The sequence below is a fragment of the Barbus barbus genome (assembly GCF_936440315.1).
Source record: "Barbus barbus genome assembly, chromosome: 2".
Taxonomy (NCBI): domain Eukaryota; kingdom Metazoa; phylum Chordata; class Actinopteri; order Cypriniformes; family Cyprinidae; genus Barbus; species Barbus barbus.
The window spans coordinates 11,556,276-11,628,364 of record NC_136730.1 but is presented as its reverse complement, the minus strand read 5'-3'; the positions used below and the strand labels follow the sequence as shown (position 1 = coordinate 11,628,364).

Genomic DNA, 72,089 nt, shown 5'->3' with positions numbered 1-72,089 from the left:
TACGAGACACAAACCACTCAACGAACAGTAAAAAAGTAAAAAGTAACAAAAATATCAAACCATTGTTTATATAATTATACATTTAAAACATAACTTGATAACATGCCCCTAAAACTAATGAGAAGTAGCCTTGTTAAAATCTACTTTCATTATGTAGACTTAAATTGATATGAAATAGCCCATACAAAGCCATTATTGGGTTAATATTAATAAATAATGTATATTATAATACAATTATCGGTTTTCTGCCTATCTATCTATCTATCTATCTATCTATCTATCTATCTATCTATCTATCTATCTATCTATCTATCTATCTATCTATCTATCTATCTATCTATCTATCTATCTATCTATCTATCATCTCTCTCTCTCTCTCTCTATCTATCTATCTATCTATCTATCTATCTATCTATCTATCTATCTATCTATCTATCTATCTATCTATCTATCTATCATCTCTCTCACTCTCTCTCTGTCTGTCTATCTGTCTGTCTGTCTGTCTATCTATCTATCTATCATCTCTCTCTCTCTCTCTCTCTCTGTCTGTCTGTCTATCTATCTATCTATCTATCTATCTATCTATCTATCTATCTATCTATCTATCTATCTATCTATCTATCTATCTATCTATCTATCTATCTATCATCTCTCTCTCTCTCTCTCTCTCTCTCTCTCTCTCTCTCTCTCTCTCTCTATATATATATATATATATATATAATTCCTTTTTTCTATTTTTAAGTGTTCAAATACTTCCTCAACATCATCAAACCCTTTGGACCGATTCCAGAAAGCAGCCCAGCGCTTCACGAGGGCTTTTATCATTCTATATGCTCCTGCGAGTGATCAAAGAGCTTGTTGGGGCACAGCATATCTGTTTATTATGAAGTGTAGAGTAGCGTTTGGCAGCGAGAGGCTTTGATATGCTTTCACCTGCCCTGGTTCAAGTCAAAGTGAGCAGCAGAAGGGCAAAGCTTTTCATTCTTTTAAAGAGACTATTAGTGAGCTCTTGGATCTACAGGGTTGAAATCCAGCAGCAGATATTATAATGAAAGAAATTTAAAGCACTTAAGTGTTACATTTAACACTTAAAAGAAAAAAAGGTGGCCTACCTATAATCTGAATGGGGCAGAAACAACTGTGCATTTAGATTTTAGAGTTTGAACAGCAAAATACAACAAATAATAGTTTAACCATGAGATGCATGAGAAATATTCAAGGTCTTTTCTGGCTGTGTGCTTCCTTTCAGAAGGAAGGAGTACAGAGGGAATGAGTTCTCATGCTGTTGAGCTGTACACTTTGAGTGGATTCATGGACTTTTATCTCCACCTGCTGTTGAAGAAATTTATGCAACGGTTTTCATTCAACAGTTTTCTCAAACATTAAGATTTTTTTTAGCATTTATATTTCATTAACAAATATATTCAAATATATATATATATATATATATATATATATATATTTAATTTATTAATTTTTTTCAACTATAGATGCTAAATCATGTATTTGACAATACATCTGTCACATGTAATGACAATGTTTAGTGGGATGCAAAAGAGAACATTAATCAGAATGCTTCTATTTTCTAATTGAATGCAGTTTTTTATCCATCACAGATCATATAATCAGCATAACAATATGAATTAAAAGTTTACTTTTTAAAGTGACCTAATTTCAAAATGGATTAGATTTGATCATCTGCTTTAACAGCAACACTCAAGCTGCATATTCTCCAGCATGATTTGAGACAGAGCATATTGTGCTTCAATAGATGTAAGAACAAAAGGTCACATGATCAATGATCAACATCAACATGGGTGAATAATGTACTTAATTTTATTAGTGACCTAGGAATAGTCAACATAACTGCCCTTAATTTAGATTCATTGAAAATCCTAAAACTTTCACTGCAGAATTAGATTATGAATGCCAAATGCCCAGTGAGGTGTTTTGGATCCCATTGCATTGTTCTGTATTGTATTGTATTGTTGTTGTTTTGTATTGTTCATTAGATATTGCTATTATTTTACCATCCAGACGGTGGCGTTGTGTGACAGTCGACCAGCAGCACGTTTCCTACCAGATCTACAATAACATATAAATATTATATAGTCAAACGATTAATCGCGATTAATCGCATCCAAAATAAGCGTTTTTATTTACATAATATATATGTGTGTACTGTATATATTTATTATGTATATATAAAAACAAACACATGCATGTATATATTTAAGAAAAATATGTTATGTTTATATATTAAATGTACCTATACATAATGTAAAATATAAGAATATAAATATATAAATGTATATAGGCTTACATGTAAATATTTTCAAAATGCATACATGCATGTTTTATTTACATATATGTATGTGTACTGTGTATATTGATAGCCTATACACACACACACACACACACACACACACATAGCCTAGGCTACATGTAGGCCTATGTAATTAAGAAATACGTGATCGACAAAATGATGTTAAATGTGCAATTTTTACACACACACACACACACACACACACACTCGTTGCCATGTTTTATGGGGACATTCTATAGACGTAATAATTTGTATAATGTAGGCTACAAACTGAATTGTATATCCTCTTACCTTAGCCTCAGATACAGCATCAACTCTGTGTGAAATCAGCACTTGTGTGGTTTTTTTTTTTTCAACGGCCTTGGACCTCTTAGTAATTTTTTTATTTATTTTCTCCATAGGGATTTTCAGAATTCTTCACTAAGCCATGAACAAAAGTGAGATGAATAACAACTTTACAAACCTTGATTTAGCCTAAAGAATGAAAACACTTTTCACATATAACTAGAAAAAGGTAGCCTACAAAGTGCTTTGTCCTTAAACGTTTTTATGAGGGAGTAAAATACTCATGACGCAAATGACAATCCAATTAAATGTTTATAGGCCTATACAAATGGGAAGAAAAAATATAATAAAAATAATATATTTTAAATTGAAGAAGTTGAAGGACTGCTTTGAAAGATTTATACATAGAATTATTGTATAGAGAGAAAAAAAACTGTTATCTGGATGTTGTGCTCTGTTGCATGTTATTTAGCTTCCTCTGTTAACACTTCTTGACAATTTTTAAAGTTTTTCTCAGTCGCTTTGGTAATTATCGAATCGTCCTTACAGTTTTTCTCAGTCACTTTAGTGCATTTCTCAGATCAGAAATGAAATTTTTAAAACTACTTGTTCGACCTCCACATCATCTAGTCACTTGTGCAGATCATAAAAGCAGTTTCTCATTCTTTTCAACAAGTTGCGATTGCTTTGATACATTCATGCAACTGATTATGTTCATTTGTCTGCGGTTTCCTACATTTTCAGTTGCTGAATTGTTTTGAGAAATGCACATACTTCCTTGCAAATGTTAAGGATGATTTGAGAAATGTGCCAAAGCGACTGAGAAAAACTGTAATATTTGCAAAGAAGTATGTGCAATGAAGTATTGTATTTCTCAAAGCAATTTGTACAAACAGCACCACACAATGGATTACCTGAAAAAGCCTGGAACTTACTCAAAATCTTTAGTTCATCTCTCAAAAGTAAGTATTTATGTCAATGAACATATCAGTGCCATCAGAATGAAAAGTCCTTGTGTCATTGTTCACAAACAAGATAGTCAAAATGCTTAGTCATGTTGTCAATATAACAGTGCACTCTGTTAGTATTACCTGAGGTAAACTATGGCAATAGTTTAGATGACAGTTACTTTAGGCCTACTGAAATGCAGAAGGCTGCACTTCTTGTGGATGCCATATATCCTTTCAAAAGTACAAATTTACACTGTATGTGGGATATTGATTGAAAGAGATAGTTTCAAAATGTTTGAATTATTGAGGATATGATCGATCTCCCAATATTTAGCTGCACTCTTCAGCCATTGTAAGGCCATGATTGACAACATGGTCCACAACAGTGGCCCTTATTTCATCTGATATGCGCCTCTATTCTTGGCCTCTTCCTCTGTTTTGCCTCTGTACACTTCCATGCATCCTTATTCCTCTTCTTCCTCTCGGCTGTTGACCCTGATGGTTTTCTGGATGTTCATCCACTGTCAGAATTTGTAACTCTTGTGTTGTCCTCTTGCTTTTCCAGTTGAAGGTTCATGAGATGCACCTTTGAGCTATTTCAGAGAACTGGTTTATAATTGGTTGATCTATATTCTCTTCATTAGTGAAAGTCAAGATGCACTTGCCCAGTTCATGGCAAATTTATAAAAATTCTAATAGAAATGTGTAGAAAATATGCTTGACAGTTTATGACAACTAGATCAACCATTTTGCATTTAATGACTTATACGATGACTAGATATTTTCAGGGGTAAGACAATTGCACAGAGAACTATATAATACATTTTGAGCAACATGATATTGATAATGTAGGAAACCGCAGACAAATGAACATAATCAGTTGCATGAATGTACCAAAGCAATCACAACTTGTTGAAAAGAATGAGAAACTGCTATTATGATGTGCTCAAGTGACTAGATGATGTGGAGGTTGAACAAGTAGTTTTGAAAATTTCATTTCTGATCTGAGAAATGCACCAAAGTGATTGTGAAAAACTGTAAAGTTGGTAGTTCCCTGGAACACGATAAATGACTCCATCACGACACCATCTATTTCAAGGAGGCATTGGAGAGGTCAAGTAAAGATTTTCGGTGGCTGCAGGCCTGATTTATCTATTTACTGCAGATGCTCTTGTCAATAATAACACTTAAGACAGCAATATTTAGTTTAGTAACATTGTTTCTATTCTTAGTTTTTCTTAAAATACCTAAAAAAGAAAAGTGTTGCAAAGGAAGCAATTACAGGACAATAAGTGCAATAGCAGTGATGCACGATTCCCTTCATCTCTCTTATAAGCACTGTTCTTGTTAACTAGCATAGTTAGCAGTATGATTTACTGCTACTCATTTTGCCAGTGGGTTAAACCTGTGCTGTTCTCCTCTCGAATCTAGCCTAGCATAAGTCTACTTGTATGTCTTTTCCTGTTTTGTGCACATTAGCCTAGCATTGGACCTGCTTGTGAATCATCTCAAAGCATGAATATTAACACATAGTGCTCTTTCACTGACTGCAGACACATTCGCCTCTCTGGATGGAGCTATTTGTATTCAGACGGTGTTGAAGTGAGGAAAACTATCCAGCCTGCAGTTCACTAGATCTGCACGATCATGCATCATCTCTCTGAATAATTCAGATCACAGTGGAAGAAACAGCCTCAGGTTATTTGTTCCAACAGAGACACAAAATGTAAGGTAAAAAAAAAAGTAAAACTTGTTTTTATTTGCTTGTTTCTCACTTTCCCAATAGGAATCAAACCATAACTAGGGTCTAGACACACTGTAAAAAAAAATTTCCACCCATTTCAACTTAAAAACGTACGTTTAGTTGTCGCCTAAAATTTTTAAGTATAATAAACTTGATTGTATGAATCATTTGAACTTAAAATACATTAAACTGACTTTAAAAAATCAAGTTGAATTTCATATAACTGATTAAAAAAGTAACTTATTATTAAAGTGAAACTCGTTTTGATGAGCTTGTTTTGTTGAACTTGTTTGTTAAAGTAATGTAAAAACATAAGTTGCCATCATTTAATATTTTTACAATGAGAAATGCAGACAAGAGATATTCAACCCACTCACCTGAAATTTGCTGTTGAACTGAACTGAAAATGCATAACTATTTTAGATTGTGGCAACTGGTGGCAAATTTGTATGAATTTGTTAAAATTCACACCAGTGAAAAAGTTTGGGATTTGGAAAAAAAAAAACTCCTATGCACACCTGTTTATTTAATCAAAAATACAGTAAAATAGTATTTTTTTAAATAATATTTTATCATTTAAAATAGATGTTTTCTATTTGAATATATTTTAAAATGTAATTTATTCCTGTGATTAAAGCTGAATTGTCAGCATCATTGCTCAATGTCAAATGATCCTTCAGAAATCATTCTAATATGCTGATCTGCTGCTCAAGAAACATTTATTATTATTATCAATCATTTTTGTGGAAATTGTGATAAAAAAAAATACTTTTTTTGATGAATAGAAATAAAAGGCTTTCCTGTCACTTTTGATCATTGTAATGCATTCTTGCTGAATACGAATATTAATTTCTTTCAAAAACAGTAGTGTATATTTTCCCATGTTGGATTTTCTGATGTGACATTTACAATGCACACAATGCACACAGGATTCGTTTTAGACTTTTCAATTCAGCTACAACATCAAATGATTAAAAGATAATTAAGTGTTTACATTTTTCATGTTTTCATGGAAGAAATGTTAAGTGTTTCCATGATAAAGCAAACAGTAATGAAATGATTTGCTAATTTTATGATTGAAGTTTTGTAAGGTAAAACCTGCAGGTATAAATAGCTCAGTCGTTATCATATCAAAAACATTGTTCTCTCGGTTTATTTAAGAAGACGTGTTCTTTTCTTGTGGCTTGACATGCTTTTCTGATGAAGTTTCTTATTTTAGTTTTCCATTATTTGAAACAAAAGTTCAGATTAAACCATCCACTCCAAATCTCTCAAAAAATTGGGGTTCCACTCCAAATTAGGACAACACTTCAGTTCAGTCCCAAATCAGAATATCATTCCAGATCTGAGTGTGACTCGAAATCAGTGCTTCCCACAAAATCAGGGTTTGTCTGAAACAGCCGGCTGTTTTCTTCCTGATGATGTTTCAGGCACTACACCATGGTCTCCTTACTCTTGTATTTGCACAAGAAGTGCATCATTAGTTGTTTTGGTCTCTGATGTTTCTTTACAGGACAGGGAATCTGTAGCCGGACGCTGGGATTCGTCTCATTCCACGTCCTGAAAAGGTGAATGTGGTAACGTAGGGATACCTGCGGTTAAAAAAGAAGGTCGTGTGGAAAAGTTAGTACCATTTTATCATCATTTGACTTTTTAAATCACTCTTTTACAGATTTGTTGTTCATTTTTCTATTTTGAACTTTTTATTTATTTAATTCTCAGTGTGCCATCCTGGGTGTCATAAAACTAATTGTGGGTTTTTTGTTTTCTAAATCAGAATAGTTTCTAATCCCACATCAGCCAGAAACACCGCAGATGTAAAATGCCATTAAACTTTCCTTTTGCTGCGCTGAAAACAAGAGTGAACTTACAACAGTCCAGAAGAGGTAAATAGTGAAGAGTGTGAGCGTGAGAACAATGAGTCCCACGGCCTCCATGCCGTTGCTGTACAGATCCATGGCTCCCTGCACACACAGCCAGCCTGACAGACTCACTAAGGGTGTGATGAACAGGAAACAGATGGCATCCCCGCACAGCGTCCGTCTCTGCTGCTGCATGGAAGGTGTGGTGAACCACTGCAGCCATGAAACACAGCTCATTAGGAGGGGGTTATACTTGAATTAAGGCAGTTTGAAAGCTTATTTCATATATTGTTTGGCTAGTAACAACTTTTAATTCACTTTTTTAATATGGAGTTTAAAATTCAGACAGCCTAAGATAAAGAAAAAAATAATAATTTGCAACCATCTAGATCACAAAACCACTTTACACAATGCATAGATAAGTGCATATATTTAAATCAGTAGAAAGAATAAGTAGTACGTGCAGAAAGAAAGAAAGAGAAAAAATGCAGAAAGAAAAGAACAAAAGAAAGACAAAAAGACAAAAAAATGCAAGAAAAAAGAAAGAAAAATGCAGAAAGGAAAAGAAAAAACAAATGAAAGAAAAGAAATGAAAGAAAAAGAAATGCAGAAAGAAAGAAAAAAGAAAGAAAACTGCAGAAAGAAAGAAAAAGAGAAAAAGAAATCAAGGAAGCAAGAGACAAAAAAAGAAAGAAAGAATGAAAGTAAGAAAATTCAAATTAAAGAAAAAGAAATGCAGAAAGAAAGAAAATTAACAATGCAGAAATGGATGGATGGATGGGTAGACGGACGGATGGACGGACAGACGGATGGATAGATGGATAGACGGATGGATGGATAGATGGATAGATGGATAGATGGATGGATGGATGGACGGATGGATGGGCGGATGGATAGATGGATAGATGGATGGATGGATGGACGGATGGATGGACGGACGGACGGATGGATGGATGGATGGATGGATGATAGATAGATAGATATCATCATGAGATCACTGGTTCTGTATTTGTTGACAGAGCAGGCAGGTTTGCAGCAGTCAGCAGGTTGTGATGCTCGTGGACTGTAGTGTCATCTTCCTGTCTTCCACCCAAATATGAGATAAGCAGCAGCGTCAGGGATACGGTCCTCATCTAATCTCATTTTCCTGCTAAGTGGATCCGTGTTTAAAAGAAGCCGAGGGAAAGCAGACCCGCCAATATGTGATGCGAGGATCTGACTCGAGAGTGACTGACTGCAGGAGAACGGATGCTGATAATGACGCTTAAAACACTTTCTATATGACTATTATGGAAAGTGTGTTATTATATGTCCATTTACAGCTTTAGCTCTCTTTATTCATGTGTCTCACATGAACTCTGACAGGCTGACAGGCTGAGATTGACAGGCTGATGTGTCAGTATGTGTCAGCTGAGGTCAGACAATCTTCCAGAGCATCATGCAGCCACCGACAGAATTACAGAAAGTGCAAATAGACCATTCTCAGATTCATCACCTGCTAAACGTGCAAAATAATAATTTTACAAAATAATCTTGCATTGCCTAGACTTGAGCATCAAGTGAGTGAACTCTTTCCTCAGTCCTTCAGAGAATATACTGCAAGTCATTCCCAAGCGCTGCCCGCGGATGATTTTACCTCAGTGAGTGGTTTGGGAAGTTTCTCCAGAGCGAACTCAAAGTGGCAGAGCTCACAGTGGCTGGTGCCGGAGGCCGTGAGCCAGCGCTCCAGACAAACACGGTGCACCATCGCCAGAGAGCCAGCACACTGGCAGGGAGATAACAGATCACCTGCGCTGCTGCCTTCATGACAGATTCGACAGAACGGCTCCTCAGCGTTCAGACTGAAAACAGAGACCCTGGTATTAACCATCAATTCGACAAATTCAGAGAACAATATCTAAAAATCACACAATATTCCAGGATATTAAAATTAAACATTTATAGTCTTTATAACGCAATAGTCCACCCAAAAATGAAAACTGGATGAAGTGGATGAGTTTTTTTCTTCATCTGAACAGATTTGGAAAAATTTAGCAAAACATCACTTGCTCACCAATGGATCCTCTGCAGTGAATGGGTGCCGTCAGAATGAGAGTCTAAACAGCTGATAAAAACATCACAATAATCCACAAGTAATCCACACCACTCCAGTTTTAACTGGCCAAAATATAAATAAATCATCATAACGCATCAGTGGAAAAAGTCTAGTAGAACCAATGACGGCACCCATTCACTGCACAGGATCCATTGGTGATTAAGTGATGAAATGCTAAATTTATCAAAATCTGTTCCAATCTATAGATTGAGGGTGAGCACATTTTCAGGAAATTTTCATTTAAAATTTGTTTTAAATATTTTCATACAGAAAAAAGTTATTTAACCTGCAATAATATGTACTCTTTATATAGTGTTTGTGATCAGATAAATGCAGCCTTGATGAGCACAAAAGACATTTTTCAAAAACATAAATAAAATTGCAAATTATTATTTATTTATTTTTACAGCTTCCATATTTCATTTTACTATGAAAACGTACTGTAACTTTCACAACTCACAACTTTATCTAATATGCAAAATCAAGCCACAAATATGTCAAAGTTTTGACATCAGATGTACACTATGAATACTAACACATGACCGCACACATTTACATGTCACCAGTGTCTAATGGGATTTCAGATGCTTTGGGCCATTTGGCTGAAAGACTTTCTCAAATCTCACCCTGGAGGGCCAATGCCATGTAGACTTTATCTCCAAACCCAATCAAACGTTCCAGAGCAAGCTCATCAAGGTCTGAGGAACCCTGACTTTGACCCACCTGATGCCGCCGTGTGCAGGGATCACAGAGGAAACATAAGTGCTGCTGTGAAAGACCTCATGTACAGGATCTGAGGAGGTCTCAGCAATCGGTTTCACCAGAACCACAGAATCCGGTCCAGCACCAGGTCCAGGTGATGAGTCCTCACAGAGCATGACTGCTGCACATGAAGGCGTTCATATCTGAACAACTGCAAACTGAGAGACACAGAGACATGAGAGTCATGTGATGATAGCATTGTTGAGACACTGACAGAACAGGGGCCTGTACCATGATGGTAGATCAACAAATTCAGAGTTACAGGATTAGTTACGAGTTGACAAAACCAAACCACTTCGATTCGGCTTTATTGGTACCAATAGATAGTGATCATCAACTTTCTTTGTCAACAATGTGTGACATCAGTGGTGAACAGCCAATCACAACACAGATCAAGTGTGGTTCATTGTCATCACATGACTCCATGTATATATCACCATATCAATAGCTATTCATAATTTTTCTCTACCTCATATTGCTGCTATTTAAATACCCTGGACAACTTTTTTTCCTCTTATTACTATTTAAGTCAACAACATACTGACCTGTACTGACCTGCACATTTATATTTATATTTTTTTATCTTTTATTTTATTTTATTCTCTTATTTTTTCTACTTTTCTTTTTCTTAATATTTGTATACATTATAATTGCACTGTCCTTGGAGCGGACCTGACCTACATTTCACTGCTGGTTATACTCTGTATAATTGTGACAAATAAAAATCTTGAATCTTGAATATTACATATGATCTGTATATATTAATATTCATTTAAAATAAATGCCTTATAATAATTGTTACGTGTCACTTTGCTCACATCTGATTGGTCCGATTTCAGTTTGAGATCTCTTACCCAGAACATAACCTGCCCTGGAACAGGTTAGCTGTGCAGTGTAAGTTGCTATTGCAATGAAAGCCAGGCCACTTTCATGGTACCTAAAACCCAGGATTGGTGCAAACTTAAACTGAAACGTTCCTGGCTAGCCAGCTAATCCAGCTTCATGGTACAGGCCCCAGGACAGAACAGGAGACTGAGTTTGCGTACATTGGCTTTGTGTGAGGAACAGACTGAAACAGCTGCTTATTTGCACTTGAGATAGCATTTACAGGGTTAGAAATTTACTCAAATTTATGTGAAGAACTACATTTCATGAGTTCGCACTAACATATAATATGATTGAGCAATTAGTAAGCATATTTGGCATGCTGTCAGGATGGAGGGCTCGGAGCTCAGGATGGAGCCCGAACCCAGAGAACTCCCCCCTCATCCCAAGAATGGGATGAAATTTAGATTGGAGTGTGGAGTTGGGGTGGAGGCGGGATGCTGGAAAACTGTCATAGAACAGAGGTGAGTTGGCTGTGTATATAAACACCTGATGTGCTTGTTAAGGTGATTAGCTGAGGAGCTGCACCTGGGCCAGACTGATTATCTGATCGTGCTCCTCCCGAACCTTGTTAATAAAACATCATTTATTGTGAACATGAATGTGCAGGATATTGGTTAGCTCCCATTTTTGTGAATAACCGATTTCAGTGAATAATGAGATGTTTATATGCACATATTGGGGTTAGAAAGATATTTTAATGTTTTAAATGTTTTTATTTAGTTCAAATACAGTAAAATTAGTAATATTGTAAAATATTATTAGAAATTAGTTTTCTATTTTAATATACAGTTAAATGAAATTAATTCCTGTGTTCAAAGCTGAATTTTCAGCATCATTACTCCAGTCTTCAGTGTCACATGATCCTTCAGAAATCATTCTAATATGCTGATTTGCTGCTTAATTATTATCAATGCTGAAAAATAGTTGTTGCTTAATATTTTTTTGGAAACTGTGATACATTTTTTTTTTTTTTGCTTCTTTGAAAAAAGATGAAAAAAAACAGCAATTACTTGAAATAGAATTCTTACAGCGTAAATCTGATTAGTGCCGTGTACCCTTGCTGAATAAAAGTATTAATTAGTTAATAATGTATTAGAAAAATTTTTGTACAGTATATATTTACATACATGCATAAGTTTCCCCCTTTTTTAACCTGTTGCAATGGTCATAAATGGTCACCATTTATATCAGTGCATAATTGCAACAATTGCATGCATGCATTATGTTATTTACATTCAAAACATGTTTTTAGCAGAGGTACTTATTAAAGTTGGTACACTGTTGTAAATCTGCTCCATACTGAAATGAATGATCAGATACACTCTATTCCACTGCCTAATGTACAGATGACATCAGAAACTAAACTGTATGGGGTGCAAAACTTTCATTTTGAGAGTGTGGAAAATGCCATGTGGGAATGCCACAAATTAGTTTTCTGAAGATTGTCCAAAAGTTGTTTCTGAAAGACATATCGCCTCTCTGAAATTCTCATTGGTCAACAGATGCTTACGTCAGAGAGCAAAAGTTTTAAAAGTTTTGGTTGCGTGATAGAGCATCATTTTTTCAAACCATTGCAGTTCCCCTCAACATTCTTATATCAGCACCATCAATAGATTCACAACGTTCTCTGACGCAACATCTACGCTATAGGCATACATTTTACCAAGTACTAAAACAACTGCAAAATTACCATTCTATCACTTTGCAATATCAAATCAACAACATTGAAGCAATTAGGAACTTACCATCAGACAGACCATGTTCTCCATCCAAATTCTCCATAACCTCTGAGGGCTTAAAGACTTGTAGGCTTTCTCTCTCTCTCTCGCTCTCTCTCTCTGCTCAGATTAGCATTAAACCCAAGGTCGTTGGTGAGAATAGCTGAGGATTAGCCGGAAGGCAAGGAAAGCACAGGCACAGAGCCGACAAAGGGAAATCCCTCTCACATCACCGTTGGTTACACTCCGGGCACCTCCTCATTCAAACTTCCTTAATCCAGTTAGTCATCACCAGTGGCTTTTCATTTTCCTGACATTATGCTAACTGCACAGGGTCTAAGCTTTGACTGTAAACTGCTGCAGACACAACAACAAATGCTGAAAGTGTTGGCGGCGTCTAAACCTCATGGACTAGGCCTAATTTTAGACCGCTGGTCTAAGAGCGGCCTGATCTCCTGCTAAATACCTCATTATCTTGTTCGCAGACTGATGTCTAAAACAGTGCAACTATAATTCACTCTAATCCATTGCTACATTTAAGTAGCAGGTGATTTTTGCTAAAGTATTTTTGTGTTGATAATAATTTAGAGCTCAAATGTGACCCTGGACCACAAAACCAGTCATAAGGGTCAATTTTTCTAAATTGAGATGTATACATCCTCTGAAAGTTGAATAAATAAGCTTTCCATTGATGTATGGTTTGTAAGGATAAGACAAAATTTGCCCGAGATACAACTATTTGAAAATCTGGAATCTGAGGGTGCAAAAAAATCTAAATATTGAGAAAATCGCCTTTAAAGTTGTCCGAATTAAGTTCTTAGCATTGCATATTACTAATCAAAAATTAAGTTTTGATATATTTACGGTAGGAAATTTACAAAATATCTTAATGGAACATGATCTTTACTTAATGTCTTAACTTAGCATAAAAGAAAAATCAATAATTTTGACCCATACAATGTATTTTTGGCTATTGCTACAAATATACCCCAGTGACTTAAGACTGGTTTTGTGGTCCAGGGTCGCAAATGGTCTGATGGAGCATCAGTATTGGTATCTTCATTGTACTGGGACAACTTTCACTCTTAGGCATAATAAAATAGGGTTACATTTTATAGATGCTTTTATCCCTTTTATTCCATTCAAGATATCTTATCCTTTATTGTATTCACTGGGAATTAAACTCATGGTGTTAGTGTTGCTAGTACCATGCTCTACTGTTTGAGCTACAAGAAGCTGTTAAAATGGCTAAAAATAAATAAATGGTTAATTAATAATTAACTGCACATAATTACTTAATCCACTTTTTTAATTAATGATATTATGAGTTATTTAAAAATATAATATATATTCTGTATTAACATTAACAGTATAGACATTTAGTGATACAGCTGTCAGGACAACTTTAAAATTAAGTAATTTTGCAACTTGGTCATTATTTTGTCACAATATTTCAAAATATATTCATCATACAATATTTTACAACATCTTAAAGACATATGATATATATATATATATATATATATATATATATATATATATATATATACACAGTGCCCTCCAAAAGTATTGGAAAAGAAAAGACAAAATTGCTCTGTTGGCTGTGGAGTCGAGACATTTACAAATATGATTAAAAGATGAATATGAGACAAAACTGCAGAATGTCACATTTTATTATTGAGTGAGTCAACGCATAGATGTTTTACCAGCTAAGAAGTTCAGCACTTTTAGAGTTTCATCCCTCTATCTGATGTGAGCATAAGTATTGGAACAGTTGCCTCACAGGTCTTTCTAAGTGATCAGCTGTGTCCTGATGCATTAATTCTTCAGATATTAAAAGCAGGGAATGTGTCGTATCAGTTATATCCATTACTTCTGTATTCTGAATCTTGCATTCGATGATGACACACACAAACCAGGGTGAAGATGAGGGAACTGACTTTGAGAGAAAAGCAAGCAATTTGGATGCTAAAAGAAAAGAGGAAGTCAGTTAGAGCTCTAGCAAAAACAAAGGGCATGGAGAAATCAAGAGTTTGGAAACCACCAGCGACACCAGCAACCAACGACCTGATCGGCTGAGAAAACAACAGTAGTTGATGACAGACAAATCATAAAAGCTGTGAAAATGAACCCTAACATACGTGTCTGTAAAATCAACAACTTCCAGAAAGCTGGGGTGATGCTCTGACAATCTACTGTCCTCAGGAGACTTTGACACAGAATTACAGATGCTACACAGCAAGATGCAAACCTCTGACCAGCACCAAAAATAGAAAGGATATTAGAAGATTAGAGTTTGCAAAAAAGCACAAAGGTGAGCCAGAAGAGTTTTGGAACTGTGTTTATGGACCGATGAGACAAAGATGAACCTTTATCTAAGTGATGGGAAAGCAAAAATGTGGAGAAAAAAAGGGAACTGCAAATGATCCCAAGCATACAGCCTCATCTGTAAAGCATGGTGGAGGTGGTGTCATGGCATGGGCATGCATGGCTGCCTCTGGAACAGGCCCTCTCAACTTTACTGATGACTTAATGTATGATGACAGTAGCAGAATGAATTTGGAAGGGTACAAAACCATCTTGCCTACCAATATTCAAGAAAATGCCACCAGATTCATTGGGAAGTGTTTCATATTGCATCAGGACAATGACCCAAAACACCCTGCCAGTTCAGTCAAAGAATTTATAAGGGCAAAGAAATGGAAAGTCTTAGATTGCTCAAGTCAATCTCCAGATTTAAATCTGATTGAACATGAATTTCACCAGCTGAAGTGGAGAGTAAGAATATAATCATTAGAATATATATATACATATTATTGATACGCCTGGGAAGATTTTTGAAATTCATTAGTCAATTTAAAATTTTTAAATTATTTTAAAATTCTAAAGTTCTTGAATCTGATTGGATGAGAGGTCTTTCCAAGCATGAGATTATCACACAATATCACCACAGGAACCGTTTCACCATAAAAAAAAAAAATAAAAAAAAATACATACCGTATATATAACACATAATATATATTTATATTCAGCATTAATCTGTTAAAGAGATTTTAGTAAATATTATAACATATTATAACAGTGAATGACATCTGTTCATTTAAAAGAGGCATTTTGCAAACCTAATATACAAATATAGGCCACAGGCAGTGATCTTGACATAAATTAATATATTTCACATACATTGTATGATCGTATATAATTTTTTAAACCCTTATTTGTTTAGGGTTGCAAAGAATTTACCACTGCAGTGTTTGACATGAAACAGAGAACACCTGTTGAAAAATGAACACACTAAAAAATGCTGGGTTAAATACAACCCCAGCGCTGGGTAAAATATGGACGAACCCAGCAATTGGGTCATTTTGACCCAGCGGTTGGGTTACTGCCCAGAAGGTTGGGTTAAACATTTAACCCAACTGTTGGCTGAAAACAACCCAGCATGTGTTCTGTCCAATATTTACCCAGCACTGGGTTGTATTTAACCCAGCATTTTTAGAGTGAATGTTGAGTAATTTTGAGTGTTTGCACAGGTCTGTTTATTTGCCATATTTTAACACAACTCGTTATTAAATCATGTGACAATTTCCCCTGTCTGGTGGTCAGATTATTTGATTACAAATGTTGTCTAAAGCCAGGAGACGCAGACACAACACAAGCATAATGGACCAAATAGCAGATCTTTGAACACGTGAGAAACTCAGTTGCAACAATCACAGGAGATTAGGCAGCACAGGGTTAATGCATTCATTTTCATTACTCGCTCTCTCTTCGTGGCTTAGATGAAAGTGCATAAGGGGAAACACTGTAGACAAGTAGTCATATGAGGGACTTTCACTCTCATTGAGTCTCGCCCCATAAATCTGCCTCTTTCTTTCCTCCCTCTGTCTGCTCGCTTCTCATTCTGTTCTGTTGGCACTAATCCTGTCTGCTATTCATGGCCAAGCTGCTTGCGAGAATGGCCGGCGGGGACGGACATCAATGTGGATTCCTTCATGAACCGCATGAAGGGGTGAATAATTCCTTTGACACCTCTTAGACGCTTGCAGGAGAGAGCCAGACACCAGGGAGTTTCTGAGGAATAAAACAAGCTCTGGTGAAAGAGAACTTCCTCTTTAATGCCGAGGGATGCAGTGAGCTGCATGTGACCGGCTGCGGCGCTATTGTACATTCACTCTCCGTCTGGTAGTGTGGAAGGACATGCAACCCCTTTTTGGCAACTTTTAATTTGATAACGAGATATAAAGCAGGAAACAATAAGGAAAGGATCGGAAAAGACTGCTTGCCAGATTTGAACTCGTACCATCTGCATAAGCACCATTATTCCACTAAGCCACTGCTCCAACGTGACAAATGCAATTTCAACATTTTCTCTGTGCAAAATGGAACATTTCTTTAATAAAATGAAATGTCAACATGAAACACTGAACATAATTTGAGTGTAACAGTATATCAAATGAGAAAAAAATAGTGCAGCATTCTTCATTCATTCAAATATTTTTCATATTTTGATGATAGAGTTTTCATATTATTCATATTTTGGTTTCTATTACAATTATAAAAGTCGCACCAGACCAGTAAAATTCCCTAATACTATTCCCCAATGGTCTATCTTGAAACCAAAATAGTCATAATCTGGCAAAAACTATTTAAATATTCCTTAAATGTCTAGAAGAAGTGATGAACCAGGCATAAGTAAGATTTGTAGTGCAGGACTGTATTCTTATCCGTATAAATAAAATGCAGATTACTAAAATTTGTTGAAATTACTGATTATTAAACGATTATTAATAGCTGGAAGCTAAAATTCAGAGAATGTATCTTGACCATTGTCATGTTTTCTAAGCATAAACCTGGTTAAATGTATCATGTTATTTCTTTTCAGCCATATTTTATGTAACAAAAAAATCTATCACACACTACATGCAAATAATCTGGTATTAACTGCATATTAAATGTGTTGGTTAATGATTACACGTGCCTGTGTGATAAAGGTTCAGACATTGTTGACAGCTCATTAAAGATCAACAGAAATGCTCTGAGAGCAGCCTTCCTGGAAACACAACATGCACAAGTAACACACACACACACACACACACACACACACAGCTGAGACCTGGATCCATGTCTGATAGCCTGGGGCAACATCACAGCAAGAGCTGCTGATAAAGCCATTAGTCATGGTGAGTGCATCAACATCACCGGCCCTAGGAGTCAGAGCATGATAAATGCACTGTGCTCAGAGGAGAACAATGGCATTTATCAGCCTCAACTGCAACCTCAAAATATGCCTTAAAAATACTGGCTTAAGGCAGGATACCAGAAAATGGTCAAAAAAATGTTACTATAGATGTCACCATACATTCCAAGTTGATTGATTACATTATGAATTATACATTTTGTATTACAAGTTTTCTAAAAATGTTGTTTAAATACACAAATTGTGCATTATTTGTTTAAAAACTAAATATTAGCATGTTAAAGGTTTTGAATTATTTTATCACTCGTCTCATTTTGAAAAAATGGCCTTTTAAAAGATATTTTGGCCTTTTATTTTATTTTGGATGTTTTCTTTCCACTAGATTGAAACGAAACATTATGAAAAGTCAAATAACTGAAAATCTCAAAACTGATTTCTCAACTTGTTGTTTTAAGTTTATACAACAAAAAGTTGAGAATCTCCTACAAAAATAAGTTGAGAGAACTCAAAAATCTGCTGAAGCTGGTTGCCTTAAAATTTTAAGTTGGCTCATCTTTTTTTTTTTTTGCCTTTCTGTCTACATAGCTGGCCTCTAAGTTTTGAACCAGAGCCACAGTCTCCAATTCCCAATGGTTACTGCCTCTTCTTTTTCTTAAGTCCACTCATGTCAGACCTTTTAAATGCTCTTATAATCACAAGGAGCTTGTTAGCTGACAGCATGAAGATAACTGCTATCACATCTATTTTAGTTTAACATTCAAAATAGCTGCTATCATTTCTGTAAACAACCAGTATCATCAGTATCAGGACATCCTATACCATTCTATCCTTATCCTATACTGGTTAAAAAAAAACATTTGATACACTACCATTCCGAAGTTTGGGGTCATTAACATTTTATTTAACAAATTAATACTTTCATTCAGCAAGGATATATTAAATTGATCATAAGTGACAGTAAAGAGTTTTATGTTACAAAAGATTTTTTATTTGAAATAAATGCTGAAAATATTTTCATTAAATAAATGCAACCTTGGTGAGCATTAGAAACGTCTTTCAAAACCTTTTAAAGAAAGCTTACTTGCTCCAACTTTTGAATGGCAGTGTACATGATCATTTTTAACTCAATTTAAATAAATTACAAAGTTACAAACATGACTGACAAAGTGGACAACCGCCAACCAGTACCGTCACTTGAATTCCGACAAAATTAAGTAGGCCTACTTTAAGTTGATCCATTTAGCAGACACTTTTATCCAAAGCATCTTACAAATGGGCCACATCACAAGAAATTTCTCATAAGCGCCAACAATATTCATAGTACACAATGCCAAGTTTAAAGTTTAAGATAGATTAGTATACAAAACTAGATTAGCACATGGACGTATCCACTATCTGTGGCGTATTTTTAAAAGCGTGGAACCCATCCTATCATGTATGGCGGCAATCTGAAAAGAGCCTAATCTGCCGACGCTATCAAGAGCAGGACGAGTGCCGGTTTGTAAATGGACTCTAAAGACAAGCAATGGCACCATGTGACCAAAGTGAAGTGGACGGCACGTTCCTTATCTCTGAAGGAGAAAGGGATGGCTGGAAGCAGTGATGGCACCTTCGCTCTCCGGCCAGAGCTGTAACATGAAAACAGCGGTCCTTGCTGGCAACAGAGCTAAAGTGGATCTATTTCAGGTGCTGTACTTCAAGAGGCCTGTGCGTAGAGACATGACAGAATGGACACTGCTCAAGCGGCTGCTGGATGCCGTGCACCAGCACTCAACCATGATCGGACGCCTCTGGCTCACGGTCATGGTGATTTTCCGCCTGCTAATTGTAGCCGTGGCCACTGAGGACGTCTATACGGATGAGCAGGAGATGTTTGTATGCAACACCCTTCAACCGGGATGTCCCAACGTCTGCTACGATGCCTTCGCCCCAATCTCGCAGCCTCGGTTCTGGGTTTTCCAGATCATCACGGTGTCTACTCCTTCGCTTTGCTTCATCATCTACACCTGGCACAACTTATCCAAGCAGCCGGAAAGCGAGCAGTCGAGGGAAGCGTACGATCGCAGTTGCGACTCGGATAGTTGCTCCATCAAGTCGCACAAACATCTCGGACACAGTCTTGCTGACGTCCTCGAGGGCATCGCAAACCAAAGCACCCCGGCGTTGCAGGAAACCACCAGGGCTCCATCCAAAAGCTCCTCAGGCGTCCTTTCCAAGTACTACGTCTTCCATGTGTGCTTTCGCGCCGTTTTGGAGGTCGGTTTTGTGGTGGCTCAATGGCTCCTCTTTGGTTTCCACGTTCCCGCTCATTTTGTGTGCACAGCGACACCTTGCATGCAGAGGGTCGACTGCTACATCTCGCGTCCCACCGAGAAAACCATCTTCCTGATCTTCATGTTTTGCGTTGGGGTCTTCTGCATCTTACTCAACTTCTTAGAGCTCAATCATTTGGGCTGGAAGATGATCAAGAGGTCGGCGCTCATCAAGGACGGCTCCTGGAGGGGATACGGTGCTATAAACCAAGACTCGCAGTCGATAGCCTCGCTAACTTTCAGAGACGTGACCAGCACTACTTCTTTACCTACCCTAGATCTAGTCGTGGACCATCAACCTGACTGGACCTGCGCTGGGAACTGCTCTGCGAAGAAAGACAAGGACACCTGCAGAGGGACACAGTTGCTCAAGGGTAAATCGCAACCGAACAAAGGAAGAAAATCAAAGCAAAGGAGCACTGAGGTTTGGATATAAACTCAATTATGGACAATTCGAAGAGTCTTACATTTGATTACGATGCTATTTTTGTTGGTAGGTTTTTGAAGGCAGCTGCTACTCTTTTGTTTGGATGAGCTAAAGAAATTAAATGCACAATCAGACGTGACATGTAATCAATATTTCCACGTTGTTTATTTATGCAATATACAGTGTGTAATAATATATTCATTTACAACATCTATAAACCACTTTGTGTATAAATTATGCCAGAGAGCAAAAAGAAAACAATTCACAGCCTTTCCTTTCACTCAGTGATGTAGTGATGAACATTTGAATAGAAGTTTTGTAAGAACACTAAAATTGGAACAGGAGTTAGTAGGCTAATAGAGTTTGGAAGCGAAGAGCTATTTTACATCTAAAGTCTGAGATCGAGATTATTGGGGTGCCACATTTTCTTTCAAGTCGAGCAATTTCATGTTTTCATAATGACCTCTAGAATAGTATAATACATACTGTTTCTGAGAATCAGATTATTCATTTTATTAGAGCATTATCTATAACTTTTGAATTTAAAGCTGCCGTGTATTTTTTTTTACCATGTTAAAACGTTTCATCATATCCCAGTATTTTGTGCAGAGATAATTCGACACTATTCCATTCAAAAGTTTGGGGTTTAAAATATTTTTGAAAGAAGTTTCTTATATTCATCAAGATCGCATTTATTTGATTAGAGATACATTAAAAACAGTATGTTTTATAGTATATAATTTTTTTTTAAATATTATTACAATTAAAAAACAGTTTTCTATTTTTAATATATTGTAAAATGTAATTTATTCCTATGATCAAAGCTGAATTTTCAGCATCATTACTCCAGTCTTCAGTGCCGTATGATCCTTCAGAAATCATTCTAATATCCTGATTTGCTGCTCAAGAAAAAATTCTTATTATTAGTAATGTTGAAAACAGTTGTGCTGCTTCATATTTATGTGGAAACCATGATACTTTTCAAAAGAACAACAATTATTTAAAAAATATTTTGTAACAATTGTCTGTCAATTCTTTCAAAAATAAAAAACAAAACATTTACTGACCCCAAACGTTTGAACGGTAGTGTATGTAAATATGCTACTTTCCTGAGGATTGTAAACACTTGGTCTGAAAAATTAACGTTTAGCTGAACGTCAAAGTGGTGTGGGTTTGGGGCAAAACTACGTTTTTTTCCAAACAATGAAAAATGGAGTGTTAGGTAAATGTTTCTAAAAAATAGGGCTGAATAAAAATATCTAAAAAATCTCTAGTGATTTTTTAAAATTCTAATATCCAAAAGATTTGAGATCCATTCCAAAATTCCTTGATCTTTTTACTCTGTGCCACTGTTTCCTGCACTGATTTTCAGCAGCCGCTGCTAAATCTACAGTAAAACAAGATATATTTTTAGTGATAGTTTGAATAGTTGATTGATTGAACTGCATGGTTTGGACCTGTTGTTAATTAATTTAAAAAATAATTTTTCCCTATATAATCTTTTGCAACAGCTGAGAGGGAATTTCTTTCCCTATTGACATTTTCTTTAGAGAATGCAAAACTTTTGGCAACTTTGGTGCTGTTAGTGGCACAGAAGTTACACGTTGCAGTTTTAGGCATCATTTGTGTCAAAACAGCTGTTTCCTTTTTTCCCTTTTTGCTCTCTGACTGCTTAATTTGGCCAGAAAAAAAATACAACAGGGAATGACCAGACAAAAAGGAATGATCTGAAAACATCTGTGATGGTTAATGGCAGCATCTGTCCAATACAGGAACAAAAACAGTCATTCAAAGTTCAATTTCATGCACAAAAAAACATACGGCTCAGAGTAACAAAAATAATGTTCAACATGGAATACAGTCTATTTTTGGGGGACAAACTAAACAAAACTGCTCCGATTAGAAAGACGTCCACTGCCACTGATAAACACAGGACGGATCGACTAGAGAATGTTTCATTAACATCTGCAAATTTTAAAATGTCATTCAGAATATGACATCGGTCAAACAAACCACATAGGCAAGCAAAAAGTTCTTGTTACATACAGTACGAAGTTGTGAACCATATCAATATATATATTTATATATATACTTTTTAGCACTCCATAAGATAAACTGATAAAATTTTGTATTTCTCGGCATGGCAGAAAAAGATACAGTAGAAAGTGCAATGTCCTAAAACCAAAAAACACAACACAAAAATAAAATGTGCACATCAATGGGTGTGTTATTCTAAAGCTTTAGTGCAATACAGCCACCGTTCAAAAAAAGCACTTGAAGGCGCGAGAGAGCGAACCCCATTAAAAAACACCCACGATACTTACTATGATACCTAAGATCACAGCAAGTCTGTAAACGGAGACAGACAGAGAGAGAAAGAGGACATTCATAAGAGTAGCAGTCAAGAGAGTCACAGTTTATAGAAAAAATGTGTTTCAAAAACACATAAGACCACCGCAGGCAGGTAAACCCCATATCAGAGCAAAAGAAAGATATACCTAGACAGCGAAAGTTCAAATCCACCCCATTGGATGCATCACATTTTCAAATGAATCAGGTAAATGCCACGTTGAAGCTGAAATAAAATTACACTGCAAAAAAAAAAAAAAATTCTTAATCAGCATTTTGACGTTTTGCCAATAAAAACAATCTAAACTATTTTATTATTTGTTTTATTTGATTATTATTTATAACATTGATTTAAATTGGCAAATTGGTTTATACATAAAACTTAAAAAAAAAAAATATGTCAGATCAGATCTCTATGTGGAGCAAACAAAAATCTCACTGGATTATTACAATTAATGGCAAAATTAATGTTTGGAAATGTAAACTGATATTTCCTACTGACACACTACAGCAAAAGACAGAAATAACTGGCTTAAAACCATTTTTAGCTGCTGAAAATACTGGTGTTCAAATAATTTCTGCCACCACTGTATATCTTTTAAAGTAAATTTCAAGTAAATTATCAGTATTTTGTCATTTTTAGATTAAAAGCACCTTTAAATCAAAATAATTTGAATAATAATTAAGAAACAAATTTTTATATTTGTTTTATTTTTCATAAGATATGTATATATGTGACCCTGGAGCACAAAACCAGTCTTAAGTCGCTGGGGTATATTTGTAGCAATAGCCAAAAATACATTGTATGGGTCAAAATTATCAATTTTTCTTTTATGGCAAAAAATCATTAGGATATTAAGTAAAGATCATGTTCAAAGGAAGATATTTAGTAAATTACCTACCATAAATATATTAAAACTTAATTTTTGATTAGTAATATGCATGGCTAAGAATTTAATTTGAACAAATTTAAAGGAGATTTTCTCAGTATTTAGATTTTTTCGCACCCTCAGATTCCAGATTTTCAAATAGTTATATCTCGGCTAAATATTGTCCGATCCTAACAAACCATACATCAATGGAAAGATTATTTATTCAGATTTCAGTTGATGTAAAATCTCAATTTTGAAAAATTTACACTTATGACTGGTTTTGTGGTCCAGGGTCACATATTATGCTGTTTCATCATTTAAAAATAAATGCATCTTGTTTTAAAGATGTTTCGATATTTTTAATAAAGAACAAAGCAAAAACACTGATTAAAAATCTTTTTTTGCAGTGTAAAAATCTAGATGTTGCACCATGAGGCCTGGAAAACGTAATGAGATAAATAAATACTGAAATGTGAAAGGTTCAAAATTGTCTGTGGTCAAACGCAAGGCTTTCATTGGTGAGAATGCAGCAGAGGATGTTGGGTGAGCGGACGGTTCAGACAGTCTGGTTTGGCGTGCGGTCAGTGACCCGTGGCTGTTGGCTCAGCTCATTGAGGCAGGGGCACTAGGACCTCGACGTAGTTTATGGGGAAGAAGCCCGATTCGCCGTTAATCATGCCTTCATACCAGTTCTCATCGATCTGATTGGTGAGGATGATGATGTCTCCCTCTTTGAAGCCCAGCTCGCCCTCGTTCTCCGGATCAAAGTTGTAGAGCGATCGACAGCAGGGCTGATCCAAGTGTGACTCGATCTCTGCAAAGAGGAAAGTACAACCACCACACACATTTAAACATTTGTTAAAGGAATAGTTCACCCATTCACTAAAACTGTCATTTGTACTTATGTTGTTCCAGACCATATCCTGTTTTTTAATTTTATGATCTTGTTCACAGTTCACAGTGGCCATGGCTGTCAAACCAGTGTCATTTTAGTACCACCGATATACTATTATATTTTTTTGTTAATATTTTGAATTAGATTTTATGTAAAAATGTTTACATTTTTAGTGCTTTTGTTGTGCATTTTTATCAAGTCCTTTTTAATATAGTTTTTAAGTTTTACTTTAGTTCATATACTATTATAGTTGTTCTTAATATTTTGAATTAGACTTTAATTTTATAATTTTATATTTGTTGTCATTTTTAAAGTTCAGTCATTTTGCGTTGTGTTTTTGTCATTTTTATTTGTTTTTCTTAAGATTTGGTTTTAGTTTATTTAGGTTTAGCTATACATCAACTTAAACTAGTTTCTTTATTTTTTTATTTTAATTTAGTTCATCTTTCTTTTATTTCAAGTAATGGATCTTTTTTATAGTTTACTCCAAAAAAGCACCATGAAAGTATAAACATATTCTATTCATGTGTTATATTCTCAAGTTATATTATATTGTAGCTTTAAGCAAGAAAAATAACTAAATTTAAGTTCTTATTACATTTCAGGCTCGTTCACATCCAGTTTATTCCTTATAAATAGATATTAAGTAAAATGCAATTAAATTGCAAAAAAATGCATAAATATAATTCAGTAACTTAAATAAGTTGCATGCATTTTTTTGTCATTTGTCGACAGACTCCGGTCACTATGAAATTCTTCCGATTTTTTTTCCACAGAAAACAGGTCTGGAATCACTTGAGGGTGAGAAAATTGGGTTTAAAATGAAATATTTAACATCTATGTGCTGCATTCAAACATCCAGTGCAACTAATGGAAAATAGCACAGGGTTACTGAGAGGAAAGTAATAGAAAATCAGTTTGAGAGCTGATGTGTGGGCAGATGAGATGAGTGGGTCCACATGAAATCTGTGACTGCAGATCTCCAGCAAAAGCTCTACATATTTCTGCAGAATTCAAATAGCCATTAGCGACCAAATACTAAAATCTCCTGGCCTTTACAGGGTATCGCCTACTACCTCACATTCGGTGAGCGTCTAGGCATGAACCTACAGGATGATACTCACGTTTCCTATCACCATTGGGGCTCTCAGACCATGATAGAGTCATGGGTGCTGTGTGTGTGAACTCATCAACTGAGAGCAAAAACACATGAGATCAAACATGAGAGACAAACACACACACACACACACACGATTCAGCTAATAAAACACACTCTTGATGAACATGAATATGACCACAAAAAAACCAACCATGCCATCTATAAATTACGAATGTGAATTGTAAGGTTGTCTGGTTTTGATTCTGATTCTATTATTTTGCTTTATGTTTTTAAATGTTTTCCCAATGCTTTTAGTCTTTTCAAGTCTGATACATATTTTGCATCATGTGACTGAAATATAAATAGTCCAAACAGGTAAATATTTCCATGATAAACATTAGCACCTACTTTTTCCATTTACAGTGTGGTTGACTTGTATATCTGAAAGGAATATGAATGAATACGTAAGAACACATGATGGTGGTGAAATGTGTGAGCAACACACAATAAAAGCCATTCATGAAGCTCTAGATTCTTTAAAAAAACAAAACAAAAAACGACAACCCAGAAGGAAAAAAAGCACAAAATGAAACAATGAAACCCCAAAATAGACTGTATAGCATATGTTCATTATTGCAGAAAATGTAATTTTGGCTGGTAAATCAAGAATTTTTTTTTTTTATTATCAGTAATTTTTTGCTGGCAAGCACTGAACTTGCATTATTTTATTATTATAATATAAAATTCCTATTTTTTTTTTTTTGTTCAGTATATTTATTATGTAATCATAAAAAATAGGAGCATGTTTCAGGATCTTGAAAAATTTTAACAGCTTTTCTTGTCGATACCTGTGCTTTTGACTGATGAGGTGTGGGTAAGTCCATTGTGCTGCGTGTTTTCCATGGTCTCCCAACTGGACATGATCGACTTTGGCTTGAACTCTTTTTTGGGCCGACTGCTTGCACTAGATATCCTGCGAAAGCAAAATATATGTGCACAAACTCAGTACATATTAGCAAGAAACCTACATTTATTCTTGTTGAACACTTTCATAACATATCTTCCAATGAAGACAGATCAACAGTAGGCTAGATAACAAAATACATGGAAAAATACAATATAAACTTTGACAAGGAATATGGGATGGTTTCAAGCTGATTTGCAGCATGTGTAGTTGAAGATACCTGTTCTGTAGTTTGCTGTCTAGCTCCTTCAGGATCTCCAAGGACTGTCGATGGTAATCCAGCGCTGCCTCAATCAGAGCTGATAACTGACTGACCTGCTCCACCTACAGGTAAATGAAAAACATGATGTTTTCACTGATCCCCAAACAGAAACCTTACTGATGCACAAGTGCAATATATAATTAACAGGAAAACACATATAGTGTGGTGCAGTACATACAGATTATATATACATGTATTTGGACACTCAAGCAAAACTTAATAATGTAAGAATGTAATGCAAGAATAATGATGTGATATTTCAATAATAAAGTCCCAAAGTTATGATAGTTCATACAAAAATTTAAATATTGTCATCATTTAAATACCCTCATGAAAAATCTTGAATCTTCAAAACCTGTATACGTTTCTTTCTTATGCTGTACATAAAGAAGATATTTTGAAGAATGCTGGTGATCGTACAGTTGTTGGTCCTCGTTGACTTGCATAGTATATCTTTCCCTATATGGAAATCAATGGGGACCAACAACTGTTTGGTTCTTCAAAATTCTACAAAATAAATTATTTTGAGTTCAACATAAGAAAGAAACTTATACAGTTTGGAACGACAAAATCTAAAGGCGTTCTATAGTCTTAGGACAACTTTGATAAACTTTTTTGATCCACTTCAAATGTTGATACCATATATATGTGTCTATATATATATATATATATAAACACACACACACACACGTATACAGTATATACACATTAATACTCTACACACACACACGCATATATATATACATACATACATACATAAATACATACATACAGTGCCCTCCATAAGTATTGGAACACTAAAGTCAAAATTGCTCTGTTAGCTGTGGAGTCAAGACATTTACAAATATGATTAAAAGATGCATATGAGACAAAATTACTGAATGTCACATTTTATTATTGGATGATTCAACACAGATGTTTTACCAGCTAAGAAGTTCAGCACTTTTATAGTTTCATCCCTCTATCTGATGTGAGCATAAGTATTGGAACAGTTGCCTCACAGGTCTTTCTAAGTGATCAGCTGTGTCCTGTTGCATTAATTCTTCAGATATTAAAAGCAGGGAATGTGTCGTATCAGTTATATCCATTACTTCTGTATTCTGAATCTTGCATTCGATGATGACACACACAAACCAAGATGAAGATGAGGGAGCTGACTTTGAGAGAAAAGCAAGCAATTTGGATGCTAAAAGAAAAGAGGAAGTCAATTAGAACTCTAGCAAAAACAAAGGGCATGAAGAAATCAAGAGTTTGGAAACCACCAGCGACACCAGCAACCAACAATGACCTGATCGGCTGAGAAAACAACAGTAGTTGATGACAGACAAATCATAAAAGCTGTGAAAATTAATCCTAAAAGATGTGTCTGTAAAATCACCAACAACTTCCAGAAAGCTGGGGTGATGCTCTGACAATCTACTGTCCTCAGGAGACTTTGACACAGAATTACAGATGCTACACAGCAAGATGCAAACCTCTGACCAGCACCAAAAATAGAAAGGCATGATTAGAGTTTGCAAAAAAGCACAAAGGTGAGCCAGAAGAGTTTTGGAACTGTGTTTATGGACCGATGAGACAAAGATGAACCTTTATCTAAGTGAAGGGAAAGCAAAAATGTGGAGAAAAAAAGGGAACTGCAAATGATCCCAAGCATACAGCCTCATCTGTAAAGCATGGTGGAGGTGGTGTCATGGCATGGGCATGTATGCTGTCTCTGGAACAGGTCCTCTCAACTTTACTGATGACTTAATGTATGATGACAGTAGCAGAATGAATTTGGAAGGGTACAAAACCATCTTGTCTACCAATATTCAAGAAAATGCCACAAGATTCATTGGGAAGTGCTTCATATTGCATCAGGACAATGACCCAAAACACCCTGCCAGTTCAGTCAAGGAATTTATAAGGGCAAAGAAATGGAAAGTCTTAGATTGCCCAAGTCAATCTCCAGATTTAAATCTGATTGAACATGAATTTCACCAGCTGGAGAGGAGAGTAAAGGCAGAAACTCCCCAAAACAAGCAACAATTGGAATTGGCTGCATTAAAGGCTGGGAAAAGTATTTCAAAGGATGAGACCAAGAGTCTGGTGATGTCTATGGGTCACAGACTCACTGCTGTGATTGTGCGCAAGTGATCTGCAACTAAATAATAGCTTTTAGTCTTTTATATCTGCCTTATGTTCAACTGTCCCAATACTTACGCTCACATCAATGAGTGGGATGAACTCTAAAAGTGCTGTTATTTTTATTTGGTAAAACATGTATGTGTTGAAACGGCTAACAATAAAATGTGACATTCTGTAGTTTTGTCTCTTCATCTTTTAATCATATTTGCAAATGTCTTGACTCCACAGCCAACAGAGGAATTCTGTCTTTACTGTTCCAATACTTATGGAGGGGACTGTATATTTATATATATACACACACACACACATATATATATATATATACACACACACACACACACACACATGTATCAGTTTTTAAATCACTTTTTAAAATAAACGTTCTCATTTGTAATTTTCCTTACATCATTCTCCAAAAAGTTGAACATGCTCCTCTCAGCGAGCTCTTTGGATTCCTCGAACTTCTCCACAGCCTGTTTGATCTCCTCATCAGGAATCTTGCCTTGACGTTTCTTCTTGTAGTCAAAGTCTAACCGTCGACCCTCCAGTTTCTTCAGATGATGCTATCAGGAAATCACATGAGATGTAATCATGTACTTCATTTAACCTTAAACTGAAAATGGACAAACTGCTATCTGGTAAATGACAGTGTCTGATAATAGAAGGAATCAGTGAAATAAAATGAGTAGTTATGTTTGGTAATCATAACGGCCACCATAAGGGGGTGTCACGCTCCATGTAGAATTAATCATCTTTTTCTGGGCCACTGATTTGCCTTGAGTATTCATTTTATATGAGTTTATATCTTTTCAAGTCTCATTTCATAAGGCCTTCAGGTACAAAATATTTTATATGTAAAATCATATTGAACTTTTAATAATTTTTAGTTTAAAATGAAGGGTTAATAAAAAAATAACAAAATAGTGTCGTACCACTATCTCTTTGAGGTCTTTGTCTTGTAGAGTCTGAAGCGGGTCAACGAAGTTCTGTTTCACATTGATATCAAGGGCATCTTTAATATCAGCCATCTGCTTCATGGCTTCACCAATGTCCACCAGCGCAGCTCCTGAGAAGATGAGGCAGACATAATATTTTGACTTTCATATATATACACATTCATATATATACATACATACACATATACTGTATATAAATATATATATATATATATATATATATATCTATAAATGTATTATGTGTGTGTATATACATGAATTATATATAAATGTATATATTCTATATATTTCATGAATATATGTATAGAATATGTAGAATATAGAATATATATATTGCACGTGTATATAATCTCTGTGTACTTTATATACTTATATATATATATATATATATACACACACACACTTATATATACTTATATATATATATATATATATAATTACTATCCACACTTTTTACTAAAATAGCTACATATTAAAATTCAATAAAATTCCATAAAAAAAACTTTTGTTACATAATCACATTATAATGCCTTTTTTGTGATAATATGATAATCCATTGATTAAATACTTTACAAATGAAAGGTACTTATTTCATCATTTCTTTTTAATTTACAATGTGTTTAATTTTTGTGTTAATGAACACAATCCACAGGGTAAAATTGCAAAAAAAAAAAAAAAATATGCTACAAAATACCCAAAACAGTAAAACTGTTCTGATTTAAAATTCCAATTGGAGGAGCCGCTTTGAAAACCATTGTAAAATAACTAGTATGTGCTCATCTGTGTCTAGCATCAACAAAGCACCACAAGGTGTCAGAGTTGTGTTCAAATGCTATAAGTACAGCAATATTACAGGAAACATGTTTCACAATGCACAGTGTGCAAGATTGTGTGACTCAAAGAGAGACAGAGTTCTCAAGATCGACCAGCATTCCTTTGCGCTGCAGTGGGATTTCCGTAACCGTCGGCCTGTGGTTCATGTCTGTGCATGCGTGCGCTCGACTGTCAGTATGTACAGACGTTACCGAAAGTGGACTCCTCCCCCAGTTCCCGTCCATATCGCAGCATGCAGTCTCCTAAAAGCCCTTCAGTCTGCGGATAACCCGTCGTCTTCACCTGCCCTCTGATTTTAGACACGGTGTTGAGCATTCCCAGTTTGGCTCTTGATGCTATGCAGATACACGACATAGACTTATGACCAAACCAGAAATCAGAACACTGCACTCCAAACATGAGTCATGAAATTGTAATAATATTTCACAATATTACTCATTTTACTGTATTTTTGATCAAATAACTGCAGCCTTGGTGAGCAGAAGAGATTTAAAAAAAAAAAAACACTGAAAATTACCCCAAACAGTGGTATAAATCTGCTGAGACTTTTTGATAACGTATAAACATACTATGTTATTACAGCATTGTTCACATTTTGATGAGTATAAGGTTTGTGTTTCACAAGACTTCCACCCTGTAATCAAACTCGCCTCCTCATTTCAGAAGTCCACTGCACACTGCCGCTGTTAATGATATTTAATGACTCAATGAAATCATAAGTGTTATGAATATGTCAGATCTGTGATTCATACCTGGGTTTGGCTGAAGGTATTCTGTGGTTTTCGTTATAAGTTCAAAAACAGACTTGTTGGTGACTTCTATTTTCTGTAGAGGTGGGAAAAGGTACGAGTAAATATGTTTTTCATATAAATCACATGTGAAGAGGGGCTCATTTCTGCTGTTTTTTTTCTCACCCGCTCCATTTCCATGAAGTCTTCATCAAGCTTTGTCCCTTCTGCACCGCTTATCTTCTCACTCAATAACTAGAAAGAGAGAGAGAGAGATATTAGATCAGAAACAGGAAGCAGAGGAATTATGTCAGTATGTGAATGGGCTTCATGTAGTGCCACTGATTAACTGTACGTATGGTGCTACACATAACAATTCAGACTAGTTATAAGCACCATTAATAATCACTAAGAGGATTAACATATATTGCACAACAAAATGAAAATTAGGTTAACATTTTTGCCATGCAGGTCAGTGAGAACAGATTTGAAAAAAAGAGTGAAAAAAGATGACACAAAAGGAATAGTGCATGGTGAAAGGAAATGTAATGTGTGCTGTAAATATTTGTAAGAAAACACACATTTTTAGTGATGGTTTGTACTTTTAATATTTTTCAATTATCTGTGTATAGCACTAAACCTGTTGTATTATACATATAAACCTGACTAGCCACCAACTAGATAATTATGAAAACGTGTAGTTTTTCCACATCTAACGCCCCAGTTGTCTAAGCTCAAAAGTTCATCTGTTTCCAAAATAGTAATTATACTAAGCACCAACTGCGGCTGTATGAAGTGGCCTACATTTATACTAACACACACTTGTCAGAGTCAGAATTCTGACCTACTTCTGCCTCTGGTTCATTAACACCGGCCCTGACGGATGCTGTTTGTTTACCATACTGCTGTGCATGAGTGATGAAGGTGTGTTGTTAGAAGGTCTTTGTAACACTCTCTCACTCTGTCTTTAATGCACAGGTGACTGCAGGCAGAGGTTGTTCAAACACCCACACGAAATACTCACACTGTTCAGAACACGCTTGTAATGACAAGACTGTCATTATAATCAGCAGAAGGCATTATGAATCAATCACAAGACTGAATCGGATCAGATGGCTCATTTTCTTACTCACTGAACCACAGGTTATGTTGTCTCAAAATGATCCAGATCACACTGATATACTCCAACAAGAAGAAGTGCACTTCAAATAATTAGATGATGTAGTTATATTTTACCCAGAAAATGAAGTGTGGCATGTTGGAAACTAAGAAAGATGGCAAACTACCCTTCTAAAATTCATACACTAGATGGTAGAGTACGTAGTGCACAGTGTATATTGAATCACAATTATTGTCATTTTAGAATTTATTTTTTACATTTCATCAGAATTAATGCACTTTGACATTGATGCAAATCAAGAGAATGTCAACTTGCATGCAACTTGCAGAAAACCGCATAAATGACCAGATGAAAGAAAACAAATAAAAAGACTTATTACACTGTCATTTGAAGAAAAATATAGGATATTTTCAGATCATCAGCTCTTTTCTGAGTGCAGAAAGAGTGAGTGCGCATGATTGCCAGGTTGAGATGATTAACTAAACCACTGAACAGAAAATGATGAAAAAAAACTCTTGACATCTAGTAACCGCAAACATGAAAGCTCTTGGATGTTTGTTACCAATGCAAGATATGAAAGTGAAAGGCTGTCACGGTATGAATGGGAGGCGAAGACTCAAATGCAAAAGATGGGTTTTTATTCTTATAATAACAGAAAATAAACACAAATCAAACCACCCCGAAGGGGAAAACCAAAATCTCAATAAACATACACAGGGAAAATCCAGGGAGCAGGCAGGACAGGGTTCCGGGCAGACATCAGGGAAATACTGTGAGACGTACCAACCCCGGACAGCAAACACAGGGAGCTTAAATGGGGAAACGGCAATCAGGTAAATGAGGAAACAGCTGGGCAGAATGGTGAGTGCTAGGAGAACATGGCTGTATCAGAAATCACCCCCATAACCCTCAAATAGTGCACTATTTGAGGGGACAGCCATTTTAAGTGGTGTTCGAAACCTTAGTGGATGTTCTCGAGTGCACTCATTCAATCCCACAATGCACCGCAAAAACGAGTGTACAACCGATGTACACTCAACGGCTAGAGAATCCCCATAATGCACTGTGAGAGTCGCGCGCTGAGTGAATTCCCACGTCTCACCAGAAGATGGTGCCAGCAGCTGAATCATCCATTCATTGATTTTAGAAGTGCTCGTCCACGGCGTATGATGATTCTGTTGAGCTTATGAGTACAATGACCAATAAGAGGCGTTCAGAAGAGATAAGCTGAAACAGCTGTTTTGTTCACTGCGCGTGCTCCATGAATGAATTCTGCTCTCTGCCGATTTCTCTCATCAGAAACAACAAAGTGCAGAAGTGTGTACGATGTAAGCAAGATATTAATTTCACAATGTAAGCAACTTCAGTGATTAATGGGAGTTTTTGAGAGTGCTTTTAATTCTGCCAATGATAATGTAAATGGAGTGTCTATTTACACTTAATGCAAATAGCCCACCTTTTGGCAGAGGCTATTTTATACTAACTCTGCCCATACTAGCTGTTTATAAAAAATAACTTTGAATTGTGAGGTCCAGTGGCGCAGATGGTAAAGAGCATGCTTTTTGATGCGATCGACCTGGGTTCGAACCCGCCTTTTGCCAAACTTTTTTCTTCCTTTTCAAATCTCATATCACATCGTAAAAGCATTTATTGTAGCGACAAGTAGTATAAATAACAGAAAATCCTGCTATTTTAACAGTGTAAATATAATCTATAGCTATTTGCACTTAGTGTAAATAACATATCGCTAAAAATACTGCTATTTTCACTTGGTGTAAATAGAATACATTACTATTTGAATTTAAGAAAAAATTAGCGCAATTTCAATTGAGGGGGGCCTTTAATCAGTCCGTGCCCAGGGCACCGGTGCGTCATAATCCGTCCCTGGCAAGGTGTACCTAATAAAGTGGCCAGTGAGTGTATATCTCTATACAAAGCAAAAATAGATTTATAATTGATTATAACCCAATTTCAGGAATAAAAGATCAATGAAAATAATTTGTCTTGATATGACAAGGGATGTGCACTTAGACTAAAATCTCTGCCGTTTAAAGCGTAACTGTGTAACTAGTTGACTACTCTAAAAGTAAGAAACCCTCAGAAGCCAGTCAAAAACACTGTATACTCGATCCATTTGAAAGACTTAGCTATGAATCAGTGTCAAATAATCCTAGATATTTGATTTTCCAAATTGATCTTATTTACCATCAAACAGTTAAGATTTACAACACTGAAAATCTACAACAAAATCAGCAGATGTCATGAGTGAAAATACAAATTTACTACCTGACAGCAGGTGGCGCTTTTGGACAAGCAGAAATACCGTGATTACCAGGGTTACCACTGTAACCAAAGCAGCGCTGTGCTTATAACACTGTTATTTTATTAGGCATTATATGGATACTTGAGAAACTTGTAGCGCTCCAAATTGAAAAATGTTTCGTCCTTATACTGCAGGTGCATGGAGCCAGTAGGATACTTGAAAATAGATAGGAGGGTGGCTAACTGCACACTGATCCACTCAAGACTAAAAAAGTCTACAAAAACATATTATTTTATTTTATAAATTGCATCGTGCAAAAAGTGCAAAGTGCATGTGAATTAAAAACAGATGGACACGAGCGAGCGAGCAGATGTTACAGCACATTGCTATCTTCAGTGCTCCATCAATTCACATGCACTTCGCACTTTTTGCACGATGCAATGTATAAAATAAAAAACAATTTTTGTAGACTTGTTTAGTCTTGAGTGGATCAGTGTGTGGTTAGCCACCCTCCTATCTATTTGCATTATATGGATACAACATGAAAAATTGTCAATGAAACTTTTCTTAATAAAGTCGGTTCCCTTTTATTCACAATGTTTCCCCCTTTAAACTCCCACACCTTTCTCATCATGAAGAAACCGCTTGCATGCAATGTCTAAGGTGAAATTAAATGATTGTGTTTTCTGCTCAGGATATTAACTTGATGATAGTATGACAACGCACTGCTACTTAAGGGCAGACAGAGGCCTTGGTCTCATAGCAGTTCCACAGACACACAAAAAAAATCAAATTTCCTCTTCATGGACAAACATTCAATTTACCGAGGAATGAACAAAGCGTTCCTCTGTTTAAATGAGGAAGGAAATTGTAACAAGTCCAGACAGTGATGACACTCACTCCAGCAGGTTGCACTTTCCCTTACAAACAAACATTGTGTTGTGGAACAAACACCCAATTAAATCAAGAGCACAGACATATTCAAAGCTGCAGACGCTTGTTAGAGTCAACAAGTGAAATAAAAAAGTTTCCGTCTGTGAGGGTGGAAACTCTCAGAAAGCACATGCAAACAAACTTTGACCTGGACTCAAAAAAACACATGACATATAGCAAAGCGCTCGCTAATTAGCACCGACAGACACCAGCATGACACCTTGTAAAACAGAGGCTAAGAATAGAAAGAGTGATAATGTCTTTCAAAGCAGCGACTGCTTTACTGTGATCTCTACAATTAGCAGCTGAGCAAATGACTCCAGCGACGTCACCATGAACCAGTCAGTTTAACAGCAGCACTGGATGATCGCCTGGTGAAAACAGATTAACTTGCTAAAGAGTGAAGGTGGAATAAATGTGTCCATATTATAACATTAATGTCAGTGATCATGTTCAATTTACCGGTCATTATCACAAAATAAACCTGGAACCATCTGACTGATCACTACATACTTACCAGAAAATGTATAAATAGTCATAAAATATTGATTTCACTTTTTATCTTACCTATTTTATATGTGTGTGAATATATATATATATATATATATCATACAAATTATTATATTAATTAAATTTTATGACATGTTAATTGTTACATTAAATCAAAAATAAAAAGTACATTATTTATTAATAATGAATATAAATTATTTAGTTATTCCATATTTGAAATTAGGGATGCACAATATTGGATTTTGGCGATATCTGATAACTCATTTTGGCCGATACCGATGCCAATACCGATATATTTCCTTTTGTTTGGAAACAACACCAAGTCTCTCCTGTGCAGAAATTATAAGCAAAATAGTTTTAATTTTGGTTAGTTTTAACAAGAACTTATTTATTAGAATTAAATAAACAATAATGAAGGTTTTTTAACAGTACATTGATGCTTTGAAAATAACTATAAATAAACTATATCAATCATTGCAATCCCACCCCCAGAAGATGTTAACCCTAACATTTTATTTTAAGATTTAATATTTGTAGACGGTCTAAAACAAAAGAGTTGTAAAAATTCTGAAAATCTTTTAGAGCTCATGATTTGTTTAAAAATAAAACATATTACACATTAATGTTATTCATTAATAATCAGTATAAAATTATTATATACATTAAATAAAAACATACTCATTATTTTATGACATCAATTATTGCTTTATTTAATCAGAAACACAGTCTAAATGTTATTTGTGTAGGCTATTTTACTTTTAATTTAATTAGAAGTAGGCCAACAGCGCCCCCTACAGATTCAGATTAAAACTCCTTACCGAACAGACGTTAGGACCCGGGGGGGCTGGCGCTGCATGTGCTATTACTGTTTACTCTATCACACACCGAATGCATCATTCTGTAGGTCCATTCACAGATTAAATGCAGCGATCCAAAACACTCAATCTAATTGTCACGAATCCGGTTTATGAACTTCTGTTCACTCACCACCAGAGGTCATCCACTCACCACATGGGCTCTTGCACTACACTACTGTTGCACTTCACCCCGGACTACAGTTCCATCATCCATTGCACTGATGACACTCACACAGCTGAATGCACTGATTACACAGCTGATTCCCATCACACGCTTTACTCAGGGATTAAAGTGAAAAAAATTCTTCTGACTGAAATTTTTTTTTTCATAATTGATTCATTGACTTACTAGATTAATTTAAAAACGCAGCTCATTCATAAATGAAACACCGCTGTGTTTGAATGAAGAAGCGCTGCGGCTTGGCTGGGACTTTGTTTGAAACTATTTTTGTTGATGAAATGGAGCAAAATAAGGCAATAGTGTTGTAGTCAGACAATATAAGTCATTTAATATTAACGTCTTGTTTAATGAACTGTTGTATTAAATCAATATCACATTTGCAAACTCTTAAAAATCATTAAAAGCTGTCCCTCATCTTAGTTCATCGCGATCTCACAAAACTCCATTATAATCAACGAAGCTCCTTACACTGCACAAGGAATCTCTTATTTACGCTGTCTACACTTTTTTTGTTATAATGAGAGGATGCGTCTGATACATTACTCAACGCTGCAAAAACACGTTGAAAGTAGGCCTACGTTAGAAACCTTTAAAGCTCCCTCAGCACAAACACAAATACGCTGATCGGGTCAGTTGCACTGGTGCTCCTAAATATGTTTCATAGTCGCACGCAGTAGTTTTCAGACGCAAATGCGACTGAAATGGTAGCACTGTAGAGCCCTGTATCTAAGTAAAGTCTACTTTTAAACGAACCATTTCAAAATGAAATCAAATACTCTCTGATTAGGCTATGTAATCTGTGAATGCATTTCTCTGCAAAGGAACGTCCAGTGGAGATTTCCTGAATTTCATCTTTGCAGCCGACAAGGACTCAAACATTAGTATATTAAATAATTAAAATGTCTCATTTTTTTTCAGAATCATTAGGCTATCGTCTGTGCTTTGTGGCAAACTTTATGCGTGTGCTTGAACACAAAAACGAAAATTAAAATAAAATTTATATTTTATGCTTTGTGAATGACCAACCCTTCTCCATTCGGCAGATATTGTTGCTTGGTTTGTGCATTGTAAATCTATTGTAGTCTACGGATGCTTCATAGCATACCGGCGCGCATGTTTACCTCGTTGCTGATGACTAATAAAGCTATACTGCTGTTTCAGGCTTACCGTATAACATTTTATAAAGAAATCCATTTTAATAACATTTTAGAAATCGCATTCTCTGCGAGAACTTCGCGAAGATAGCCTAAGCATTTGCATATAAATATGCACAGGCGGACTGTATAGCCGATGACAAATCGCCAAAACTATTATTTTTTTAAATATCATATAGGCCTAATTTTCATTGTCAATATTATCTTATTTAAACATGTTATGTGTTTCAAATAACACTTGTTTGCTATCTGCGATGCATTCATGCGCAAGATTGTGTGTGTTCTGTGAGCATGCTGCGGTTAGGCCTATATCTTTTTTTATTATTATTTATTTTATTGTCTAAATATATATTTTTTTTCATTACATATCTTGTTTGGTTCAATTTCATATCATTGCATATTACATTAATTCACTTTATGCAGATGCAAAACGTGAATCTGCAGTTTTATTCGCGGTCTATTTCATAAATATTTGTACAGCAGGCGGGCCTATATGTTCAGCATATTTTAATTAACCTGTATTTTATCTTAGTTATTTAATGCATAAGCAAGTCATTAAAACATTTTTTTTTCAGCGGCATCCTTTTAATCTTGATCAACAACTGATCAACGAATTGGAGCTGCGTTGGTCTGTTAGATCATTTTAAAATGTCAAATAGCCTTCTATTTGCAGGTTAGAACTGCATCTGTGATTCCAAACTCTAGCTTTAACCTATATAAATGTGCTACATTTTTGGCCCATATTTAAGTGTTTGTGCGGAATATCAATGAGCATGCATGACAGGGAGGCAGGCGCCCGTGCAATCACTTGCACTTTTTCCTGATAATGAAACAAATTAAAATCAGCTCGAAACTGATTTTATTTATGTAAATTCATAATGACAAAAAAAAAAAACGTGATTTTGTAAAATAATGAAAACAAACAGGATATGCTTTTTGCCGTCTGTCACTGAACTGGAGCACGTCTCAAAAAATTATACAAAACTCTCTCACATAGGCTACAAGAGAAACAGCTATAGCTTGAAATGTATACTGTTAAATGAATCAATTAAAAACTAAATGAAATACTCCCTGATTATATAATCTGTATGAAGGTTACATTTCTCTCTAAGGCACGTCCAGTAGGCTACTGTGGAGACGAACACTGTGAATTTCATCTTGCAGCCGACAAGAAAACATTAGTTTATTGATAAATAATTTAAATGTCTCATTTTTCTATACATTAATAATCATTAATTTAATCTACTTTTGCTTGTGGAAAACTGTACGCGTGTGCTTGAGCGGAATAGCCTATGGATTATAGGTCTATTGACTTAATATAAATGTGTGATTATTAAATAATGACTTAAACGAACGACTAGTTAACTAGAAAAATCCTTAGTGGGGGGCAGCCCTACTAAACACCCTCTAGAAATTTCCGTTAAAGTGTTTAAAGCATTTTATACGCGTTTCCATAGTCGGAAATAAATTAATTCCATAAATTAAGTCCGTAATGGAGAGATGTCACGTCCATAACATTTATTTTTCCTCTGACACGCAAAAACGAAAACTTAAACAAAATTGATATTTTAGGTTTTATAAATGGCCAACCCTTCTCCATTCTGCAGATATTGTTGCTTCTGGTTTGTGTATTGTAATTCACAGAAAGTCTAAAATATGTTGTCTCCCAGAAACTCGTGTCTTTTTTCGTCACGTCCGTCACGCATGTGTATTTCCCTCATTTAAAATATAAAACAGGTTTATAGACTGATACTTTTCTGATATCTGGACTAAATTTTAAGGGGTTTAGAAAAATATAAAGAGATGGTTCAATATATTGGTAAAGAATACAATTTATGAGAATTTATATTTCAGGTTTTGACTGCGAATGTCACGTCCATAACGCTGGAATTGCTCAGTTCTACCTCAGCTGTAGCCTGACATGCAAAAAAAAAAACACATTAGAATAACTTTTAAAATGGATTGAACACACGGAGCACTTTTTCCGTGAGCGGGAAAATAAAACCCGGAGTGGATCGAGAGCGGAGTGATTACAGAACGCTTCGAGAGGAGAGAGGAACGTGCTTTCACTCCACTCCAGGCTTTGATCACATCCCCCTCAGCAGGCTGAATACACCTCATCTTTCCTTAATTTAAGAACTGAAATTAAGACATTTATTACACTATTTGAGGAATGTAAGCCTATTTACGACCTTAAAATTGTGAAAAGTGAATTTAAGACATTAAGGACAGGCGGGACCCTGCAATTGACGGAAATCCGTCATAGACTCGTTGCAATTAACGGAAATCCGTCGTAGCGACGGAGATCTTTAATCCCTGTTTACTTAAGCCATGAACTTCCTCATTCAGATTGCCGAGTATTGTTAGCATTATTACGGTCTTCGTGCAGCTACACTACGGAGCCTATTCGTTAGCCTTTGCTTATTTTCTAGTTCTAGTTCTAGTCCCAGTCCCAGTCCCAGTCTAGTTCCTTGTTTGGATTACCAGTGTTTTGATTATTGCCTGTTTATTTTGGATTGCTCTTTCGTCTTGCCATTTGAACTCTGTTTGCTCTTGCATGAACCATTGCTCATGTTATCGGATTACCCTCTTGTCAAGCCCTCTGGATTACATTCGCCGGTCAAAGACCCACGCTTGCCCTAGGTTTACTCTTGTGTCTTGCCCATGCCATACCCGTTTGCTGTTCTTCAACTCTGCCTGTGTTTTGACCATGTTTATGAATAAAGATCTGCAGATGGATCCGAATGCTTCCTCTGTTCCTTCCATAACACTAATCATCCTTCAGACAAAACTTTGCTTAAAGAATGAGCCACGCTACTGACATGATCTAATCACTAGCACACCCCTGAGCACATGTGAGTTAACCCATTCCTTTTATCGGCAAGACATATCGGCATAATTTTTCATATCAGGCCGATGCCGATATTTACATTTAAATCTATTATCGGCCAATTCCGATATCAGTCCGATAATATTGTGCATCCCTATTTGAAATGATAAAATTCTACATTATAAATTAAATATTTTGTCACTCTATTCTTTTTTTGTGATACAACAGTAGCACTAATACATACAGGACCGACTGTCAGTTACAGCATTGGCTTAATGTCATTATTAAGAAATATGCTGAATGCTGCAATTGCACAGAAAGCTGTATAATGAAATACTGTCAATTTGTATTGTACTAATCTTTTTAATTTCACTTATGGTGATATAAAGCCTACAACAGTGGTTTCTTATGGGTTCTGATGGGGGTCATATAGGCAGCAAACACAAATGCAAAATGCACGAACTGTAGACAGCGTGTCAGTCCACAACTGGTGTGTCAACATTACCACTAACTTTCCCAACATTCAACCCAGAAATTAAAATCTCAGAAACATCCTTAACTTCCCCTCTGAGAAAACAGATGATGATACAGTTTAGAAAGGCCTGATCTGAAATTGAGTCTTCTGGCAGGATTTAAGGATATGTGATGTAGCTCGATGATGTAAGATGTATTGAGACAAACGATTTCTGTTGAACATCATTTAGGAAGATAAAATGCACTCTTAGCATGACTTTAACCGTAATTAAGTGATTCAGTAATATTGGGTAACATCAGGCCCCTTTGTGCACCACACAACAGCATATACCTCCTACACACTCTGAAACACACTGAACTGACGTGAAAACCTACGCAAAAGGCAAACTGTATGCAGCACAATCCAATATGGTGCAGCAAAATCATACAAATTAATCATTCATATTAATATAACAGAAATATTTTTGATATACTGCAAGGTTAAAGGTGAAAATTTAGCTCCTAAATCCTGCTGAACTTGTGCAAAAAATAGCTTGCTTAGTTAGATGTACAACTTAATGTATAAATGAATTTATCTATATGGCAGAGGAAAAGACTAAAGCAATATTTCACCCACTAAAGGAATTTTGCTGAAAATTTACTCAAACTCACGTCATCCAACATGTAGAGGAGTTTGTTTCTTCATCAGAACTGATCTGGAGAAATGTAGCATTACATCATTTGCTCATCATTGCAGTGAATGGGTGCCGTCAGAATGAGAGTCCAAACAGCTGATAAAAACATCACAATAATCCAGAAGTAATCCACACCACTCCAGTCCAGCAATTAACATCTTAGTTTGTAAGAAATCCAAACTTAACATCCGTCTTTAAGGTGTTTTTCAACTGTTTCTGCTTGTAAATGGCTCTTGATCTGTGCATATTTCTCTCCTGATTCAGACGAGATGAATATAGAATGTATAGAGAACTCGTAATTTAACCTATAGTAATAGTTAGAATTTAAAAATGTCCTAATTTACTTACATTACTTGTGGATTATTGTGATGTTTTTATCAGCTGTTTGGACTCTCATTCTGACGGCACCCATTCACTGCAGAGGATCCATTGGTGAGCAAGAGATGTAATGCTACATTTCTCCAAATCTGTTCAGATGAAGAACAAACTCATCTACATCTTGGATGGCCTGAGTACATTTTCAGCAAGTTGTCATTTCAGGGTGAACTATTGCTTTAAAACCAGTCATTTGTTTATATAGCAGAGGAAAAGACAGTTCTAAGAGACAGTTTAAGACTGTTCATTTAAGACAGTTCTAAGAGACAGCTTTTTGTAAAATGTCACGTTGAAATTTGAAGCGGAAAACGCAACTGAGGTTAGCACAAAAAAAAAAATACTGTAGATCATAATCAGAAGAGTAAAGACAGACCTGCACATCTAAAATATATTTAAGAAAACTGTATGTAATTTTAATAAAATTCTGGTCATAAACATTAGATATAAGACATAAACCTTGAACAATGTCTTCCTTCAACCTCAAGGCTTTTGGTCGGCTAATCTCTGTTTTACACTGTGGTGACCTTAGATATATCACTGGCTGAGAATTTGATCTGTCTGTTAACACAAAATAACATCAGCATAAACTATTCCTGTCTAATAAACCACAATAGATTTGACCTGACCCTCTGAACTGTGTGTGGCCGATGTTGGGCGGCAGTCTCACAACAGTGAGCGGATGCAGAACAGATAACACTTTTTTTCAGGCAGCACTACTGCTGTATTCTTTATGTTAGGCCATTACACACATCTCAAGAGTACAGGATGAAACGAAACACACATCAAAGAGCCTGACACACAGTCGCGCGAGAACACAGGACATTTGCAGCCGTTTGATTCTAAAAGGAAAATTATGAATGATAATGTCAGACATCAAGAAAATATTATAAATGTTTGGCTTGAGTAGTTGATTAAGTGATTCTGTAAGTATTTTAATACGCTGCACATATTTCAGTTCTACTTGACAAATCAGGCAAAATGAGATACAAAAATTATTTGCCATTACAGGAATAAATTACATTTGAAATATATTCAAATAGAAAAACGTTATTTAAAATTGTAATATTTTCCCAAAATACTAAAATGTATTATATATAAATATTAAATTATTATATGCAATATATAATATAAAATATTAAATAAAATGTGTACATGTATGCATTAATATATTTATAATATATATAAAATATATTTATAATAACACTTTTAATAAAATTAAAAATACCCCAACAAACGACTTGACAAATGCAATTTTTCCCCCTTATATACCAAAGTGAATTTCTAGTGGAATGTCTAATGTCTAATATCTGTAGACATTTTATAAATTTCACGAGAATTACATGGTTTAAGATCACACACTCTAAAAAATTAAGCATGGAAAATATCTAGAGGCCTGACAATTTTTGATACTAAATAACTTCACAGCTGGTGACTCCCTGAAATAAGGTTCTTACCCAAGATCCCCATGATCACTTCAGTCTCTGTGGCTTCCTCGAACTCCGCTCACTAGTAACCAACTAGGTCAGGCTAAATTTAGCCATAACACGCAAAAGAAATTAGCCTCATATGGCAGTATTGCTTGTGACTTACACTGCTCAATGACAATATTTGACAAACCTTGAAGGACACTTGAAGATTAAAGTCAGCCTGATATGAAAATTGACCTTACATTTTTTTAATGCTCATTCCTGGTTTGATCTTGCACAAACACTGCATGAAATTTCACAGAATCAAATATTTGTCTGTGCAATCCTCCAACAAAATGTCATAGGCTTCACTTTTAAAAAACAACCGTTTTGGCTGATTTATGAGTTTCGCAATCCAATTAAGAGCAGACAGAATTTTAACAGCCACGACACTATTTTAAAATTATAATTAAATACAGTGTACTTTAGTGTGACTGACTGGCAATCACTGACAAGGTACCAAAATAAAACTGCATAGGACTGCAATCAAACAGTAAATCCATAATTAAACAAACAAACACATAAATAACATTTTAGTGCTGCTTCCATTTTCTCAAGAGTATTTCCTTGCTGAAATATTATCAACATGTACTGTCATGTCAAATATGTATTGCATAAACTGTCATCACAAGATGAATTAAAATTGACTGTCAGTCCAGTCAAGCTTTTTAAAACTTAAAAAAACAGTACCATACCATGCATTTCTGAATTTAATGCAGCATTACATTAAAAAAGATGTATTGAATGGTTCTTTATTGCACAGACAATACATTTGAATCGTGCATCAGTTTGTATAAACAAAAGGCAGGTGTGTTTACAGTGGCATATTAATAATGTGTACAATATGTGGTCTATAAACCAAAAGGGAGAAAATAACCTGCAATATTCCTTTAGTTTCTTGTTGACGTTTGTCAGTGAAGGAATGAAGCGAGCTTTGTAACCTGAGGCTGAGTTTCACTACAATCCATTACAGATACAATCAAAACAGCAGGCTTGTGGGAGCCTAGCGGTGATAATGATGACTGAACACAGCTGTGTCTGTGATAACTGTCACTGAAGGCAGCAGGAAACTGTTACGGACCATTACGGATCCAGTAGTGCTTTATTATCACTGCACATGATGAGAGACGAACAGAAAGTGTGAAATCAACTTGACGTGTGACTCTCCTCTCGAGGAAAGCATTATCCTGACTCATTTACTAATAACACGCTGCCTGGAGTCACATCTTACAGTGAACGTCAAATGGCTCTCATGATCCATTATCAAGTGAAATGGGAAATTCAGTTCAAAAATGATATAAGGTTTTTGTATTTTGATGAAAGACAAACATATATTTTCCTGTAGAATAATGTGCATTGCTCACATTTTGATTTTATGTTGAATTATTGAATATGAATTTCTGAAATGTAACATTTCTGAGTGAATATTCAGTATTTAATATTAGTTTTCCCTGCCCATGCAGTCTTGCTTAACTATTTTTTTTAAATGAAATAAACCTGAAATAATATAAAATATAGATATTCGACATAAAACTTAAATAAAAAATTGAATTGGTGACTTGAAGTACTAAAAATAAAAAATGAACCCTATAAAAATAAATTAATTTAAAATTAAAATAAAATAATAGATCATCACAAAAAAATGCTATAATATTATTTAAATACACTTTGAAAACTGTTAACCTGCAATTATTACTTTAAAGAGCTATTTCTACCCAATCTAATCCATGAAATGAATTAATTTTGGTGTAAAGTTGAGCAATGTTAAATAATATTTTTGACTTGAAATGTTATTGAATTTTTAAAATGTAAATTTCTTTTCAGTCTAATACTAAAGTAACATTCGTTTTAGATGTAGATTAATTTTTTTATTTATTTATGTGCACAGAAGAATTGTGCTTAATCAGAATAAGACTAAGTAGTTTATCTATTAATTTCCAGTGCTTTTCATTTAATGTCATCTTTAAAAGAAACAAATCCAAGGCAAAGTAGCTGAATGAAGAAAACTGTACTTCAATGGAAAGGTCCGTACATCAAATATCTGAGAAAAGACAGTCACAGACTCAATGTTCTCTCAGAAGTGTAATTTCCTGCAGGGTACCGGAGTGAAAATACAGCGGTTTGTGAAAGAGCTGACCTTCTTCCTCCCCAGAGAATAAAGACAATGCGGCATGATCAATGGAACAGCTCTGACCGATGAGACCCTTTCCTTTACGGGTAAAAAAATCCACAAAACAATAAAAATAACAACAACAACAATTGTGTGTGTTTTTTTTCATGGGTGGGATCAGTTTCCTATTATAGCTTTTCAAGAACTGATTCATCAATGCAGTTTCAATAAAAGGTTACAAAAACAGGAACGCTCTACACAGACTCCTAAATGTCACCCATTCCAGAATAACATGCCAACTAGCAGGGACGCCCACAAGTACCAGAGATGATTGATCATGAAAACTTTTGTTGAACTTGAAAACATTTCACACTGAATGTAGCAAAAACTAGAGATGTGCACAACTACACAATTTCATAATTGACTGAAAACTAAGCTAGATTCAAAAAATTATTAGAAAAATTATCTTATGGTTCTTTGATCAGAAATACAGTAAAAACTGCAATATTGTGAAATATTATTAAAATTTAAAGTAACTGTTTTCTATTTGAATATATTTTAAAATGAAATTTATTCCTGTGAAGAAAGCTATATTTTCAGCATAATCACTTCAGTCTTCAGTAGGGCTGTATACCTTGGAGAACCTGGCGATACGATACATACCTCGATACACAGGTCATGATTCGATACGTACCTCGATACAGAGCTGTCTCGATACGATTTGATACAATGTGACACGATTCGATACGATTCAGTAAAAATACATGGGCCAGAGCCAATTAGTTAATGCTGAACACATTTACTCAACAAACAGAACTCTGCATTTTTCTTCAATTTATTGAAGACAAAAGTGCATTATAACAAAGTGCATTTTGCTTAAATATTTGCAACTTTAAGTGCTCTGATTAATTGTACACAAATTGTATTAATCTGGAAATTACCACAAGTCAACATTTAACTTTCCAAGGGTACAGTCTGAGCTCACACAAGCACAAAATCTTCTTATTATTCTTAACTTCTTATTAAATCTTCTTATAATTCTTTTTTGTGACACCATGTACTGCCATAACATATTTCACTATGAAATCACTTAAATGCTACATCTTGCTTTAACATTTTCCATGAGTTTTTTTGAAACTCGCGGGCGCCGCTGCGCCCCCTAATGGCTGGGCGGAGTATCGATACTAAGGGCTAGAATATCGATACTGTATCTTTTTTTATTATATCGGTATGTATCTAAGAATCGATATTTTGAGCACACCCCTAGTCTTCAGTGGCCCTCAGAAATCATTCTAATATGATTTTCTGCTCAAGAAACATTTCCTATTATTATCAATGTTGAAAACAGTTGTGCTGCTTTATCTTTTTGAAAAAATTGGAAGATGAGTTTTAACATTTGCCTCTCTATTAACAGAAATCCAATCAAAACTCTGAATATGAGAAAATTCTGCCCTCTCTGAGGAAAGCCTGTTTTGTTTCGCCCTGAGGGAAGTCGTGGCCTAATGGTTAGAGAGTCGGACTTGTAATCCGAAGGTTGCGGGTTCGAGTCTCCGGCCGGCAGGAATTGTAGGTGGGGGGAGTGAATGTCCAGCGCTCTCTCCACCCTCAATACCACGACTGAGGTGCCCTTGAGCAAGGCACCAAACCCCCAACTGCTCCCCGGGCGCTGCAGCATAAAATGGCTGCCCACTGCTCCGGGTGTGTGTTCACGGTGTGTGTGTGTTCACTGCTGTGTGTGTGTGCATGTTGGATGGGTTAAATGCAGAGCACGAATTCTGAGTATGGGTCACCATACTTGGCTGAATGTCACTTCACTTCACTCTTAACCTTCGCATCTGATGCCAGGACATTTCTTTCTTCCAGGCCTACAAGCTAGAAAGCCAAAAACTTGAAATGAACCCATCCATCAGGCGCAGCACCTCAGGAAAGGACAAGCTTTTAACATCAGTTAACAGTCACTTAAACAGCCTGCCTGGCAGAGCAAAATGCTGAAAAGGCCTCTTCCCCTCGGGTGGGAAAGTTCATATACCTGCCATCTGAGAGAGTGAAGTAACATTGGTTACATCAGGGTGCTTGAGGTGAAATGCTTTCTTTACATCACCATGGTGTCCAAGACAAAAAGCATAGTGAACCATCTTAAACTATATATTTAAATACTGCTTTTTTATAATATACTATGTATCTACCTAGACAGACAGACAGACCATCAGACAGACCGTCAGACAGATAGACAGACCATCAAACAGAACGTCAGACAGATAGACAGACCATCAAACAGACAAACAGACAGATAGACAGACAAATAGACCGTCAGACAGACAGACCATCAGACAGACAGAGACAGACAGATAGACAGACAGACATATAGACAGACAGACTGACAGACAGACAGACAGACAGACAGACCGTCAGACAGACACAGACAGACAAATAGACCGTCAGACAGACAGACCGACAGACAAATAGACCGTCAGACAGACAGACCGTTTGACAAATAGACCATCAGACAGACAGACCGACAGACAAATAGACCGTCAGACAGACAGACCGACAGACAAATAGACCGTCAGACAGACAGACCGACAGACAAATAGACCGTCAGACAGACAGACCGTTTGTCAAATAGACCGTCAGACAGACAGACCGACAGACAAATAGACCATCAGACAGACAGACCGACAAGACAAATAGACCGTCAGACAGACAGACATACAAAGACAGATAGACGGACAAATAGACCGTCAGACAGACACAGACAGACAAATAGACCGTCAGACAGACAGACCGACAGACAAATAGACCGTCAGACAGACAGACCGACAGACAAATAGACCGTCAGACAGACAGACATACAAAGACAGATAGACGGACAAATAGACCGTCAGACAGACACAGACAGACAAATAGACCGTCAGACAGACAGACCGACAGACAAATAGACCGTCAGACAGACAGACAGACATACAAAGGCAGATAGACAGACAAATAGACCGTCAGACAGACACAGACAGACAAATAGACCGTCAGACAGACAGACACACATACAAAGACAGATAGACGGACAAATAGACCGTCAGACAGACACAGACAGACAAATAGACCGTCAGACAGACCAACAGACAAATAGACCGTCAGATAGACAGACCGACAGACAAATAGACCGTCAGACAGACAGACCGACAGACAAATAGACCGTCAGACAGACAGACCGACAGACAAATAGACCGTCAGACAGACAGACCGTTTGACAAATAGACCGTCAGACAGACAGACCGACAGACAAATAGACCATCAGACAGACAGGCCGACAGACAAATAGACCGTCAGACAGACAGACCGTTTGACAAATAGACCGTCAGACAGACAGACCGACAGACAAATAGACCATCAGACAGACAGGCCGACAGACAAATAGACCGTCAGACAGACAGACCGTTTGACAAATAGACCGTCAGACAGACAGACCGACAGACAAATAGACCGTCAGACAGACAGACCGTTTGACAAATAGACCGTCAGACAGACAGACCGACAGACAAATAGACCATCAGACAGACAGGCCGACAGACAAATAGACCGTCAGACAGACAGACCGTTTGACAAATAGACCGTCAGACAGACAGACCGTTTGACAAATAGACCGTCAGACAGACACAGACAGACAAATAGACCATCAGACAGACAGACCGACAGACAAATAGACCGTCAGACAGACAGACCGTTTGTCAAATAGACCGTCAGACCGACAGACAAATAGACCGTCAGACAGACAGACCGACAGACAAATAGACCGTCAGACAGACAGACCGTTTGACAAATAGACCGTCAGACAGACAGACCGTTTGACAAATAGACCGTCAGACAGACAGACCGTTTGTCAAATAGACCGTCAGACAGACAGACCGACAGACAAATAGACCGTCAGACAGACAGACCGTTTGACAAATAGACCGTCAGACAGACAGACCGTTTGACAAATAGACCATCAGACAGACAGACCGACAGACAAATAGACCGTCAGACAGACAGACCGTTTGTCAAATAGACCGTCAGACAGACAGACCGACAGACAAATAGACCGTCAGACAGACAGACCGACAGACAAATAGACCGTCAGACAGACAGACCGTTTGACAAATAGACCGTCAGACAGACAGACCGACAGACAAATAGACCGTCAGACAGACAGACCGTTTGACAAATAGACCGTCAGACAGACAGACCGACAGACAAATAGACCATCAGACAGACAGGCCGACAGACAAATAGACCGTCAGACAGACAGACCGTTTGACAAATAGACCGTCAGACAGACAGACCGTTTGACAAATAGACCGTCAGACAGACACAGACAGACAAATAGACCATCAGACAGACAGACCGACAGACAAATAGACCGTCAGACAGACAGACCGTTTGTCAAATAGACCATCAGACAGACAGGCCGACAGACAAATAGACCGTCAGACAGACAGACCGTTTGACAAATAGACCGTCAGACAGACAGACCGTTTGACAAATAGACCGTCAGACAGACACAGACAGACAAATAGACCATCAGACAGACAGACCGACAGACAAATAGACCGTCAGACAGACAGACCGTTTGTCAAATAGACCGTCAGACAGACAGACCGACAGACAAATAGACCGTCAGACAGACAGACCGTTTGACAAATAGACCATCAGACCGACCGACCGGCAGACAGACAGACAGACAGATAAAGGACGCTCACTAAATATTTCCTGTGGGAGTGGCAGCAACACTTCAACAATAGTGTTTCAAATAAATAATTAATATTACGGCTCTGTCCAATCAGAACTTCCTGAATGAGAGAGGACGGGAAGAGAAGAAACGCTCTCCCACGACTGGGAACATCCTGCCTTATTTTCACAAGGACATGTTGGATTGTGATTGGGGAGGAGACTTCTATCCTACCACATAATCATCGTGCCAAAACAACATTTTGAGAACGTAACAGTTACAGCACAATCAGACAACCCGGAAAAGCTATTACGTATATGACTTCATGAAATATCATTGATTGTCCTCACATCGTCATTTGCATGAAAGCCTCAGCATATAGCTAAATGAATTACTCCAAAATTAAATTTTTTTATTTAACAGAACTTGACTGACATATTCAAGCTTCAAAAAAAGGTACAAAGGAATATTATAAAACTAGTTGTGTTCTATATTCCAAGTCTTCTGAAGCCACAAGAAACTTTTTTGTGAAAAAAATGGCCATAATAATAACCAGTATCACAATAAGTCATAATAAAGAAAAAAGCATAAGGGTGAAAAAAACACACCTGAAAAAGTCTAAAGAGACAGATTATGGAAAATAATATTTGAAAAACCAAGTAAAAACAAATCCATCAGTGTACTTCAAAACATCTGGGTCGCACTAATCCTAAAATGCAAATTGATATACAGGGCAGGCAGTTTTAAAAAAGTCTTATGCTCGTGATGATACCAGACTGAAGAGCTGAAGACAGAGCAGAAAACAGATTGCGGCCCATTTAAGTGTTTTACATTCCTGTGTGCACTAGAATAACTATGCTCCCAACCATCTGCAGTAAAACCATTACTGTGCCAACTGACCGTGGGAGCACTCTCTGTGAGTAATAAACAGAGATCAGCCTCGTCACAGTGATGTTCCTCTCCAGGAGTGGGCGCTCGGATCGATAGCACATAATCAATAATAAATGTGGCTGTAGGTGAGCTGAAGTCTTGCGTAAACACATCTGCCGGTTAGTATTTCTGTGAAGAAGAACTGCTGTTTTCGCATAAATCGCACATTCTCTGCAGCCAGAGATCTGTGTGTTCTCTGCATAGCGTGAGGCCCTGATTTCACAGTTGGTTTCTGATTTTAATTTGTACTGAAAATATATTATGCTTTAACACTACTCTCTGTAATTTGCAGTTTAGTTGTCTGCAGCTGCATACAGAGAAAAATGACCAAATTCAAGAAAACAAAACATATCTAGGGTGATCCAGAAACCATTTTTGTTTGTTCTTTCTTTGCAATTATGCTTGGCGAAAAATAACTGCTGTTTGACCGCTAGAAACATACAGCTACAATCTTTTTGCTCTGTCAGTTTTCAATGTCAAATAAAGTAATTTTTAATACAATTATTTTAATTTCAAAAATGTTTCAAATATATAATTGTATAAAAAAATACATGCCAGATAATCATGAAAAGGCCATTACACACATTAATCCCAAAGAGTACTTTAAGGATATCATTTAAGGATGAATCATTTGTCGTGCACCTCTGGTAATGCATGCTATCAAATAGAGTATTTATTTATTTTTTTAAAGTATATTTGGGTTTTAGGCTCAAACTGTTCAAACTGTAGAAAACGGCAACAGCAATGCCATTATTGTCATGGGTTTAATTTCAGGAAATGCATGAACAGATAAAACATTTACCTCGAATTTGCTCTAGATAAAAGTATCTGCGAAATACATAAAAACATAAAGAAGTGGCCACTAGATTTTCGTTAAAATCTATCTGTTCCAAATTGAGAAATGAACCTTAAACAAAACAATGGAATTAACTATAATAATACAGTTATAGTATTATGCATAATTAAGGAGCCAAAACAAGAATTGAACAAAATAATATGAACGGCTGAAATATAGGCAATATAATTAAGGTGTTTTGCCACCATTTACCAGTTTCTAATCTTTTCTGAAGAGATTCATACAACTTCTGAATAGTCTCCAGTGGACTGTTATCTATCAAAACATCTGCCAGTTGCTTCAGATGTTGGAGGAGGAAATCTGCTTCTCACTCTTCTCTCCAAAACTATCCATAGCGGTTTCCAACTGACTAGGTTTTATGACACCATCTTTTTTGCATTTTACCACTGGTGTCTGTAATTAAAGTTTTAGCATTTGCAGCTCTTTCATGATGTTGGCTTTGTGAGGTTCTTTTGTGGAAACAGACTCTACAAAGTAAAGGGAGTAGGGAGGTTTGCTGACACTTTTTTTTTTTTTTGCAGTAGTTCTGTGTTGTTTGGACACAATAATTCTTAAAGTTTGAAGGTCATTATCACGTTTTCACCCACTATTTTTCTTCACTGATAAAGTCTTGCCATGCTTGTTGTCCACAGTCATTATCGCAAAGACTGGTGTTCATAAAACACCAAACAATTTAGCTCTTAGGGTTACAATTTAATGCTCCTGCTAAACAGGCTTCCATGGTTTGTCTTTATTGGAAGTCTGACAAGTCACCTATTTCACTCACGGCTTGTACTAAACACTGCTGGACACAATTTATATTACACTAATATACAACCTAGAGAATATAGATAATGAAAAGATAAATAAAAGACAATAACAACATTTGTTTTGTCACTGTAGCCTGCACAAATTGTATTAACTCCTACAACAATTGGTGTTCACAACCCTGTATGTATATTGTACCAACATTCTTCTATCCCTGAACTTTGAATCTATTTTTTTTGTTTCTTTTTTTCTGTATAATACCTGCATGTGTAAAAAAATAATGGTTTCTTAAAGAAAGAAAACCCTTTGCACTTACAGTAACTTGTGTATAAAACAGCAATGAATCATTTCGCCGGGTTCACATAACTCATGCTATCACACACACCTAGCCCTGATCCATGTTGATATCTAGTTACTAAGTTACTCTGATCCTGGTGTGCTGCTTATGTGGGAAATCCCACCTAAAACTTCCTGTATTCATTCTTGAGCGATCAGTTCAGCTTTCCTGCTCAATCTCTGTCTTAAAAAGAGCCACTGACACAAGATGCATTTAATTCGCAGTGATTTGTTGCATAGAGTGAGAATAGAGCGTTTGGGAAAATAGAACAAGATTATAAACAAGCCTGCCCAGCTCTTATCAGCCATATAAATATGTTTAAACAATGACGTCAACTAATGACAAGCAGTGAACTTTGTATTAGAAATAGACTATTGAAGAGCCAACCAAGGCAGTGTGGATGCCTGTGCATGCAGGGAACAAAACCTGTGTAATAACCAAAATATTATTAAAAATACAATTTTCAACACCACTTATGTCCATAATTTAAATGCTGGCTCATGCCTCCAAACTAACAGGTTGACAGTGAGCAGCATCTATGCTGAATATCTGAATTTCATGTCATGCATTTGCATGCTCTTGCATTTCTACTATCAAAAAGCCTGTAGGTGGTTGAAATGTGCTGCTTCCATCCATATTCAATAATGTGTTCATAACCAGCACTACTGCTGTAGACTGCAGGTTCGGACTAAAACATAGGGCTTTATTGTATACGAGCAGCAAGTGTGCAAACAGATTATGTGCTAGAATAAACAAGAAAGAAGATGATATATCTGATCATCCCAATCAAATTACATTAAAGTCTAATAAGTGAACTATATTCAATATACCAACAGCTTTCTATATTGTGAGAAAATGTGTTAGAGGAATAGTTCACCTAAAAATGAAACATGCAGCTTTTCATTCAGAGTGATGTGGATTAGCCTACTTGTGGATTATTGTGCTGTTTTTATCAGCTGTTTGGACTCACATTCTGACGGCACCCATTCATGCATGCTGTACATCTGCATCACTGCATTAAAAGTCTGTTTAAATGCACCATATAAATTCAAAGTGTACATAAATAACAGCAATGTGAATGCAACAGCTACTATACAAGGTCAGCAGCCATGATTTATTTAACTAGTGAAAGTGTCCAATTATAGGAGGGTTCCTGTTTTAAAGTGAGTATTGAGGTCAATCATATGATCTCATGACTTGACTCAGTGTAAAATAACAGGTCTGATTAAGCTTACTCGTGAAACCTTAAAATGTTCATTTAAAATACACTTTATATATGCCACTTTAAATGAAAATAGGTTGTAAAATGAGCAAAAAATTATGAGATTGCCTTGGGGTCCATGGAAATGTCAACAGAGCAAGTAAAAATTTGAACTACTGCAGCAGGAAACAAAACATTATTGTTGAGCCATTTAGACAGACAATGGAAAATATCCACCAAAACACAAGCGTACTACCATAATATTTTAAAAAAACTGCAGACCTTCTAGTAAAAGCAGCATGGGGTTACAAAACAATAAAATGAAAAACAACTGCCACATAGGAGATAGGCTTTGGTAAAGCTACATGTCAAAAAAAAAAATAATAATAATATATATATATATATATATATATATATATATATATATATATATATATATATATATATATATATATGAGAATATAAAAAATCAATTTTTGGTTTTGTTCAGTTTGACTGGAATTACTATTATCTAGATTATGGGGTAATATTTTTATGGCCTTAATTTGTGGAAGGGTAATTTAAGACCATACAGACCACACATATGAAAATCATTTACACTTTGGGATAATATCACTTTTTTATTGCTAAAACATACAACTAGTGGTCAAAAAGGAATGACCTGAGCCATAGAGACCAGAAAGTCACCAAATCAACATTTTAAAATCCCTCATAACACCTAAGAAGCTGCATAGCAACACTCTGGTAATCAATTTCAACTTTAGCAACATGCCAATGAGTTTTACACAAAGAAGCCTTCTTCAGAAGATGTAAAACAAATTAGTTCATAAATGTAACACTAATCTGATTCCTTGGTCTCAGTTTTTGTGCCATACACTACAGATTTCAGATCAAGTAGGGCTAATTATTCACTATGCAGATTGTGAAGAGTTATGCATTAAATCTTATTTTACAGTCTCTGATGACTGCAGTTGTAAATTACATAAATTACAGTAAACTATCAGACCTCTATAATTTGAAGCTACATAATGATGTAGAACCACCTACTACCTGAGATGAAAGAAGAGGATGTTAAACTCTGAACGGCCAAACAAAGAAGGCTACTAACACAGAAACGAAACTATAGAGCAATGAAATGCATGAATGTGCCTACTTTTGGGGGTTTTTCCAGCTGTTAAATGGTTTTCTTTGGCAAAACAGATGTGCATCATTCATTAACTCTACAACATTAAGTGATGACATATTGTATTTTGCGTTTTGCCTATGATGTTGAAAAATACCACTAACAATGTAAACAGTATTTGCATAATGGTAATGATTAAAGTTGCTGTGAAACTGCAGTGGTGACTAATTTTTTATTCCATATTGTGATGTACATCTAACGATAATGGATTATTGAAAAAAATGTAGAGTGGGGACTATGCATTGGTTGTTAACTGGATTTTGTGTACTGCCACATGCCTTCAAAGCTGTTGTTTTGTTCATTTTCATCTCTTTGTTTGCCGATTGTTGATCCAACTGTTACCAGTAACAAAACAAAAACTAATTTTAATGTTCAAAGAAAAATCACAATAAATAACATTAGAAAAGATACTAGTAATAAATGGAAAACGCACTCGTTTGGCTAATGTTCTGGCAAGGTTCTCTCAAAGTTATGAACAAACGTTCTTCCAATAATGTTAATAAAATGTTTATTCAGAGTTATCTGGTCTTTAATTAATGTTCTCAAAACGTTAGCACAAAAGCGTTATTTATACATCGTCTATTAAATGTCTGCAACGTTTCATCTAACATTGTTATTACTTTCAGAATGTTCAGAGCACATTCAAAAGTAACGTTCCCATAATGTTTTCAAAATTCTAAAATGGAATGTTCCAGAGAACATTCAAAAATAGCGTTTATAAAACGGATAGTTCCGGTCCTTGATTCTGATTGGTTGAGCCAAGTTCGAAGCTGTTGTAAATTACTCTACAAACATACACCTTTGTTTACATTTGTGTGTTGCTCCACTTTGTTGGAACCACAACCATTTCTGAGGAGGAACTACATTGTTTGGCGGAAGAATACTGTTTAATATCATTACACTTTATTCGCTCTGTTTTATTTTGCGCAACCTTACTACGTATATGGAATAACCGTTTTATAATAGCAATAAGCTCCGAGAAGCCGTGGTTTACAGTGAATTTATAACAGCTCAGCTTCGCGTCGTGCCTAACAACGCCCCTTAGCCGTTATAAATTCACCATAAACCACGGCTTCTTGGAGCTTATTGCTTTATTTCATAACTTAATGAGGGTTAGCAAAGCGTTCTTAGGACATATTTTTGTTAGCTGGAAGGCACCTTATAACTCACATCAGAACAGGTGATATCTACAAACACAAGAATTACATATTCATAATAGATATTTACAATAAAATGTTACTGATTAGGATAATTAGTAGATGGAATCACTACTACCATGTACTGAATAGGTCCTAGAAACTCACTGAATAAATACCACTATTGGAATACGTAATTAAAAACTAGTAACAGATTAATAAACAAGTTTTATGGAATAAACGGTTTGCCATAGACACACGTGACATCATAACAATACCGCTATCTTAACAAAACAAAAACATCATTCAATATGAGTCGTGATAAACACCTCCACATTTCAGTTCCAGGGCATCCCCTAAAGCAGATGATGATTATGATTACTACAATAATGCTTAACGTCAATGAATGGCTACCAGTTTCATTTAAACAGGCCTCACAACAGCAAGCCGTGGGAGAATTTGCAACATAAAAACAAAAACGCACGGTTACGCGAATTTGAGTCACAGTGAGCGGAGATTTATGAACAAAAGCGCTGATACAAATGTAACAAAGTTGATACAAATATTGAGATGGGAAGTCAAGCGGCTCTCTGGCGGGCCTCTAGAAACACAGGACCCCATCAGACAGCTTTTTCTCCACATCCACCTGTTAAGACCCTCAGAACTTGGGTATTATAAGATAAACCGCGTAACGCGGGCGTCTCCTCACCTGACTCGCTTTGTGCAGCTGCTTCTTAAACCCCGCCACAGACATCCTTAAAATAAGACGAAGGGAGATTAAAAAAAGAAAATGTACAGGAGGCAGAAATGGTGATATAATCCTTCAAAGGAGCACAAGAATCTATATATGAAACACTTTCGGTTTATTTCACCGCCGCTGGGAAATGGACCTGCATTTCGCGGTGGGTTTTTTCTCCCTCACTGACAAGTGCTGCTCGGTTATGTTTGATCTGAGGATTGTGATTGGCGGAGAGCCGCATACGTCACGGCAGCATCTCGGAGAACCCCCTTACGAACAAAAACACGATATATCAAAGCTTGTCACAAATATAGGATTAAGATTCAGCTGCAAGCCTCCCGGGAAATAAGTGGCAACTCTCCAAAGCATTCTTTAAAGGCACTGATTCAGCGTCCAGATTACGGTGTAAATATTTGCGATATCGCAAGGAGCTGAGAAGAGTCAGCCGGATGTCTGTGTGTGTGAAACTGTGTGATTTGGTTTCCTCGAGATACGCAGGCCATTAAACAGCCATCCGCTGCCTCCTAGTGGCACTTCATGAACCGTACAAAGAGAACACAGTGTGCTCTGTATGTAGGGGGAGACCGGGTATGGTTGTAACACTTTTTGTTTCAGCATCTGTAACTTGCTGAATATTTGAGCTAGAGTGCTCAAACTTTTATACAAAGCACCCATGTTTGTTCACTACAAAAGGCATCAATTCAAACTTCTGCAAGAACATCACAGCCCTCATAAATTGATGTTAAATACATGGAGTGAACTACTGCAGCAGGAAACAAAACATTATTGTTGAGCAATTTAGACAGACAATGGAAAATATCCACCAAAACACAAGCGTACTACCATAATATTTTTTTTTAAACTAACTGCAGACCTTCTAGTCAGAGCAGCATGGGGTTACAAAACAATAAAATGAAAAACAACTGCCACATAGGAGATAGGCTTTGGTAAAGCTACATGTCAAAAAAAAATTGATGTTAAATACATGGAGTGCCTCTGTTACAATCTACCCCACTGTCGGAGTAGGTTGTAACACATGCTGGGGTAAATTGTAACAGTTAGACAAAAGAAGCAAAAACAGAAGCCACCTCAAAGTTTGCTTCAAAAACAGGTTTATTGAAACAATACAAAAGAACAATACAAAAAAAAAAAAAAAAAAGGGTCACACTTTCTACGAATGACCACTTCTCGAGTTCGCACTAACATAATGATTGAGCAATTAGTTAGCATATTTGGCGTGCTGTCAGGAGGGAGGGCTCCGAGCTCGGGATAGAGCCCGAACCCAGAGAACTCCCCAAAAGAAGCTAATGGCATGGGACAGCAGCCAGAGAGGAAATTGTTAGTAACCCCCCAAAAATATGCTTGTCATGAAGAAAAATGGGTTGTGCGAGGAGGCGAAATGAGGAGCACGATGGAATGGAAGGCCAGGTGAGGGACTCTCGCTACGTCCGAAGGGAGCTGCGGCTCTGCTGCACCGGAAGGGAGAGTCCTTCTTGTGGCTGAAAACTTGGCATGGTTTGAAGCGTCAGATGGAGGGCTCTCACTGCGACCGAAGGGAGCTGCGGCTCTACTGCACCGGAAGGGAGAGCCCGGTCTGATGCTGAATAAGCCAGGAGGCTCAAAACGATGGATGGAGGGCTCTCACTGCAACCTATGGGAGCTGCGGCTCTGCTGCGCCGGAAGGGGGAGCCCTGTACAGTGCTGAATGAGCCTTGAAAACTCAGAACGACGGATGGAGGGCTCCCGCTGTGACCGGAGGGAGCCGCAGCTCTGCTGCACCGGAAGGGAGAGCCCACGGAAGCAGCAGTATCAAACTGAGCAGGGCACTGCGGCGGCAGGATCAAATTAAACAGGGCACTGCAGCAGCACTATCAAATGAGCAGGGCACTGTGGCGGCACTGGCAGTATCGAATTAAGCGGGGCACCGCAGCGGTGTTATCAAATGAGCAGGGCACTGCAGTGGCAGTATCAAATTAAGCGGGGCACTGCAGCGGTGGTATTAAATTTCATTAAGCTGATCAGAGTTAGATGGGCTTTCTTTGTGAAAATTATTGGTCCTGATATAGCTCTTGAAGGCATCCGATGACCATTGACCGAGAGCTTGGATCAGCTGTTGGATATGAATGGATGGTGAACCTGTTTGGAGGAAAGAATTGAGTAACGTGTCGAGGAGAGGTTTTGAAGGATGTGTTATAGGGATACGGGTTGCGAACAGTGAGGAACTGGGGTTGACGATGGGTCCGCCTCCGGAGCCAGCACTTACAATTTCTGCAAGAATCTGAGACTTGATGGTATTGGCACAGGGGATGGTTCTGGAGCTGCAACATTCAGTGGGGTAGGTAGTGGGACTGCAGTGAGTGAATGAAGTGTACTGGAGTTTAGATTGGAGAGAAGGATTAGAAGGAAGATAGGGAAGGGCCGAAACCGTTTGCGGAGACAGCCTCGCGCACAGATTAGCCTTTGGTGCTTAGAGAAGCACGTAGGAAGAGATAGAAGGAAATGAGGGAGAAGGCCAGTAAGCTTGCATTGCTGGCTGATGATCACCTACTTGGATGTTTGTAGCAGGTGCTGCTGGCCATTAAAAAGGAGTAGCGAAAGGGTAAGTGTAAGGTGGCTGAGCTTGAGTGGCTAGCGGAGGCAGCCTCACGCTAGCGTCTGCTGCCAGAGGTAGAAGGAAGGGAGTGCGAAGGATAGCATGTGCGAAGCATTGCATGTGGCGCTGTAGCTGAAGGCGACGCAGTGATTTATTGAGAAGAGGAGAGAGGCAATTCAGTGTGAGGAGCGGCCGAGTCTGGGGCGTGGCCCATGCTTGCTAATGGCCTGCTGAGTCTTGAATCTCGAGGCGAGCCGGAACTTGATCTGGAAGACGACAACGTTATTTTGAAAGAAGTAGGGAGCTATGGGGAAAAGGAGCATGGTACACAATTGACAGCAGAGTAGGGCTGTCAAAAATGGCTGAAAAACTAAATTTGAATATTCCACTTAAATATTATCAATATTCGAATTCTATTCGTAATTTCAGTTAGGGGGAAAAAGACTTTGGCTTCTCTCCTAAGGCCACAGGAGGGTGCATAGAGCAAAATATTACTAATGCACGTTTATTAAAGCAATAAAACAACATGACTATCTGTGAAAAAGTGCATAATCTTTATGAACCAAATATAATCAATTAAGTTGCTTAAACAATGATGAACAAAACAGCATCATGTATGCATAGATTAATGTAAAGAGACGAGAGCCAATTAGACATTTTACATGGCTTTCTAAACATGCTTCTCTCTTGTGCGAGATGCGAGTCTAAAAGTGATGTCACTCTAGAAAATGTGCAAAATATGCATTCTGTGTGCCACTGATAAGGCTGCCTTACACACCTAAAATTCGAATGCATCGTTTTTGTATTCAAATGAGGATTTTTATTTTGAATTTGACAAATATTAAAAATTCTAATTCATTTGACAACCCTGCAGCAGAGGCAGCCTGACTTTTATTAAATCGGCCTCTGGGCTAGTGTCTGCTATGGGAGCTGGAGGCGACTGAAAAAAAGGGGTCATTAGAAAAGCCCGAGATGTGCGGGCCTGATTTGCAAGTGGAGGCAGCCTCACGCTTCCTTCAGCTATTGTAGACCACGGGAGTGGGGTTTATGACATCCTGAAAAGCCTGTGCAGCCTGCGCAGCTAGGGGAGGCAGACACACGCTAGCGTGTGCTATGGGAGCTGGAGGCCACTCAAAAGGAAAAGGATTAGAAGTAACAGAAGGAAAAGACTGAGATGTGAGGGCATGTGTTGCAAGCATAAGCAGCTTTGTGCTTGTTTCAGCTTCTGTAGCTGTAGGCCGTGGAGACTTGTGATATTCGGAGAAAAAAAATGCTGGAGAGCCTGCGCAGCTAGCGGACGCAGACTCACGCTAGCGTGTCCTGTGGGAGCTGGAGACCACTGAAAAAGAAAGAGGGGTTAGAAGTAGCAGGAGAAAATATACGGAAGCGTATTGCATTCACTTGAGGAAAAAAAATCTACTCTGTTTTTCTGAATTAACGAGTTAATTATCTCAGAATTACGAGATAATTTTTCATGAAAAAAAGTTTTTGCTCTGTTTTTCTGAATTAACGAGTTAATTATCTCAGAATTACGAGATAATTTTTAAAGAAAAAAAAAAAGTTTTTGCTCTGTTTTTCTGAATTAATGACTTAATTATCTCGTAATTCTGAGATAATTAAGTCATTAATTCAGAAAAACAGAGCAAAAACTTTTTTTTCTTTAAAAATTATCTCGTAATTCTGAGATAATTAAGTCATTAATTCAGAAAAACAGAGCAAAAACTTTTTTTTTCTTTAAAAATTATCTCGTAATTCTGAGATAATTAAGTCATTAATTCAGAAAAACAGAGCAAAAACTTTTTTTTTTCTTTAAAAATTATCTCGTAATTCTGAGATAATTAAGTCGTTAATTCAGAAAAACAGAGCAAAAACTTTTTTTTTCTTTAAAAATTATCTCGTAATTCTAAGATAATTAACTCGTTAATTCAGAAAAACAGAGTAGATTTTTTTTCCTCAAGTGAATGCAATACGCTTCCGTAAAAATATGACTGCTTCTAACAACTTTTTTTGAAAAGTGATAAAATTATGAAAATGCATGTTTTTCCTCTTAACCACACGAAAAGAAAGTATTGAAACAGCTGGCCACACATCAGTTGGTAGAGACTTGAAGAGGGGTGCCTAGTAGTTTGCACAACACATGCAAATTGGGTTGCATTTGTTCAATAATGATATGAATAATTCTTTGATACACCTTAGTTGTTAGTTTGTAAATTGGTAAATTGATTGAAAGTGACATAACATTACAAAAGATTTGTTTCAAATCAATTCATAAAATTTAAAGTTATAAAGTTCATCTGAACTTTCAAAGAATTCTAAAAAATCAGTTTAAATGTCAATTTATTTTAAATTGTAATAATATTTCTCAACATTACTGAAAATATAAAACACATTTTGGGTTGAAATATGAATCATAACAAAACTTACAATTAAATAAAATTACATTACATAGCTTAAACATATCTACACTAAAACTTGCACTTACACTTAATAGTTTTATCAAAATAAACAACTTACATATCCACCAAAATGTATTTGTAAGGTCGCTGCTTCTCAAAATGTAAATGGGGTTTCATTTATTTCATTCTCATGCAGCACAATTGTCTGCCATGTGTATTGTCAGATAAAAAAAATTGTCTAAATGTTAATGTTGATGATATATTGCCTCATTTCTCCACTGTGACAGGACCACTGATGATTCAAGTAGAGGAACCTGCATACTAAATTTCAGTTGCTGGAGTAAAAATATTGCTATTGATGTGGTACCTCAACTTCCTGCGCCTGCATGAAGTGGAAAAATCTTTCTCCACTGTTCCAGAACGATTGGCGGTTCAGTTCGAGGAACCTGAACAGAAAACCCCACCTGAGGTGAAAATTTTGCCATGTTCCTCCACCAAAGTAGAACAACCGTTGATGGTTAAGAGGCACCTCAGCATCTCACGAGGAGTAGATACTGCCATCCATCTCTAATGTGGCAGAATCAAGTGGCACCAAACATCTCAATTTCCCTGCTGACATAGAGCAGGGCCGTCCACTAGAAGGGCAAGGGAGTAGAAAGACAAAAACAGACCATTCAGCTATAAAATGTGCATGTGTGGTGGGAAGGCTCTTTACCTTCCCTTATAATTATATGTGGATCGTAAGCCAATTGGCTGTCACCATGGGGATATAAAGTGCGATAGACCTGTGCTTGAGGTCAACGTCATTTGTCGACGTCACTGACGCGCCGCAAACACTGTACTGTGGCTGCTTCCGGCATCAGGTGTGGACATTAGAGAGGTAGGAACGCTTGGTGACTTTATGAGATTGTTTTTAAATTTAGTAACTAATTTTTCCCAGGTTGCGTGTGTTTTTCTTGCACCTTGGTAAGCTCTTGATTGCTTGATTGCCAGTTCCTATTGTAAAGTGCGAGTCAGCTGCTCCGTTTCTTGTGCGGATCTCGCACTACTGCTGTGACTGCCGTTGTTGGGTGTGTGCGCTCCTTATAATGCACGCATCATATTTGTCATTGGTATGTCTAACAGGCGTCTACTAAGTTCGGGTGAGGCTCTATAATAGTAATATTAAATGATGACATTCTATTTTATTCCAGGTGCTCTCCCTAAAACGTTGGAGAGCGTAAGCTGATTGCTTGATCGCCATTCCCTCTCGTATGGCTTAAATCAACGGATTCGTTTCTCCTGCAAATCTCGCACTGCTGCTGCGACTGCTAGTTGGGAGCGTTTCACGTCCTGCCCACGGATAACATTGTTTTTGTTTTATGTTGATTTTGCTTTACATTTTCTATTTTCTTTTTTTGTTTAAGTCGTCTTTATTTACATTTGAATAGAAGTGGTACTCTTTGCTCTTTGCCTGTGCATATTCTACTATAGTTTGTTGGTTATTTTTCTGTAACCTACAATCCATTGTCTCGCTCTTGCATTTAACTTTTTTTGTTTAAATTATTTGTTTAATTTATGACTTGTAATTTGAGGGCAAATAGGCCTTGTACATTTCTTTTCCAGTTTTGTTAATTCTTATTTTGGGTTTTGTTGTTTAATTTAAATCGACATAGGGCAATTCAGCGCTTTAATTGTTCTGTGTGCCTTTTAGTGACTCTTGATTGTGCTGTTCTTGCGTCGCAGGATCTGGGTGCCAAAGGCAGGGAGGCCGGCTCTATTCCCTTCTAAGTGGTGGTGTGTTCACAGTGTGCCGTGTCCATCCGTGGAGTATGGTGTGTGTTTGCGGGCACTGGTGAAAGGAATGATTTTTCTGCTATAGGCAGCCTAATCTCTGATAGCCTGACCCTGCTGGTAAGCCCCAGTTAGCCGGTGTCCCTGTGACCTTTTTGGAGTCAAACCCTTATGATGAGCTGTGCTTGACTGAGGCCTGATATACTTTAATGATTGTTTTAAAGTGATTGTGGAACTTAATAAAGTCAACTGTTTTGTATTGTTACCCATGTCTCTGAGCGATTATTGGTGAACGAACTTGCGTGTCCTTTTAGAGACACTAAATTCTCTGGGTGTAACTCCCTGAGTGGCGTAGTTGGTAAATTATCCTTCAAATGCACCTCTGGGTTGCCACACATGGATAGAGACATGTCACCTGTAAAGTTGGATGAAGGGAGTAGAAACAAAATGAAGAGAGGAAAATTCCAGAAGATGCAACTCCACCAAAGAAATCATGCAGAAAACAACAAATCAATGGAAGAGACAAAGATAGAAGATGAAAGTCCTGAAAAGCAAGAGAGAGATGGTGGAGAAGTCACAGTTGTTGAGGAAATGAGACAAAGGAGAAAAAGACTGAATATGAAACTCCACCACCTGCATAAGCAAAGCTTGATTGGATGAAGACAGACACCGTGAAAGTTTTATGTGTAAAAAAAAAAAGAGGAAAAGAGAAACGTGTCTTAAAGAAGCTTGAATTTGGCAACAACATCAGCTTGTAGTCCTCTGTTAGTCGATAGGAAAAGAGACTTTTATAAACTGGCAGAGAAAAGGTCATTTAAAGAAAGAGAAGATGAGAAAAGAGCAGGCGAGAATCCAAAAATGTCAACGATGCATCCATGAAACACCTGCTCATCAACAAACACAACAGGTTCAATAAGTCAAATGACCTGTCGAGATGGCCTATCAGTGTTTGAGCATGAAGAATACAGATGGAGACCAAAAGGCAAGAAAAGAAAATGATTTAAAAGTGTAGCTTCATATGTTCACCACTAGATGTCCTACCTAGTACTAACATTATTCTATGGCTTTCTGTGGTTTGTCTCTTATTCCCATATTCCTCCGCTCCTTTGAAAGTACTGTGTGTTTCATGTTTTCAAGAAAGAAAACGGCTTATTCATATGTATACAATAAAATTTATCACCTTCATCCTTCAGCAGTTTTATTTGCACTTCATATTTAGTGTTGGGGAAAGTTACTTTTAAAAGTAATGTATTCCAATATTGCGTTACTTGCTAAAAAAAGTATCTGGTTACTTTTTATGGAAAGTAGTGTCTACTTGACCTTCGTGTTTTACTTTTTCCTCATCTGGACTGGATTTGCTTATTGTGCTTTTAATATAAAAAAAGTTATATTTTTTGGCAAATGTAAAAGCATTTTCACAAGTTTCACAAAGCGAAATTAATATACAGGTGCATCTCAATAAATTAGAATGTCGTGGAAAAGTTCATTTCAGTAATTCAACTCAAATTTTGAAACTCATGTATTAAATAAATTCATTGCACACAGACTGAAGTAGTTTAAGTCTTTGGTTCTTTTAATTGTGATGATTTAGGCTCACATTTAACAAAAACCCACCAATTCAAATCTCAACAAATTAGAATACTTCATAAGACCAATAAAAAAAACATTTTTAGTTAATTGTTGGCCTTCTGGAAAGTATGTTAATTTACTGTATATGTACTCAATACTTGTTTGGGCCTCCTTTTGCATGAATTACTGCATCAATGCGGCGTGGCATGAAGGTGATCAGCCTGTGGCACTGCTCAGGTGTAATGGAAGCCCAGGTTATTTTGATAGCGGCCTTCAGGTCATCTGCATTGTTGGGTCTGGTGTCTCTAATCTTCCTCTTGACATTACCCCATAGATTCTCTATCTATGGGGTTCAGGTCAGGCGAGTTTGCTGGCCAATCAAGCACAGTAACACCATAGTCATTGAACCAGCTTTTGGTACCTTTGGCAGTGTGGACAGGTGCCAAGTCCTGCTGGAAAATTAAATCAGCATCTCCATAAAGCATGTCAACACCAGCAGATTACATGGCAGCCCAAATCATCACTGACTGTGGAAACTTCACACTGGACTTCAAGCAACATGGATTCTGTGCCTCTTCACTCTTCCTCCAGACTCTGGGACCTTGATTTCCAAATGAAATGCAAAATTTACTTTCATCTGAAAAGAGGACTTTGGACCAGTCCACTGAGCAACAGTCCAGTTATTTTTCTCCACAGCCAGGAAAGACACTTCTGACGTTGTCTCTGGTTCAGAAGTGGCTTGGTAGCCCTTTTCCTGAAGACGTCTGAGCGCGGTGACTCTTGATGCACTGACTCCAGCTTCATTCCACTCCTTGTGAAGCTCTCACAAGTGTTTGAATCAGCTTTGCTTCACAGTATTCTCAAGCTTGTGGTCATCCCTGTTGCTTGTGCACCTTTTCCTATCCAATTTTTCCGTTCCAGTCAACTTTGCATTTAATATCCTTTGATACAGCACTCTGTAAACAGCCACACCTTTCAGCAATGACCCTCTGTGACTTACCTTCTTTGTGGAGGACGTCAATGTTCGTCTTCTGGATCATTGCCAAGTCAGTAGTCATCCCCATTATTGTGGTTTCAAAGAACAAGAGATACACGGAATTTATACTGTAGGGATGGTCATTAATTGAAACTCAAATGTAAATATTCTAATATTTTGAGATACAGATTTTTGCCTTTCATCAGCTGTAAGCTCTAAACATCAAAATTAAAACAAATTTTTTTTAGAAATGTTTCACTTTACATGCAATGAATCTAAAATATATGAAAGTTTAACTTTTTGAAATAACTTACAAGAAAAAATGTACTTTTTCACGACATTCTAATTTATTGAGATGCACCTGTAAGCCTCGGGCTGAAGGAAATGTAAATTCTCATCTGTATAGCAGAGGGAGCAACACAAACAAACACAAGTGTTACCAACGTAACAATTATTTTGCTAGATTTAGCAACTCTTCAGACTACACTAGCAATTTTTTCTTCAAAAGGCACTTAGCAACAAATTTAGCCATTTTTAAAATGTGTTTGGCAACTTTTAGCAACTTTGACTCCAATGATAAAAAGGCACTCATTTTTCTTTGAACACACAAAAAAGGGAATTGTCTAGCAGTACACATCACGTGAATTAAGTTGCTAGTTGCAATTGTTCGATAATAATTGTTCATTTTTTAAAACACCTTGTTATTAGTTTGTGCCTTCACTTGTTGATCAGTTTAAAAATATTGTAGAAAAATGGAAAAGGTAATGGTAATTTTCTGCCAGGACATTAAAAAACTATATATATATATATATCAGAGTTCATTGTGCCCTATTTTACAAACTTTTGAAGTGTAGCGTACTGACTTACTAATCCACTGCTTAAAAATATAATTGTTCAGAATGTGTAGTTTTACTAGTTAATAAGAAAATAGGCCTACATAAAATATAATCGTTCAAAAATGTTCAATAATTCAATATTGCATTTAAAAAATATATTTATTTTTAAATATAATTGTTTACATTTTAGTTTCACTAACAAATCTAAATTAACTTTTCAAATTATATTCATAATTTTTTGCTGAGGTTTGAGTGATCTGATTGTATGTTCTATGCAGTTTTGCGTTGTGATTGGATAACGATGCATTTGCGAAGTGGCATTCAATGTCATTTAACAATGTTTAGCAACAATTTGTCCTGCCTTTAGCAACTTCCCCTGAAAATTAGCTGGCAACACATGTTTCATCTGTGCGGCCATTTATAGATTGCATTAAGAATAGGACAGAGTAGAAGTTCAACACTACAAACACAAATGTTATGTTTGTCTAAAGTAATTGTTGTTTATGGCCACAGCTATATCACCCTGCAGGCCAAGACAGGTTGCCCGAAGCTAAGCAGGGTTGAGCCTGGTCAGTACCTGGATTGGAGACCTCCTGGGAAAACTAGGTTGCTGTTGTAAGAGGTCAGCAGGGGTGCTCACCCTGTGGTCTGTGTGGGTCCTAACGCCCCAGTATAGTGATGGGGACACTATACTGTCAAAAAGCACCATCTTTCAGATGAGACGTTAAACTGAGGTCCTGACTCTCTGTGGTCATTACAAATCCCATGGCACTTCTCGTAAAGAGTATAGGGGTGTAATCCCGGTGTCCTGGCCAAATTCCCTCCATGGCCTCTGACCATCATGGCCTCCTAATAATCCCCATCCACTTGATTGGCTCTATATCTCGCTCTCCTTTCCACCTGTAGCTGGTGTGTGGTGAGCGCACTGGCGCATTTGTCCTGTGGCTGCTGTCGCATTATCCAAGTGGATTCTGCACACTGGTGGTGGTTGAAGAGAGACCCCCTTATGACTGTAAAGTGCTTTGGGTGTACAGCAATACACAATAAAGTGCTATATAACTGCCTCGTTCATTCATTAATTCATTCATAGTATAGTTGAATGGGATCATCGAAGGTCAGCAGTAAAGACTCTGGTTAATAAAATGGGATTAGGCCTAAATACATAAAGGATATTTATATATTTAACAAGCCCGGTCTCATGAAGTATTTAGCATATTTATTTACTGCATTGCATTTAGCTATTTGAATCCATTTCAAGGAATACTGGATCTGTTTTTGTGCAATTGAGATGAGTAAATGCATGTTCACATTTAGTCCAGAACTACAATAACAGTGAACAAAACTCCTCTGCACTTACACCCGATTTCTCTCAACATCGGGACAGCAGAGCTGTCAGTCAATAAATGGTAAAAGTATCTGGGGTTACTTATTTGAAAACATAACTCAGATATTTTCTTGTAAATTAAAAAGTAATGTGTTACTTTACTAGTTACTTGAAAAAGTTTTTTTTTTTTTTTTGTGCAATTCAAAGTGTGCTACACACAGGTGAGTGAGCCTGTACAAACCACCTGTAGTAACACACTCTCCTCTATGTGCACTATGGACACTTTACACTATGGACACTTTACACTTTACACTATGTGCACTATGGACACTTTACACACACTGCTGCGTGTGCACAATCTCACAAAAGACTCAGCAATATATGTATGTTTACATGCTCATGCACTACAAATCATCCTGCACTGTTCCCCAACCAGCTGCTGACTCAAATGTCTCTCTTTGCACATGCACAGTATTTGTGAAGCATTCGTATAGTTTGTATTTTTTATCTTCTATTTTTTAGTTTGTATAGGGTAATATTTATGTGAAGCATTCGTATAGTTGTATTTTTTATCCTTTATTCTTTTAGTTTGTATAGGGTAAATGCTTTTATATATATATATATATATATATATATATATATATATAGTATACTTATAGTTAAATCTGTCAGTAGGTTAGTAGTGTATAGGTTTATAGTGTTTTTTACTTCATTGTTGTAATGTCTGTATTTATGTAGCACCGTGGTCCTGCGAGACACGACATTTCGTTCCACTGTATGTCCCCACATGTAGCGGAATGACAATAAAGCTCAACTTGAACTTGAAAAGTAATCTGATTACGTAACTTGCATTACCTGTAATGTGTTACCCCCAACACTGATCATGTTAGCCACCGTTCACTTTGCTCTTCAGATATTGGTATCAGGCACTGAAAAACCATATCTAAAAATGTGGTCTGCAGTATGAAAAAGTCCATTTGTTTGTCCTTCGTGGTGAATATTCACCTCACAGATGTTTTCTTTTTTTTTTTACCTTTTTTATGAAAGTACACCTGTGATCTGCTACCTGTAAATGAGCTTCAACTTCACACTTGATGAAAACTGCAATTACACTGAAAAGTCGTGTCACTCACTCACTCTTGCCGTTCCTCCCCTCCCCCACAGATCACGTGCTAATTTACGGTAAGAAACTGTAATTTTAGAAAACGGTTCAATACTGTCAATTTACAGCATTTTTTTACAGTGCAGTGACATATATAAAATATACAGTGATATGTAGTTTGCCTTATTGTTGCCATGTTTATACCATTATAAAAACATGGACTAGGATTTAGGCACCAAGGGAATGGCTATAGTGTTAGAGATGACTAGCCAGAACGTCATACAGATTAGTAATGGCATGAGGGTGAGTAAATGATGAGAGAATTTTCATTTTTGTGAGAACAATTCCTTTAAATTATAACATGGATTGAAACACTGTCAGAATCCACATGCTGGTCAGGAATTTCCAAAATGACTAATAAGAACAACATTGCTGTTTTCTTCAAGATCCACATATTTAATTACTATTGTCTCATAGAAAGTCATAGATGAAAGTCTAGCCATTATCGTCTCAAGCTACTTCTTTTGTGTGACTTTTTGGTGCAAAAAACACCAGTAAAGATCTATAAGTAAAAATCCCTAGTGAAAAAGAGTAAACCTTTCAAAGCAGCCCATAATCCATATCTTTGCTATACACAATGAGTATTTAATTACAACTTTAAGATTTATCATTCATCAGTGAAACCATAAAAGTATTGGTGATTCATTTATTGGTTTTATTAAATGTAATTATTTTCTAATTTATTGGGCCATTATGGAAGGCGTTGCCCTAAATATATAATGAGAACAATATAATGAGATGATATACAAAAAAAGCATATTTAAAATATTTTTATTTTAAAAAATCAATTTTTAATCCAATTTTAAATCCATTACATCAATTATGTTTGTTAAAAGATCACACCTTCTGTATTTCTGTTTAGTTCCTACAAACAATTTGTTGTGAGATGGCAAAATCTGGCTTGTTATGTTATGCAAATGTGCTGATTTTGAACAATATAAAATGCTTTGTTAACACCTTATCATCTTATGCTTCTAGCGGCACACTGAGCATGTGAGTATGATTTCACATTCTGTTCTTTTCC

At 36.6% G+C, this 72,089-nt stretch overlaps 3 protein-coding genes across 4 annotated transcripts; 1 reads left to right on the top strand and 2 right to left on the bottom strand.

Annotated features, from left to right (window-relative positions):
• Positions 1-4,291: 4,291 nt before the first annotated feature.
• Positions 4,292-12,701, bottom strand: LOC306878778 (E3 ubiquitin-protein ligase MARCHF3-like). 2 transcript variants are annotated; one of them, XM_079431303.1, is made up of 5 exons: positions 12,658-12,701; positions 9,986-10,182; positions 8,804-9,008; positions 7,177-7,380; positions 4,292-6,897 (listed from the first exon to the last, which is right to left on the bottom strand). In XM_079431303.1, exons 2-5 carry the CDS (start codon positions 10,138-10,140, stop codon positions 6,739-6,741), a joined length of 723 nt encoding a protein of 240 aa, XP_079287429.1. In that variant the 5' UTR covers positions 10,141-10,182; positions 12,658-12,701; the 3' UTR covers positions 4,292-6,738. The 2 variants fall into 2 exon arrangements, with proteins under 2 accessions (XP_079287429.1, XP_079287428.1); XM_079431302.1 differs by having other exon boundaries at positions 5,295-6,897; positions 9,986-10,145; positions 12,658-12,695.
• Positions 12,702-19,432: 6,731 nt separating this feature from the next.
• Positions 19,433-22,461, top strand: LOC306883150 (gap junction delta-2 protein-like; the record flags this gene model as incomplete). Its single annotated transcript, XM_079438266.1, has 1 exon — positions 19,433-22,461. The coding sequence occupies one exon, from the start codon at positions 19,433-19,435 to the stop codon at positions 20,576-20,578; it is 1,146 nt and encodes a 381-aa protein (XP_079294392.1). The 3' UTR covers positions 20,579-22,461.
• A 1,292-nt stretch (positions 22,462-23,753) lies between these two features.
• LOC306880457 (endophilin-A3-like) lies at positions 23,754-58,620 on the bottom strand. Its single transcript, XM_079433970.1, has 11 exons — positions 58,407-58,620; positions 31,842-31,910; positions 31,680-31,752; positions 31,119-31,262; positions 30,070-30,203; positions 29,542-29,700; positions 26,969-27,072; positions 26,633-26,757; positions 26,193-26,225; positions 25,810-25,878; positions 23,754-24,604 (listed from the first exon to the last, which is right to left on the bottom strand). Exons 1-11 carry the CDS (start codon positions 58,449-58,451, stop codon positions 24,399-24,401), a joined length of 1,161 nt encoding a protein of 386 aa, XP_079290096.1. The 5' UTR covers positions 58,452-58,620; the 3' UTR covers positions 23,754-24,398.
• Between the last annotated feature and the right edge of the window lie 13,469 nt (positions 58,621-72,089).

Bases quoted from the DNA above. Each gene is read 5' to 3' on its own strand.
- LOC306880457 (XM_079433970.1), bottom strand. From the start codon at position 58,451: ATGTCTGTGGCGGGGTTTAAGAAGCAGCTGCACAAAGCGAGTCAG. The intron at 29,701-30,069 runs GTACGACACTAT...ATTTCCTGATAG, and splicing joins AAGACCTCAAAGAGATAGTG to CATCATCTGAAGAAACTGGA. The intron at 24,605-25,809 runs GTGAGTATCATC...TCCTCTTTGCAG, and splicing joins CCCCAATGGTGATAGGAAAC to AGATCGAGTCACACTTGGAT.
- LOC306878778 (XM_079431302.1), bottom strand. From the start codon at position 12,694: ATGGAGAATTTGGATGGAGAACATGGTCTGTCTGATG. The intron at 10,146-12,657 runs GTAAGTTCCTAA...CTTCATGTGCAG, and splicing joins AGAACATGGTCTGTCTGATG to CAGTCATGCTCTGTGAGGAC. The intron at 9,009-9,985 runs GTGGGTCAAAGT...CTCTGTTTTCAG, and splicing joins CCTGCACACGGCGGCATCAG to TCTGAACGCTGAGGAGCCGT.